Source organism: Papaver somniferum, chromosome 10 (genome assembly GCF_003573695.1).
Source record: "Papaver somniferum cultivar HN1 chromosome 10, ASM357369v1, whole genome shotgun sequence".
Classification (NCBI taxonomy): domain Eukaryota; kingdom Viridiplantae; phylum Streptophyta; class Magnoliopsida; order Ranunculales; family Papaveraceae; genus Papaver; species Papaver somniferum.
The window spans coordinates 62835857-62907435 of record NC_039367.1 but is presented as its reverse complement, the minus strand read 5'-3'; the positions used below and the strand labels follow the sequence as shown (position 1 = coordinate 62907435).

The 71579-nt window shown below is 37.4% G+C and overlaps 5 protein-coding genes across 11 annotated transcripts; 2 read left to right on the top strand and 3 right to left on the bottom strand.

Moving 5' to 3' along the window:
• Window positions 1-18880: 18880 nt before the first annotated feature.
• LOC113319055 (putative RNA-binding protein Luc7-like 2) lies at window positions 18881-22687 on the top strand. 5 transcript variants are annotated; one of them, XR_003345046.1, is made up of 13 exons: window positions 18881-19199; window positions 19290-19511; window positions 19601-19664; window positions 19778-19857; window positions 20034-20190; window positions 20316-20377; window positions 20554-20616; window positions 20854-20912; window positions 21227-21308; window positions 21587-21642; window positions 21746-21798; window positions 21916-21968; window positions 22064-22257. XR_003345046.1 is itself a non-coding variant. In XM_026567351.1 (12 exons), the coding sequence occupies exons 1-12, from the start codon at window positions 19053-19055 to the stop codon at window positions 22438-22440; spliced, it is 1263 nt and encodes a 420-aa protein (XP_026423136.1). In that variant the 5' UTR covers window positions 18881-19052; the 3' UTR covers window positions 22441-22687. The 5 variants fall into 5 exon arrangements, 2 of the variants coding, with proteins under 2 accessions (XP_026423136.1, XP_026423137.1); XR_003345047.1 differs by lacking the exon at window positions 21587-21642 and having other exon boundaries at window positions 22064-22153; XM_026567351.1 differs by lacking the exons at window positions 21587-21642; window positions 21746-21798 and adding an exon at window positions 22419-22687 and having other exon boundaries at window positions 22064-22315.
• Window positions 22688-23328: 641 nt separating this feature from the next.
• Window positions 23329-24482, top strand: LOC113318193. Its single transcript, XM_026566325.1, has 3 exons — window positions 23329-23423; window positions 23518-23673; window positions 24136-24482. Exons 1-3 carry the CDS (start codon window positions 23338-23340, stop codon window positions 24278-24280), a joined length of 387 nt encoding a protein of 128 aa, XP_026422110.1. The 5' UTR covers window positions 23329-23337; the 3' UTR covers window positions 24281-24482.
• A 192-nt stretch (window positions 24483-24674) lies between these two features.
• LOC113318191 (uncharacterized GPI-anchored protein At1g61900-like) lies at window positions 24675-29040 on the bottom strand. 3 transcript variants are annotated; one of them, XM_026566322.1, is made up of 8 exons: window positions 28755-29040; window positions 27722-27863; window positions 26291-27148; window positions 25952-26197; window positions 25810-25824; window positions 25280-25420; window positions 24993-25040; window positions 24675-24865 (listed from the first exon to the last, which is right to left on the bottom strand). In XM_026566322.1, exons 2-8 carry the CDS (start codon window positions 27753-27755, stop codon window positions 24789-24791), a joined length of 1419 nt encoding a protein of 472 aa, XP_026422107.1. In that variant the 5' UTR covers window positions 27756-27863; window positions 28755-29040; the 3' UTR covers window positions 24675-24788. The 3 variants fall into 3 exon arrangements, with proteins under 3 accessions (XP_026422107.1, XP_026422108.1, XP_026422109.1); XM_026566323.1 differs by having other exon boundaries at window positions 28834-29040; XM_026566324.1 differs by having other exon boundaries at window positions 28872-29040.
• A 329-nt stretch (window positions 29041-29369) lies between these two features.
• Window positions 29370-33363, bottom strand: LOC113315063 (ER membrane protein complex subunit 10-like). Its single transcript, XM_026563376.1, has 9 exons — window positions 32990-33363; window positions 32142-32204; window positions 31955-32050; window positions 31371-31418; window positions 30988-31059; window positions 30438-30496; window positions 30183-30279; window positions 29947-30088; window positions 29370-29787 (listed from the first exon to the last, which is right to left on the bottom strand). Exons 1-8 carry the CDS (start codon window positions 33317-33319, stop codon window positions 29954-29956), a joined length of 900 nt encoding a protein of 299 aa, XP_026419161.1. The 5' UTR covers window positions 33320-33363; the 3' UTR covers window positions 29370-29787; window positions 29947-29953.
• Window positions 33364-41938: 8575 nt separating this feature from the next.
• Window positions 41939-54051, bottom strand: LOC113315716. The gene is made up of 2 exons (XM_026563973.1): window positions 53554-54051; window positions 41939-42277 (listed from the first exon to the last, which is right to left on the bottom strand). The coding sequence occupies exons 1-2, from the start codon at window positions 54049-54051 to the stop codon at window positions 41939-41941; spliced, it is 837 nt and encodes a 278-aa protein (XP_026419758.1).
• Window positions 54052-71579: the final 17528 nt, after the last annotated feature.

The following is a 71579-nucleotide window of genomic DNA, read 5'->3' as shown; positions in this document are numbered from 1 at the left end:
GTGAACGAATCATCTTACTACAACATCATTGAAAAATACCATCAGTTCATATCATTTGTGAATTGTCATTCCCTTTGAACCTATTTTTACGTGGGTATCCACCACAAATGACTTAATTCTCAATGGGCATCAACATCAACCCATAAGATGTATTTACACCTTCTTATCAATCCTTTCGTCAAAGGATCAATGATAACTCCTTTCGGACCATATATAATCCATTTCTCATAGCATTAAAAATGCCTTTCTATCACCATATTTGTCGACCCTACCGTTGTAATTAACGGTTCTCAACTCTTGCAATACCCGCGGTACTATCACATTGGATTAATTTGTTTGTTCTTCCTCTATCTAATAGAGGATTGAATCGCTCCATCCCGTAGAGGATTCATCTGAAAGTATTTCCAATCAGTTTCACAATATCCATAAAGGATTTCGGTAAACATTTAGATAATATATTTCTAGGTGTAAGATGCGTTTGAAACACCTCATACCTTCTCAAAATTTTACCAATTTTCCATACCATGATTAGTAAATATGAATATAAAACCCCTACAATGGAAGCAATATTTTACACCCCCACTATAAAATAAATAAATATATATATATATAGTCAATCACGTAGCAAAGAAACATACCAAGTTACCATACTAATGTCTAGTGTAATCACACATAATCTCAAAAACATTGGCACTAAATCAAATGAGTGAAAACTAGACTATATATATTTCTATTTCTTTTCATTGTATTGAATATATTCAAAAGAAGAACAAATTCAATTCAAGCATATACACTATCTTCACTCAAGTTTTTCATGTCAAAGTAAACTAAGCATGTTCTCATTTTCATTAACATCATATAAGTTAGAATTTAAATTCCACGAATCACTTATGCACATACAACAACGAGTGTTATGCATTTCATTTTCATGAATTCTGAAATTATTCAAACTAATCAAAAGATTAAGTTTTTCTCATTCAATTCTTTCAATGTTTGTTTCAAAATATATATGATGATGACTTATCTAACTTATATCCATTATGTTCTTGTAGAAACTACACAATTTTCATGCTTGGTCTACATAGATTCTCATCTTTAACTTTCACAATCAAGTATATACTTCTACTTATGACTATAACAAATCATGCATAGTAGAAACAACATCAATAGAGCAAGAATGTACGTTAATTTAGCAAGATGAATGCAAGTGTCAACGATTTTATGTTTGCTTGTCTAAAAACAATAGGCTCACAAAACTTTTTGCCAAAGATTAAATTTTTTGAAGAAAAAAAAGGTTACTCTCAGTGAGAAGTTATCTTCCAAATTATAAGCAACGGAATATTCATCACTAAATTTTAGTCTCCCTATATATGCTTTTCAGGTTCATTCTTAGTGAATTACTTGTCACCTTCATTTTCATTTTTTTTATTTTTAGTTCCTCTAACTTAAACCAAAGTTAGTAAAACATATATGGAACCCCCACTATTTTTTGACTCAAACAAGAATTTCAAAGCAATATCCAAAGACCCAAAAATTGTGAAAAAACTAATGAACCAATGATTAAACCCAAAACGTTTTACATAATATAGAGGATAAAAATTCAAACAATTTTCGTGAAGACAACGTCGCCTAATCCATTGCTCAAATGATCGTATTTGATATCAACACAAGCTACTAGAAGCATCCATCAAGTATTTGTAAAATTCTCAAAAATTTTATTTCATTCAATATCATTGCAAGTTGCATAAGATTACGTGCATGTTATTCAAAAATTCATAAAGTTTGGAGGACACGCTCATACTCATTATGTTGCAAACAAATTTCATATTATGTTATGATAAAAATTGTAATGTTAGACTCGACAATTAATTTCATCAATAACATATCATTTGTAGTAGTGCAATGATCAAATTCAACAAATTTCTAATCTCAATCTTGTTAATAGCAAGATAGGCAGAAACTAGATTTTTTCTCATTTTGGAAGTACGAACATCTTTAACAAAATAGTTCTGCCCGATATAAACTATTTGAGATCACACCAATACCGAAAATCCTAGTGATACGAGTATATCTCAACACCACTTTCTTTCAAATGATTCGGTTCACTTTTGAACCATAACCTATCAAAATAAACATGGTGTAACACACCATATATACCAACCTTTAACCGTATCCACAATTCATATTAACTTAGCTTGAAAAGCATTGTTAATAATATTTGATATCCTTGCAATGTCGTGCAAGTATACCAAATAACTTCATAATTAAGATTATGTTCATTTCTTGGTGGGAGTTGATATTCACATTTATTTTGACTAGGTTTCTAATTTTTTGGGTTTTGGTTTCGTATCAAATTTTATCTCATAAGTTCCAAACTTATATGAGTCATACGTTTATTGTCATACACAATAATTCTCAATATCTTGTTTCCCTAAAACAATCAATTATTTTATTTCATTGGAAAATAAAAACTTGCTCAAGTAAGTGAATTTTCACCTGTCACAATTATATACATGTGAGCATTTGAAGTCAAACATAAGTAAGGAACGCACTTACATAATTACTTAAAAATCAAATAAAACATAGCCTTCCAAGTTTCTCTTAAGTTTCAAACAAAGATTAAAAGTTATATAGTTATAACATCATACGTATAGACCCAATTCATTTTCGACCCAATTCATTTTCGTGTATGAGATAAAAATAAAACTCTACAACATGTTAAAAACATTTGTTTATCATCAATAACATTTTTCTATGTTAGGTATTCATGATGAAAAATATTATCCATATTACAACCCTAGTCCATCAAACTCATAAATAAAATTTAACTTTAGGTATCCAGTAACCTAAAATTTCCAAGTATCATATTAAATCTTTAAACAAAAATTATACCATTCATATAAAATTTTTTTTGAAGCAACATTCATATTGTTGTTACATGACCATTCATATAATTCTATAAAATAAATTAAAACAATGATACTTATCGCGTTTCAGCAATCGTTTTCTTTTGATATCCATGGCAGAATAAAACGTCTTAAAATTGTTGGAACAATTGCTGAAATCCATTTGTAGAAAACATTAAAGAAAAATTGTCGAAATCCGTATGTGATTTCATACACTAGTTTTATTTCTCCCAAAAATTCTTATTTTTCTTTAAAAACTCCAAAACATTAAAAAAACAAACTCTTACTCGTTTTTCCAACCAAAATCAAGTTGTTGATCCTCCCCATCTAGCCCACGGAGTTTAATGTCGAGAACGTCCCATCCATATATACGCCAATCCCCCACATTCGCAACACCTCTTTTGTACCGTTTCTTTCCGATCTTTTTCCTTTTATAAAATACCCAAATTTGTTTCTCCCCCTTTTGACCTTTACTGCAGATTTCTCCGGGATGTATGGAGTTGACATCGACATCCGATATAAGAGGAAACTTAAAATTTATGGATCTTGGTTCTTCTTACGAATAAATTTCATGATTTCACTAATGGTAGGCTGAAACCTTAATCCAGATATCCTCTTCAGAAAAAATAAAAAGTTGGGTCAGTAGTTGTAGTTGATGATGATGGACATAAATCCTTCCCGATAATCCTTATTATGCGGGAAATAGGCTTTAATTGTTAATTAACAAGTAAAGGGATTTTCATCCAAAATATCAAAAATTAAAAAAGGAAACCTTTTTAACTGCCAGAGATAAATCGTCGCTGAAAAAAGTAGGGTCGGTACTTATAGTTGATGATGATGATGATGATGATGTTGATGATGATGATGATGATGCAACTACTTTGCTATCACAGTGAGATAAAGTCAAATCCATCGACCAATTGAATTACAGAACATGATGATTTCTTTAAGATTTCTTCGATTACTGATTTAACCAATTGCTGAGAGTTGAAGATTTCTTGGGTTATAGAGAGAGGAAACCTTTCTGACAGAGAACAAGAGATCTTGAAATTTTAGGAAGGTTTTGCCTTATATTCGAAGTTAAAATTCAAATATTCTTTTCGCTTCTCTAACGGTACAATTTCCAATAACGGTAAAAGGCAGAGACAGTAAAAGAGATTTTCCTAATTGTAGGATAATTAAATTCCAATGGAAATTTTTTGTTTTTTAGGCAGTAATTTTTTTGGGTTAATTCAGTGACAATTTTGAGGGGTATTGGCAACTTCGATTTACATGTCTTGGCAATAATTCTCGGGGTACCAACCATCTACACGATTTTTTTTTTGGTCAATGAACGTATTTCAATTCATTCAAATCAAAATACTGATTACATGATCGCTTCCAAGAATAACAAAAACATCAAAATACAAGATAATTATGCCCCGAATACAATTAAAGATACCAATTACAAGTACATCGCAAAGAGAAAGAGTCATAAACCGTAAGCATACCCAATTTTTGTTTACGTAGTAGGGAAGAATGATGGTATTTTCCGGAATCGATTTCGACCAATTGATCTGATTTTTTCTTCTTTGATAAGAGATGCTCCTAAAAGAAAGGAGTACTTTGCCCGTAATATTTCATAATCAAACGAACCCAGATGCCCTAAATCTCTTAGATTAAATAAAGATTCAAAGCGATATCGTGTTGAATGATTGATGTTTTTGAATAGGGAATAGCAAGCCAGGATCCATCCATGAAGATTTGATGAAGTCGTCCGCAAAGCGAAGAGACAATCGCCCAAAATGGCGAAGAAAAGTCGCCCAAAATGGCGAAGAAATATGCCAAAAGACATAAAAACAATAGAAAACATGTTTTATTTGATTAACTAAGACATTTACACGATTATTAGTTTGTAATTATATGTATCCTTAAATTTAATTTGAAAGGACTACCTTGTCATAATTTTTGGTGATAAGTGAAATAAACATAAATGAAATTTTCGGTATAAGAGCTACATTGATAGAAATGTCAAATACTCCGGGTTTGACGAGTTTTACACCCCGGACTTAAACCTAAAAACATCAAATAAAATTTGGGTCAGTATACATAGGTAATAAAAACATGCATTATTTTGGATCTTGGGCGAAGTTCTCTCGCTGCAAACAAACATGAATTTAAAGGCTTCATGGCGAAGAAAAGTCGAACTTATAGAAAGCTAGTCTTATTTTCTTTGTCAAAGTTTTTTTTTTTACGCTTAACTTAAAATTTTGGGTGAAATAGAAGAAGATGAAGAGAAAGAGAAAAAGGTATTTCTTTTAATATCCTGGCTTTTGAGGTTTGCTTTGATCTATTCTTTTCAAGTCTTCAATGTTTTTTTTTAAGTCTTGATTGGTCTTTTAATTTCAACCTAAATTTGCTTTGCTTTGCTTTGTTTTTCTATTTTTCTTTTTAGTGTTGAAATAGTTCTTTTCTTGAATTTGTAGAAGCAGGGGCAAGAAATCACCAATGGGGCTTGGATTGAAAATGAGTTTTGTATGGGAATGTGGTGGTGGTAGAGATACTCAAAAACCTAAACCAGGATTTATTAGCATTATAATTTGTCCTCTCAATAAATTTGTAAGATCATACTACTATTACTCTATATGTAAAGTAATTTTTGTTTATTAAAAGAGAATAAAATCTTACAATTTTGATGGATATGCGTGAAAAACCGAGGTCTAACAACCACACCCAATATTTAGTTCGGCAATCTATATGGACTAAATCAAATACAATTCCAAGAGAATCAACTAGACAGTCAAACTCAATCAAAGAAAAATATCCAAGAGTTATATCTCAATTTCTCAATACAATCTGCAGTAGAACAAATATAGATATGTTCGCCTGATTGATATGAGAAATAACTTGAATGGTACCAAATACCAATGTTCAAGTGTCAATCAATTTCAATCAACAACCAAAGGTTGGATTTACCAATTGATTGAACTACGCACAACCTGTGGTATTTCAATTATATAAACAAATATAATGCGGAAAAGAAATAATACAAACACCATAAGTTTTGTTAACGAGGAAACCGTAAATGCTGAAAACCCCCAGGACCTAGTCCAGATTTGAACACCACACTGTATTAAGCCACTACAAACACTAGCCTACTACAATTTAACTTCAAACTGGAATGTAGTTGAGCCCTAACCAAGTCTCACAACGATTAAGGTATAATCGCGATCCTTACGTCTCTGAATCCCAACATGACTCTACGCACTTGATTCCCTTAGCTGATCTCAACCAAACTAAGAGTTGATACGATCCAAAGTCGAAGACTTTATAAACAAATCTGTCTCCCGCAGAAAAGTCTATTCTGATAGATAAATCTGTTTCACATAGAAGTACCTACGAAGTTTTTATTCGGTCTTTTGATAAATCAAGGTGAACAAGAACCAATTGATGCCATATTTCTTGAAATATGTGTTGGTAAGCTTTCGCTTTAACCAAGTTCATCTTTTATTCTTGAGAAAAGTCAAAAGATGATCATGTGAAAATCGCCTAGTGATATCTTATATGATTTGTGTGAGACAGTCATTTGATGTAGACTCAGAATGTTTCGTATTGATCGTTTTATCACTTGAAAATTGCTTTGAAGCTAATATTTTGTGTGAAATAGCTATTCCCGTCTTCTTAGAATGTTTCAATGATTAAAATGGGAGTTTAAAACAATTAACCATGATTGGATATAGCACAGTATACGTACTTGTATGCAAGTGTATTCTAAGTCCGGGAATTTAGTATGCATACCTGTATGCGTACTGATTCAACAGTTGAAGTCCAAGAACTATAGTATGCATACCCGTATGCGCACTGATTTCATATGAGTCGGTCATGAACGACAGTATGCGTACCCGTTTGCATACCGGCGAACAAGACCAAGTCCGGGAACTTAGGTATGCGTACACGTTTGCATACTTGAGTAGGTTAAGTTCTAAAATTGGTTAAGTATGTTTACATTCTCATGAAAAAATACATTTTCATAATAAGGAATGCAATCTTTGCAAACCGTGGCTATAATGTTCATAAACTAATTCGAGTGAATCAAAACCGATTTTGCTTCAATTATGTCTTGTATACTTCTAAGCGAATATAAACAATTGAACAACTCTATAAGTAGTTTCATTTGAGTCATTTGAACTAGTTGTGATTAAGATGAACAAGGTTGATATGAAAGTGTTCATACGGCTCCGTAAGTTTTCTTATGTTGAGCGTTTCCGATTAAATTAATCATTGAGGTTCCTTTGTGGTTAATTTAATTGAGTTTTCTGGGTACAAATTCATGTTTCATGTAGTTTGTTAATGTCCAAAGAAATCCTTCTTTTCTTGTAAAAGTAAGGTCTCACTTGTTGTTCTTTCGGGAATGACATTATATGGGGGATAGTTCTTAATTGAACTTTTGCTTAATTTCCAAATCTTTGTGGGGAGTGCGACTGTGGAATATTGTAGGAGTTTTCTTGTATCTTTATAAACTCCTTGATAAATACACTAAGTTTTGACTATGTGAAATCATCGAAACAAAGTTGATATTTTCTCTTTTGGTCGTGAAGTATCTTTATGAGAATTTCATTATGATCACGTTAGTTTTCGTACCATTGCCAATTTATATTGACAAAAAGGGTGTAGTTCACACTATAAATACATATGGTTTATAGATCATTATGTAAGGTGGAGTGGTTTTCATTGTGATACGAAGTATTGACTAAGGGGGAGCGATACATATCACCATAGTATTATTGTCAAAGTTGTGAAACAATTGGACTTTGATGCTATGTAATAATACTATGACCATGTATAACAATGATTCAGAGCTACTGTTTTCTCATTGTTATAGCTATGGATCTTCAACAACTATGATGCTGAGTTGAACATGTTCAATCACTAGAGTACCTGGAATTGACGAAGATTTCGAGTTATGTTGAAGAACCAAGGAAATTAAGCATTTGGATAAGAAGCTACAAAGTTTATTTATTTTGTAATCCATATGTATTGATAGTTTTGTCACTAAAATTGACAAAGTGGGAGATTGTTAGAGCACTGCTCGGTCGAACTCGCAAGCGTAGCTATCTCAAGCTTGTTTGTCAAGTTTAGTTTCCAAAACTGTAAGTCTTGATTTCTAGTCTACTTATTGCTATGTCTCGAATTATGATAGAATGTGTAGTTGAGTTTTAGACTTCACGACGTTCATCGATTGAAGACGAAGAACTACTAAGAGGAGCTTGTGGAACTTCATCAACAAAAGGTATGTGGAGACTTGAACTCATCTATCGCTCAGAAGTCTATTTTTATTCTATCTCCTATCGAGACAAAAGTCGTATACCTATATAGACTTTACTTTATACATATTTGATATATTGAGCTGAGTTTAACTCGCTTACATATTTCTCGAAATATGTGTTGGTAAGCTTTCGCTTTAACCAAATTCATCTTTTATTCTTGGCGAAAGTCAAAATATGATCATGTAAAAATCTCCTAGTAACATCTCATATGATTTGTGTGAGACGGTCATTTGATGTAGAGTCGGAATGTTTTGTATTGATCATTTGATCACTTAAAAATTGCTTTTAAGCTACTAGTTTGTGTGAGACATCTATTCCCGTCTTCTAAGAATGTTTCAATGATTAAACTTGGAGTTTAGAACAATTAACAATGATTGGATATAGCACAGTATACGTACTTGTATGCAAGTGTATTCCAAGTCCGGAAATTTAGTATGCATACCCGTATGCGTACTGATTCAACAGTTGAAGTTTCTAACAATAGTATGCATACCCGTATGCGTACTGATTTCAACTGAGTAGGTCATGAACGACAGTATGCGTACCCGTTTGCATACTGGCGAACAAGACCAAGTCCGGGAACTTAGGTATGTGTACCCGTTTGCATACTTGAGTAGGTTAAGTTCTAAAATCGGTTAAGTATGTTTACATACTCATGAACAAATATATTTTTATAATAAGGAATGCAATATTTGCAAACCGTGGCCATAATGTTCATGAACTGATTCGAGTGAATCAAAACCGATTTTGCTTCAATTGTGTCTTGTATACTTCTATGCGAATATAAACAATTGAACAACTCTATAACTAGTTTCATTTGAATCATTTGAACTAGTTATGATTAAGATGAACAAGGTTGATATGAAAGTGTTCATACGGCTCTGTAAGTTCTCTTATGTTGATTTCCGATTAAATTAATCATTGAGGTTCCTTTGTAGTTAATTTAATTGAGTTTTCTGGATATAAATTCATGTTTCATGTAATTTGTTAATGTCCAAAGAAATCATTCTTTTCTTGTAAAAGTATGGTCACTCTTGTTGTTCATTCGGGAATGACATTTTATGGGGGAGAGTTCTTAATTGAACTTGTGCTTAATTGCCAAATCTTTGTGGGGAGTGCGGTTGTAAAATATTGTAGGAGTTTTCTTGTATCTTTATAAACTCCTTGATGAATACACTAAGTTCGACTATATGAAATCATCGAAACAAAGTTGATATGTTCTCTTTTAGTCATAAAGTATCTCTATAAGAATTTCATTATGATCCCGCTAGTTTTCGTAACTTTGCCAATTTATATTGACAAAAAAGGGGAGAATTATTGTGTAGTTCACACTACAAATACATATGGTTTACAGATCATTACGTAAGGGGGAATGGTTTTCATTGTGAGATGAAGTATTGACTAAGGTGGGAGAGATATCATATCACCATAGTATTATTGTCAAAGTTGTGATACAATTGGACTTTGATGCCGTGTAATAATACTATGACACTATATAACAATGTTGAGAGCTACTGTTTTCTCATTGTTATAGTTATAGATTTTCAACAACTATGATGCTGAGAAGATTTCGAGTAATGTTGAAGAACCAAGGAAATCAAGCATTTGGATGAGAAGCTACAAAGTTTATTTATTTTGTAATCCATATTGTTGGTAGTTTTGTCACTAAAATTGACAAAGGGGGAGATTGTAAGAGCACTGCTTGGTCGAACTCGCAAGTGTTGCTATCTCAAGCTTGTTTGTCAAGTTTAGTTGTCAAAACTATAAGTCTTGATTTCTAGTCTATTTATAGCTATGTCTCGGATTATGATAGATTGTGTAGTTGCGCGTTAGACTTCACGGCGTTAATCGATTGAAGACGAATAACTACTGAGGGGATCTTGTGGAACTTCATCAACAAAAGGTATGCGGAGGCTTGAACTCATCTCCCAATCAGAAGTTTATTTCTATCATATCTCCTATTGAAACAAAAGTCGTATAGCTATATAGACTTTACTTTATACAAATTTGATATTTAGAATTGAGTTTAACTCGCTTACATATTTCTCGAAATATGTGTTGGTAACCTTTCGCTTTAACCAATTTCATTTTTTATTCTTGACGAAAGTCAAAAGATGATCATGTGATAATCGCCCAGTAACATCTCATATGATTTGTGTGAGACAGACATTTGATGTAGACTCAGAATGTTCCGTATTGATCATTTGATCACTTGAAAATTGCTTTGAAGCTAATAGTTTGTGTGAGACAGATATTCCGTCTTCTAAGAATATTTCAATGATTAAAATGAGAGTTTAGAACAATTAACCATGATTGGATATAACACAGTATACGTACTTTTATGCAAGTGTATTCCAAGTCCGGGAATTTAGTATGCATACCCGTATATGTGCTGATTCAACAGTTGAAGTCTGGATCTATAGAATGCATACCCGTATGCGTACTGATTTCAAATGAGTCGGTCATGAACGACAGTATGCGTACCCGTTTGATACTGGCGAACAAGACCAAGTCCGGGAACTTGGGTATTCTTACCCGTTTGCATCTTTGAGTAGGTTAAGTTCTAAAATCCTCATGAACAAATATATTTATATAATAAGGAATGCAATCTTTACACACCGTGGCTATAATGTTCATGAACTGATTCGAGTGAATCAAAACCGATTTTGCTTCAATTGTGTCTTGTATACTTCTATGAGAATATAAACAATTGAACAACTCTATATCTAGTTTTATTCGAATCATTTGAACTAGTTGTGATTAAGATGAACAAGGTTGATATGAAAGTGTTCATACGGCTATGTAAGTTCTCTTATGTTGAGCATTTCCGATTAAATTAATCATTGAGGTTCCTTTGCGGTTAATTTAATTGAGTTTTCTGGATATAAATTCATGTTTCATTAAATTTCCTAAAGTCCAAGAAATCATTCTTTTCTTGTAAAAGTAAGGTCGCTCATGTTGTTCTTTCGGGAATGACATTTTATGTGGGAGAGTTCTTAATTGAAATTGTGCTTAATTGCCAAATCTTTGTGAGGAGTGTGGTTGTAGAATTTTGTAGGGGTTTTCTTTTATCTTTATAAACTCCTTGATGAATACACAAAGTTTCGAATATGTGAAATCATCGAAAAAAAAGTTGATATGTTCTCTTTTAGTCATGAAGTATCTCTATGAGAATTTCATTATGATCCCGCTAATTTTCGTACCTTTGCCAATTTATATTTACAAAAAGGAGGGAATCATTGTGTAGTTCACACAACAAATACATATGGTTTACAGATCATTATGTAAGGGGGAGTGGTTTTCATTGTGAGATGAAGTATCGACTAAGGGGGAGTGATACATATCACCATAGTATTATTGTCAAAGTTGTGATACAATTGGACTTTGATGCTATGTAATATTACTATGACACTGTATAACAATGATTGATATCTACTGTTTTCTCATTGTTATAGGTACGGATATTCAACAACTATGATGTTGAGTTGAACACGTTCAATCACTAGAGTACTTGCTTGGAAGTGACGAAGATTCCGAGTGATGTTGATGAACCAAGGAAATCAAGCATTTGGATGAGAAGCTACAAAGTTTATTTATTTTGTAATCCATATGTATTGATAGTTTTGTCACTAAAATTGACAAAATGGGAGATTGTTAGAGCACTGCTCGGTCGAACTCGCAAGCTTTGCTATCACTAGCTTGTTTGTCAAGTTTAATTGTCAAAATTATAAGTCTTGATTTCTAGTATACTTATAACTATGTCTCGGGTTAGGATAGAATGTGTAGTTGAGCTTTAGACTTCACGACGTTCCTCGATTGAAGACGAAGAACTACTAAGGGGAGCTTGTGGAACTACATCAACAAAAGGTATGTGGAGACTTGAACTCATCTATCACTCAGAAGTCTATTTCTATCCTATATCCTATTGAGACAAAAGTCGTATAGCTACATAGACTTTACTTTATACACATTTGAGATTTCGAGCTGAGTTTAACTCGCTTACATATTTCTCGAAATATGTATTGGTATACTTTCGCTTTAATCATCTTTTATTCTTGATGAAAGACAAAAGATGATCATCTGAAAATGGCCTGGTAAAATTTCATATGATTTGTGTGAGACAGTCATTTGATGTAGACTCAGAATGTTTCGTATTGATCATTGATCACTTTAAAATTGCTTTGAAGCTAATAGTTTGTGCGAGACAGCTATTCTCGTCTTCTAATAATGTTTCAATGATTAAAATGGGAGTTTAGAACAAATAACCATGATTGGATATAACACAGCATAGTACTTGTATTCAAGTGTATTCCAAGTCCGGGAATTTAGTATGCATACCCGTATGTGTACCGATTCAACAGTTGAAGTCCGAAACTATAGTATGCATACCCATATGCGTACTGATTTCAACTGAGTCGGTCATGAACGACAGTATGCGTACCAGTTTGCATACTGGCGAACAAGACCAAGTCCGGGAACTTACGTATGCGCACCCGTTTGCATACTTGAGTAGGTTAATTTCTAAAACCGGTTAAGTATGTTTACATATTCATGAAAAAATACATTTATATAATAAGGAATGCAATATTTGCAAACTGTGGCTAAAATGTTCATGAACTGATTCGAGTGAATCAAAACCGATTTTGCTTCAATTGTGTCTCGTATACTTCTATGAGAATATAACAATTGAACAACTCTATAACTAGTTTCATTTGAGTCATCTGAACTAGTTGTGATTAAGATGAACAAGGTTGATATGAATGTGTTATACGGATCTGTAAGTTCTCTTATGTTGAGCATTTCCGATTAAATTAATCATTGAGGTTCCTTTTTGGTTAATTTAATTGAGTTTTCTGGATACAAATTCATGTTTCATGTAATTTGTTAATGTCCAAAGAAATCCTTCTTTTCTTGTAAAAGTAATGTCGCTCTTGTTGTTCTTTCGGGAATGACATCTTATGGGGGAGAGTTCTTAATTGAACTTGTGCTTAATTGCCAAATCTTTGTGGGGAGTGCAGATGTAGAATATTGTAGGAGTTTTATTGTATCTTTATAAACTCCTTGATGAATACACTAAGTTTCGACTATGTGAAATCATCTAAACAAAGTTTATATGTTCTCTTTTAGTCCTGAAGTATCTCTATGAGAATTTCATTATGATCCCGCTAGTTTTCATACCTTTGGCAATTTATATTGACAAAAAGGGGGAGAATTATTTTGTAGTTCACACTACATAAATATATGGTTTACGGATAATTATGTAAGAGGGAGTGGTTTCATTGTGAGATGAAGTATTGACTAAGGGGAGTGATACATATCACCTTAATATTATTGTCAAAGTTGTGATACAATTGGACTTTGATGCTGTGTAATAATACTATGACACTGTATAACAATGATTAAGAGCTATTGTTTTCTCATTGTTATAGCTACAGATCTTCAAAAACTATGATGCTGAGTTGAACACGTTCAGAAACACCGGAGTTCTTGGAAGTGACGAAGATTTCGAGTGATGTTGATGAACCAAGGAAATCAAGCATTTGGATGAGAAGCTACAAAGTTTATTTATTTTGTAATCCATATGTATTGATAGTTTTGTTACTAAAATTGACAAAGGGGATTGTTAAAAGAATGCTCGGTCGAACTCGCAAGCGTTGCTATCTCAAGCTTGTTTGTCAAGTTTATTTGTCATAACTATAAGTCTTGATTTCTAGTCTACTTATAGCTGTGTCTCGGATTTGGATAGAATGTGTGGTTGAGCTTTAGACTTCACGGCGTTCATCGATTGAATACGACTTGAACTCATCTATCACTCACAAGTCTATTTTTATTCTATCTCCTATTGAGACGAAGGTCGTATAGCTATATAGACTTTATTTTATACACATTTGATATATCGAGCTGAATTAAACTCGCTTACATATTTCTCGAAATATGTGTTGGTAAGCTTTCGATTTAACCAAGTTCATCTTTTATTCTTGACGAAAGCCAAAAGATGATCATATGAAACTCGCCTGGTAACATCTTGTATGATTTGTGTGAGACAGTCATTTGATGAAGACTAGGAATATTTCGTATTGATCATTTGATCACTTGAAAATTGCTTTGAAGCTAATAGTTTGTGTGAGACAGTGATTCCCGTCTTTTAAGAATGTTTCAATGATTAAAATGGGAGTTTAGAACAATTAACCATGATTGGATATAACACAACATACGTACTTGTATGCAAGTGTATTCCAAGTCCGGGAATTTAGTATGCATACCCGTATGCATACTGATTTGAACTGAGTCGGTCATACTGGCGAACAAGACAAAGTCCGAGAACTCAGGTATGCGTTCCCGTTTGCATACTTGAGTAGGTTAAGTTCTAAAGTCGGTTAAGTATGTTTACATACTCATGAACAAATACATTTATATAATAAGGAATGTAATCTTTGTAAATCGTGGCTAAAATGTTCATGAACTGATTCGAGTCAATCAAAACCGATTTTCCATCAATTGTGTCTTGTATACTTCTATGAGAACATAAACAATTTTACAACTCTATAACTAGTTTCATTTGAGTCATTTGAACTAGTTGTGACTAAGATGAACAAGGTTGATATGAAAGTGTTCATATGGCTAACTTAGGTTAACTATTTTTGAGCCAACTAAGTGTACATGTTTAGGTACGGTTACCCATATCTAAATAAAGGTACATTTCATTTGTGTGTAACAAGCCAATACCATCTAACCGTTGAAAGATATTGGCTTGAATCTAATCAGGTTTCATCTAACAGTGAATATTGAATGCTTTGTTACCAAGGTAACACTGATTGCAAACCCTGATTTGAAGACTATATAAGGGAGAAATCTAGCAACTGGGAAACCTAATCCCTACACCTCATGTGTGATACTAGTTACGACTAAAGTCGATTCTCTTTTAACCTAGATTTTTCTAAAACCATCATAGGTTAACGACTTAAGACTTCATTGGGATTCTGAAGCCAGACCCAACTATTTTCTATGTAGTTGCGTGTTCTGATCTTACTTTGTTCTATCGTATTGAGTACTATCTTCTGTAAAATTTGCTCGAGATTTATCTCCGATAGGTAAGATTCAAAAGTTGTCACAAACATCTTCGTCTCATCGTTTATGATTCCACAATATATTGTTCCGCTACCATACAGTTAAGATTATTATGAGGTGATTGATATTAGTAGGTTGTTCTCCGGGAATATAAGTCCGGTGTATCAATTGGTTCTTATTCACCTTAATTTATCAAAAGACGGAACAAAAACTCGTAGATATTTTTGTGGCAGACATATATATCTATTCAATAGACTTTTCTGTGTGAGACAGATTTGTTTATCAATTCTTCGAGTTTGGGTCATTGCAACTCTTAGTTGTGGGTGAGATCATCTAAGGGAATCAAGTGCGTAGAGTCCTGCTGGGATTCAGAGGCGTAAGGAACACGACTGTACCTCGATCAGTGTGAGATTGGTTAGGGCTCAACTACATTCCAGTCTGAAGTTGACTTGTAGTAGGCTAGACTCTGTAGCGGCTTAATATAGTGTGGTGTTCAAATCTGGACTAGGTCCCAGATTTTTTCTGCATTTGCGGTTTCCTCGTTAACAAAATTTCTGGTGTTTGTGTTATTTGTTTTCCGCATTATATTTATTTATATAATTGAAATATCACAGGTTGTGCGTAGTTCAATCAACTAGATAATCCAACCTTTGGCTGTTGATATAAATTGATTAATACTTGAACATTGGTCTTTGGTACCGTTCAAGTTGTTTCTCATAATAATCAGGCTCACGAATTTCTATCTGTTTAATTTGTTGATTACATTGAGAAACAAAGATATAACTCTTGGATGTATTTTCCTTGATTGAGTATGACTGTCTAGTTGATTCTCTTGGAATTATATTGGAGTTAATCCATATGGATTTCCTTGGGTGTGGTTGTTAGACCCCCGCTTTTTCAGGCACCTCTGATTGTTAGTTGTTGTTTATTTATTTAGTATGTCTTTTGATATAAGGCTAAAGCCAAGAAAATTAAGAAAGAAAAGAGTAAAGATGTTGGCTTTAAGAAATGAAGGAAGAACAATCTTGGCACTCCTGAGTCTCTGCTTCCTCGAGGGAAAGAATTTGATCGCAATAAGCGTTTGGGGGTAGGCTTTGCAAGAGGTAAATTTCAAGAGAGTCGTGCCCATAAAAAAATAGCAATCCGTGCATGTACGGGAGAATCAGATGATGAGAACGATGAAGAAGAAGATGATGAGGTTGAACAAGTCAACAAGCAAGACAAGGTGAAAATTCATAGAAGAGGTTGGGCCAAGTCAACCACCAAGCCAAGGTGAAGTTGACGGTCAACAACCAGTAGAAGAACAAAAAGAGAAGGAGAAAAGTAGTCAAACAAAAGGGTTCACACCTTCCTCATCCTGATGACATGTTACCCGCCCGTGATGATGGTAAAGTTTGGGGTCCACCGTGCGATCCGAAACGCCTATTTTGATACAAGCACACGTGGGCTCAACGAATCTATCAAACCTATGTAAGAAATTTTTACCTTGTGCTTGTGTATTGTTATGTATGCTTTATTTCATGGTCTCTTATTTATATGTATGTGTTGTTTTTTATTTGTAAGATCATAAGAAAATTGTACGTGTTTTACGACACCAGGCCATGAGTAATTGGGATTTGGCTAAGGAATTTGAAGAGGTCCAACAATTATTAAAGGAGTTTGGTTTGTATCCTTTGGTTGAAAATTTTGTGGAGTATGATTCTATGACAGTTAATTGCTTCGTTGAGAGATTTCATGGTGAAACTGATACTATGCACTTCCCATTTTGGGGAGACGACCTTGATCCCTAAAGATGCTCAGAACATTATAGGCTTATGGATGGGGGACAAATCAATTGCATAAGGAGATAACTGTCAGGATCTAGAATGAGCGAAGTTACACGCTTTGACTAACAAGTTGTTTGGCTGGGACTACCAAACTTCTATAGAAAGCTTATATGTATCTAAGAATTGTAAGACAAAGACATTGAAATTGGTCAAGCTTTAGGAATGGTCTGGAGGGACGGAGGAAAAACGACATAGTGATGACTGGGATCCCGCACGAATTCATTATACAGCCGTTGTGTGCATGGTATTCCTCTTGGGCACTAGGGTATTCCCCGACGCTAGCGGAAACATGATAAATTCCAACTTTGTACAACACTTGGATCCATTGGAAGATATCATTAGCAATTCTTGGGGAACCGTCATCATGGCATATTTGATGACAGAGATGCGAAGGGTCTCTAAGGCGGTTACCAGTCAATTTGTCGGGAATTTAACTCTACTGCAGGTAATGTTGCTTTTGAAATTTTTTATTTATGATTGTTCTGTTTTATTGTAGATATATCGCTATTTTGAAAACAAAATTACTGGTTTGGGCTTATGAACATATGCCAACACTATTCACGAACTACAAAGCCTTGTCAAATAAAAAAAAGTTCCAACCGGAGCCTAGAAATCAGAGATACGAGTTCAACAATTCTCTGAAATCCGATAACAATTCTCGTCTTACAGATATGAGATTGGCTCTGGACGCAATGACTACCAAAGAGGTTGTGTTCGACCCTTACAAGGAGGAGGATAAAGAGAGCATATATAAACAAATCTCTCATGGTTATCCATTTTGACTTCATCGTGGTTGTTGTGCGAATCTCTGAGCGATTTAAACACGATACTACACACTTTGAAACCCTAAATGCCAAGATCCACATTTTATCACCTCTTTGAAACCTCAAATGCCAACATCCACATTTTATCACAGGGAAATTAAGGATATGCCCCAAAATCGACCCTTACAAGGAGGAGGATAAAGAGAGCATATATAAACAAATCTCTCATGGTTATCCATTTTGACTTCATCGTGGTTGTTGTACGAATCTATGAGCGATTTAAACACGATACTACACACTTTGAAACCCTAAATGCCAACATCCACATTTTATCACCCCTTTGAAACCCCAAATGCCAACATCCACATTTTATCACGGGGAAATTAAGGATATGCCCCAAAATCGACTGTCATCTTGGGGATATGTCCCAGGATTCCAGTTTTCGGGAATATGCCCCAGCCTTACAAAATTCCATCCAAAGTCGTTAAGTAGTCTACATTCACACACACTTGGGATTATATTTGTGAATTAAAAAACATATATACTATATATTAACACCTTTACGAGGTTCAGGAACATATTTAGATAGGAAAAACCTTGAAGAAATTAGAAAACAGTTCACACACATTTACGATAAATTGACTATTTAACGATTCCTTGATAGAAACCTTTACTTTGGGACATATTCCCGAAAACTGGAATCCTGAAGCGTATCCCCAAAATGACAGTCGATTTAGGAGCATATCCCCAAATTTTCCTTTTATCACCCCTTTTCACCTTTTTTTGGCTTCATAAAACACCAAACCATAAAACACCAAACTATTGCAAGTGTTCCCGAATCGGATCAAACTCATTCTTGCCGGTTCAGTCACTTCCTCACCGGGTTCCAAAACCCTACTTGCTCAATATGATCAAAAGTTGATGTAAAACCGGGAGCAACGGTTTTCAACTCGCCCTGAGATAAAACAGACTGAAATACCGAGTAAGTGTATAAAACGATTTAACTTACATTGGAAGAACCCGAGAGGTGCTAGTAATAGATTAGTCTCGTAAGTTCGTACCAGCTCCGCGAATCTGATCTAGTAAGTGATATTCCCAGCTCGTCTAAAGAGAAAGTGTGATATCAAAACCTTCAAAACCCCTAGAATTTGACACAAAAAACAAAAAAACCCTAGAACCACAATGGATGCAATTAGAAAACAACTGGATGTCTTGATGGGAGCTAACAGGAATGGTGATGTAAGAGAGGTTAATGGAAAGTATTATGATCGTGATGTCTGTCGTCTTTACCTTGTTGGACTTTGTCCTCATGAACTTTTCCAATTAACGGTATATAACAATACTTCTCTCTTTTTCAATCCATAAACCCTAGATTTTTTTCTCTGTATAGCTTTAATGATTGATATTTTGTGATCTCAGAAAATGGATATGGGGCATTGTTCCAAGGTGCATTCGTTGCAATTGAGGAAAGAGTACGAAGAAGCGAAAGCAAAGGGGATTGATAACTATGATAGGGACTTGGAAGATGTCATTGATAGGTTAATTGTTGAATGTGATAGGAAAATTTCCAGAGCTCTTAAGCGTTTGGAAGAAGATGATGCTAAAGCTGCTATTGCTATATCTGTATCTGAGGTTACCCAGGTATATGGTGTTGCTCATACTTTGGTTTTGATTAACTTGGTTTTATTGTCTATATTACTAATAATTTGTGATTACTTTTGGTTGTACAGACCCCAGAGATACTCGAGTTATCTAAGCAAATAAAGGAGAAATTAAAAGAGGTTGATAAACTTGGTAAGTTGCTCTCATGAGATAGTAGGATGATTCTTTGCTTTTGTTAAATTTTGATATACCTTTATCCTCACTGCACTGATATTAGTTATACTAAATTGAGATATAAATTGCAGATTACGAAGGTAAAGCTGATAGTAAGATTCGTGCATTGGAAGCGGTGGAAGAACTAAGAACCAAGAGAGCAGAGAAACAGGTGATCTTCTCTTCTTTTTTCATTGTTGATTGGCTTGTTCAAGGTTTTTTTCTTCTTGTAACGTCATATATGTTTATATTCATCTTGGACTTTTTTCTTTTTAGTTTTTATATTCTGCTCTTGTATATCATTTGAATTGCAACAGCTTTCTAATAAGTTATTATCCCTGTTTACAGGCGATGCTTCTTCTTGATGCCTTCAATAAGGACAGAGCTTCCTTACCACAACCACAGACAAACGCTCCAGCACTGGCTCCTTTGCCTACGCTCTTGCCACCTGATGCTCGCACCCAAGAAATGATCAATGAAAGGCTGAAAAAGGCAGAAGATCTTGGTAAATGATGAATCAAATCTTCATAATTGAACTGGATTGTACTTGTGTTATTTCTTTAATTCGGGTTTGAAGTCGCAGGAGTCTGATTTCTTTTCCACCATTCTGTTTTCCCGTATGATCTACAGGTGAGCAAGGAATGGTAGATGAAGCACAGAAAGCACTTGAGGAAGCTGAGGCTCTAAAGAAGGTTTATTCTTCATGAGTTCTATAGTGATTATTTGTGCCTAATTCTTTGTCGATGACTATATTTCCTTTCACTCTCTAAAGATTTTATTTGCTCTTATAGTTCCTGAAATTTGATTTTCTCTTAGAGCTATTCATAAATGATAGTACATCTTACTGGTTTTTCTCTCTTTCTTTTAGTTGGCTGCTAGGCTGGACCCAGGTTTGGATTCTACCAAGTATATTGCTGCAGATGTACGCATTGTGAGTTAATCTTCCTCATTTAAATTTTTTTTTCCCACATCATGCCGGCAGAAATTGTAGGAGTTTCTTGGTTTTGAAATATACGTTTCCCATAGTTTGGAGCATTAATGTGAATTGTTAAAATACAGTCAAGTTATATGGAAGTTGGTAATGTACATCATATGAGATCTGCTAAAGATACGGATACGAGGTTTTCGTACATGTTGGTTGTCTATTTTTTTAACTGATCTGGTGCAGACTGACCAAACGCTACGCGTTTGTGACATTTGTGGGGCATTTCTGAGCGTATATGATAGGTAAACATCTGTCCTTTTTTTTAGCAATAATCACTATCATGATTCATGTGAGGGGAGCTAAGAGTGTTATTTGGGGTTTCCAGTACTTTATCGATTGACAAGGTGGTATTTGTCACCAGCAGGCTTTTGGGCCCAGTTTTACGAGGATTACTTTTGCAGCTAAAGGATGTGCGTGTTATTTCATTGTTATTTTGCTAGTAGAATGTACAATTGTAATAAACTTTCGGGCGACAATGTATATTTTGAAACCTATAATTGGTTAAAACAATCTTGCATTGCTCTAATTATGTTCTTTTATTCTGCATGTGGTCCAGTGACCGTCGCCTTGCTGATCATTTTGGTGGAAAGCTTCACTTAGGCTATATGATAATTCGTGAGAAGTTGGTCGACCTCCAGGTAAGATTGTTGGTATGCTGAACTGTTTTCTTTTGGAAGATGGCATATAAAGAAATGGAATGAAAAATTGAAATACACTGAGCACTCAATAGGAGATACTGGTGAACGTAAATAGTCATTTGATCTGAACTGTAATGGAAGTTTACTGAATTCTGGCGAGGAGTTTAGCTGTTACATTATTGCTGCAGTACCAAAGTTAATCACACCTAGGCTTCATTTGTTTTACCATATATGTTATGCATTTGGTTCTCTTTTAAGTTAAAACTTTTTTCACTCAGGTACTGGTAAAATGGCTCGCGGTCTTTTGTAGAGAGTGTTAATTAGGATTCCCTCTGTGAGTTATTTTCTTTCCTGTGAAAAAGTGTACCGTTGTCTTTGTTTGAAATTATGTATAAGTTACATTCTTTTTTCCTTTTTTGGTGGCATATACTGAACAGCTTGCATGGCTACACAATATCAAATGAAGTTATGCTCTCTCCACATATTGGATGTATGTTATGTTTGCTTTATGTTAAACTTCCTACCACCCTCATTTATTGTTGCCTGTGGCCGTTTGAGGGAATTAGTATATAAGTGCTTTGATCTCATGGTAATTGAATTTTGTCAGGAAGAGAGAAATAAGAGGCGAAAGGTTGATCGTCGATCTGAAGATGACAGAAGGTACTTGTTTGCAACATTATATTAAGCTTTATTTAGTCATTATGCAGCTAAGAAGTCTTGGTTTTCTCTCTTTTGAAATGATTTGGCACTTTCAGGTCAAAAGAAAGAAGCCGAGACCGTGACGGGCCATCAAGCAGAGATCCTGACAGGGATGGTCGAGGTGGTAGCAGAGATCGGGAAAGGGATCACGGTCGCAAGAGCAGAGACCGTGATAGGTCGCATGACAGGACTCGTAGCCGTGACCGAGAGAGGGACTCAGATCGCCCTCGAACTTATGAATCAAGGAGTAGCAGAAGGTCACGTTCACGGTCTAGGGACCGCTCCAGCAGGGATTATGATCTCCCCAGGTATATATATCTTGCTAATATATGATGCCTAAAAGATCTCTGCACCATGCAGAATTTATTATTGGTTTCGCTAATTTGCTTCTGTTTCTAATGCCATGGACAGTGGGCGGCGTGATCGAGACTAGTGATCTGACAGTGACAACCACCGTTTCCGTGAATGCGTTGGGACTGCATTAAGATGGCGTTATGTAGTGTCTGAGCCTGGTAGGGAATACCCTTAGGCCTTGCTGGTTCCCCTTTGTTCTCTTAATCAGTGTAAATTATACCCTGTTTTAACATGATTTTCATACTACGACTGGGTTGAAATTTTAGAAAGAAGTATTTCTGTAAGATTGTGTACAACTTAAAAAGATTGGAAGTGTTTTTTTGCAATATCGTGAGCATTTTAACATGATCTGCTGAAGTTTTTGCTAAAAGAATTATCACTCCTGGCTTTTAAGTTTTTGGAATTTGTTATAGTCGTGATTATACATCTGGTGACCTTCCCAGTGAATTGTTTTTTTTTTGTTCGTCTATATTCTTTTTTTGTGATGATCAAAATTTTGTGAAAAGGAACTTGAAACCGAATACAAACTTGAACTCTTGCAGTGGGATCTATGGTTAACCATGGCTCAATTACAAGTTAAAAGGTTTTGTAAGCTTCTCACTGCTACACTAGCCATCAACCTAGTTAGCATTCTCTTTAGATACTGTACTTGATTTACGTTTGCAACCTCTCTGTTGATATGATACGATGAGACGTAACACCATGTCTCATCAACATTTTCGTCTCTAAAATTGTAATCCAGGCATGATGGTTGGTAGTATCAGTTGCCTCAAGACCGTAGGTGATGGGTCTGTTTGGATCATGGTATTAGGAAGGAAATTGTTAGTTAAAGCACGTGAGTCCTTATGTGACCGTTTGGTGAAACCTATAATTCAAAACAAACTCCCGGGGGTTTTCCACCCAAAGTTCTCAAACACTAAGAGGTTTTTGCATATTGAAATTTGTTACGGTATAGGAGGCAGTGAAAGGAAGAGAGATGAATTATGATTTTGCTTCTCCTTGTTCTTCACCACCGACACCTTCATCTCCGCTTCCAGTCAGTGTAGATGTAGGACAAGAGAGGTACTATTTGTCTCATTCTTCATCTGATTTCTTCTCCTCCATCTCCGCCTTTTTCGCCTCTCTCTAACAAGCACTGTTCATCGCCTGAAGTCAGTCCTTTGTTTCGACAGTCTCGACAGTTCAATGCCTACAGACATTCGACCATGACATTGGGCTGGGATAATCTTAGACAACCATCAGCCTTTTCTCTAGATCAAGAGCCGCACAAGGACAATACAGTCTACAAGGAAAGTTCGTGTTTGAAGAACTTGTGAGTATAACTCTTCAAACGTAACTTGCGTCGTGCCATCATCTCCATAACCAGACTCATTGTGCATTTCTAATTCATTAGTAAAATGTTGATCCGTATATTTTTCACGAACTTGCACATGATTTCTGAGTTGCACTTTCTACCAAAGCTGTCCCTTGCTCTACATCCGAATTTTACTGATCTAATTAAGAATTCTATTCTCTAATGTTCTTGGAATTTTGGGAATGAAAATTTCGGGCAACTCAAGTAATGATTTAGTAGGATGTTATGCTGTCAAATAAAATAAAACCTGAGAATGACAAACACAAAGATGCCCATTGATGAGTACCTCATGTTGAAGCTTGCAAAATTTAAAAGAAAACAGAGAGCTTCTTGGTTCATATTAGGGTATTGGCTTTTTTATGTCAAAAAATAAATGAAATCACAAGTTTTCTTACTGTTCTAAGTTTCACAAAAATGTAGGATAAAGTGGCTCTTCCTCGAGTGTTGCAGGATGAAGTGGCTCTTCCTCAAGTGTTGCAACTGGTGCTCTCGGCTTACTACTCTCCCATCAAAACCAAAAGAATCAGATCATCCTTTCCAAGATAGCTTACATTGGAAACTTTAAAACTACGGATACATTTTATGTTTCTATCACCTTCTAGTAGTCAATGTCCAAAAACTACATTAAATATTATGTGCATTTCAAAATCAGACTATTGGATACCCTCAAGTATCGTGGGTAAATCCACTGAGTACCATTTATGTGTAAGATACCTTAGACTGCATGTAACATCAGATAATACTAATACAGTGAATATTGAGAAGCAGCCAATCCACTTTTGTTCGTTTGCCTCTTTAGAGTTCAGAGGAGGAGTCGTTCTCTTCTGGAGCTTCATAAAATTGGCCACATAAAATAAATCTAATTTGCAGGAGTCGAACTTGACTCAATTTGATCATTCTAACCTGTGTTCAGAGAACGCGGCCTCGATATCTAATATAAAGAAAAAAAGAGCAGGACATTGAGAAGAAAAAAAACCTCAACAAAAGCTACTATACATGAGAATTCAGATATACATGTAATCCAGCTCAAAGGGCAAAGGCCCGCCGAACACTCATCTACTCCTCTCGCTACACTACACTACACTACTAAATAAAACTAATACAGAAAAAACTGGTACAAGTATCCTGATTCCTTCGCCGATATAGTAGCCTGCAATGCACCATGAAAGTGTAAGTATAACCTATATAAACAGGTTAAGATAGTGGAGAATTTTTATATGACATATGGCAAGTGAAAACATTTTACAGTAATCAATTGCACGGGGTATGAGCCATACCAGCATTTCCAGATTTGTGCAGTGATGGAAGAGCAGGCAATGACATCTCTGTGAAATTTGAAGAGCAATCAGTTTCATCATAAGTTGGCAAGTAGTAAAAGAGAAAACAAGGCTAGAAATCTGCAAAAGGTGAAATATCTTGCACTTGCAGAACCTATCACAACTAAATTTACTAGAACACTTTTTTTGATGTGATAATAGCACCCAGATAGATTGTCAGGTTAAATCAACAATATTGATTGTTTCACATCAACAAACTGACAAGTCATAATAGCACTTTAGCTTACCTGGGGCACACAGGGACAGTGATGAAATTGAGGAGGATGAAGGCCATGGTGCAGCAATATTATCACTCAAATCACATGTGAAACTGAAGCCGGACGAATTGTCAAATACAACATCTGCAGGCAAACTTCGAAGCAGACAACCTACATAACAATGAAGAGATCAACTTTAATGTTAGTTACAACAGAACCATTAATGAGTTTAAATTAAAAACAATAAAAAATTAAGCAGTAACAAATACAAAACATCATTGACTCTTGATTAAAGCATCAGGAGATCGACCACAGCAATCAAAAGGTTTACCCGAGGGTCCAACAGGTTATTTTGACTAAACAAGGTATATACACAGTCTCCATATTCATGTAGGATACACCATTCCCAAGAAATTCCAGACACGGGCCATATGCAATATAATTATGTATCTGGGTAAGATAGGGTGCAACGATTTATAAGGGCTGTCTTGATTGCATTCTGTGACACTTAACATATGGTCCGGGAAGAGAGGAAAAAAAATCAGGATACAGTGACAAACCTTCTTGCCCATAAGCTGCTCCATCACCAAGGTATAGATGCAAAAATACAACAAAGATGAAAAAGAATCAGATGAATTACATTAAGCAGTAATGGAACAATAACTTTAGCAAAAGCAAATAGTTCCGGACATAGCGAAGTACCCTGAAGACTGAAGTCTTTTAAGTCCACATCACAAAGCTCATAGATATTTGTCATGACACCACCTTTCTGTAACATAGCCCCAAATGAAGCTGCACAATGTATGGCTTGTCTATTTGTAATTAGCATCTGCTTCTGTATACCAGCAATGTAAGTATTCAATGAGCTGCAACAGGAAGGATTTGGACCAGCTAAGTCACGGCATGCTGAGATTACAGCTGACGGTTGCTTGAAATCCAAAGGACAAGCTGCAACGCAGTCATAAATGAAAAAAAAAAGGTTACTGGAAGGACTATGAAATTGTATCAAAAAATGAAGAACCAGCTAAGTGTACCCCGTACCTTTGTTGACCTTGCACGCAGAGAGTATCCGGAATGCAGTGTTGGCATCATCTACTGAGAGTTTTCTGGAAAGCCACGAAGAAACCACCCCTTTACAATCACCAAGAACATCTAATTCATCAGGCTCCCCAGCTATGTTTGCATTAACAAGGTTGTCTGACACCGTTGAAGAGATTCGGACTGCAGCCTCCACAATAGCAGGTTGGCATACAGGTCTGCAGCACTCTTTAAGAGGATCGACAGAGCTGCAGGCGTCCAGTAACTTACTTGTATTTATCATTTTCTCTAAGGTGACCGTGTCTTTCACAGGACAAGAGCCCCCTGTAAGGTTAGAAGACTTTACTGAACAAAGTGCAGGTATCGTCTTGTTTGCTCCTCTGCTAGATAATATACTAATAATATCTGAGAAACATTCATCGGCCACTGCTTTTTGAAGGACTAGCTGATCAGAGTCACTGTTATAGTGTCCTTGGAAGATATGAAGTAAACTATTAACCTGGGGACAACATATCACATTCCCCACCACTGATGCCAAGGGTGCCGAACAATCCGATGCTGTTTTGTCCATAACATCTGAAATGTCGGAAAATTTTACAGGGCATTTCCCAGTTAAGACTGGTTCATATGTTGTTGGAAAGGAAGGGTACATAGGTGGCAAAGATTCTCCAGGGAATGGATAACGTGGAATTACTGCTGGCGATATTTCTATGGGTTCAAAGACTCCAGTGCTGGGAGGGTCGGGAATACTATTTGCAGAAGAAATTTCCAAAGTGGCTTTAACTGAAGTGCGCAGTGCTGTTACATTCTCAAAACTAGACAACCAAATTACAAAGATTAAGAACATGTTGCACGAGTAACCTGCAAATACATGAGATTCAGCATATTTCAGTAACTCAAAAGTTCTAATTAATGACAAAAAATTACAGGAAGGTATTTAGAAGACATACTATTGACAGAACAGATACTGTTACCTAGCTTTTATTCTAACTGATACTCTTCTGTAGGTGTAAAAAATACTTAAAAACTATTTTTATGTTAGGCGATCATTTATTGCAGTAAAGAAAGCGAGCACAAATTTTACACATTAAAATCTTATAAAAGCAAGTTACATCAGAGTTGTAGTTGATTGAAGTAAATATGGTAAATCGCAAACCTAACTCCTAGGTCAAGAGGCTATCTAGTTGAATGGGAAAGTAAGTTCACTTCATACACTTCAACTTTCAAGTAGGCATAAGACGATTAGACGTTGCAAAAAGAATTGCCGTCCATAGCGAAGGAAATCAACAGACTAAATAAAGAAAGCATGACTCTTAACAATGAGACTTTCAGATAAAAGAAACTAATCTTAATATCATTTTGTCATATTATGATGACTAATTAGAGAATCTGCAAGTAACCCCAAGTATATTAACACACCTCTCTAGAACTAACCTTTAAAACGAATGTAGACCCAGAAATACTCCATTGGTCCACTTAATCTTTAGACAGGATACATGCCAGACTTCTATGCATAAACTGCACATAGTTCCCTGCTGTAACACCTTTGGGGATGCACCAACTTCATAATCAAGGCCTTGTAAGAAAACGAAAAAATAAAGTTAGAAAGAACAACCAAACGATGCAAATCAATAATTATGTATTTATATTCTGTATTGATGAACATATATTCGGGAGAAAAAAAATGACAAATTTTGAGGAGTATGATAGTCTATAAGAAGATATTGAAGGTTAAAACAACCCTTGTTGGAGCATTATACGGAAGTATTAAAGCAAGAAAAGCAACCACCGGTTAAGAATCTCACACCATTAAAATGAGCTTTCAAAGACAAGCAAAAGAAACAGCTTTTTAAATACATAAAGAAGGTGGTCATAACTTTATCTGTAGAAATAAATTTCATAAATATTTATACACCAGAGCACGCTAGTACGGATCATCATATCTCAACCTCATTTTAACTGCTAAAACAATATCATTTATTTAACCTAACTTCAAACACCATCACTTAGAACCCATGATTAAATGAACCACGCAGAATAGAGGCCAGTGTTCTAGTAACATCCTCTTCAACACTAGCCATCTACCTCCTTAGAATCCCATAAGAAACAAGCTGGCTACACCACAATGTATGCGAACTAAAGAGCTCAGGTGATCAACCAAAAATTGACTACTTAGAACACTATGCCCACCTAGCTTTATAAATAAACAAAAAATCTAGATTTCCATAATACAGTCACTGAAATACACCACATCAAAGGCATGAAAATTAAGTGTATCTCAATGATTCCCCGTCCAACACATTTAAGCTAATTAAAACCCTAATTTTTACCCCAACATTTTCCCCTTTCATAAAGCATAGATCAAACAAAATCAGAAATGAAAACCTTAAAACAGGAAATAAAACATCAAGTAGAAAGATATAGAAGTGGAGAAGCTAGTGTTAGAGTTGTTTTCATGTATATGTACCATTAAAGCTGAAAATGAACCAAACCAGGATCAAATCAAGTAAGTGTGTGAGTGATTTAGTAGTAGTAGAAGTAGTTACTTGAGCTTAAGGAATCTTCAGAAGCATAAACAAATAACCTGATGTTTTAGTGGATCGAATATCAAGAATCAGTTCTCAACCAAACCCTAATTCTATTTTCCTTTTTTTTTTTTTCCCTAGTTCTTTTTTTCTTTCTCAGAAATGAAACTTTTCCCTCTCGCCACTTCTCTCTTTCTCTATCTGTCAAACACACTCTCTCTCTCTAATCTTAATACTCGCTTTTTAGTTGCCTTTATATGACAGCGGATTTCAAGCATAGATTTATTTCGATTTTGGGAATGATTGTCTTAACCGACTTCCTAACCTACCCTTCTTTCATTCCAGATATTACAAACGCAATAATTTAGGGTTCGTTTCCGTTGTGCGAGTCGGGTTTTTATTTTAGCTGCACCCATTTGGACTTGAGTGTGAAATCTGGGAATAAAAGATCAAAGAGCTGAACAAAATTAGACACAATCTAGCCCCGGATCTACGATTGGAATAAAACAGTTCAGGTTTTTTATTTTGGAAACTAGAAAGCTGAAAAAAATCAGATGTGCTTGATACTTGAATTGGTTCCATTTTGGTGAGGAAAAAAAAAACAATACAAAAGCTAGAGAAAAACAGTGAACTAACAACTCAAAGTCTGAACTGCTGCCAAGCTATGACTTTACAGTTCTATATTCGGATTAGGAAAGAAAGCAAGAATTAACAATTAACAGACATCAAAATGATTTATATCCACGCAATGCATGAGAATGGATAATGTTGAGGAACTAATTTTAAGGGTTCTGTCTCAGCAGTTGATTAACAGGTTGAGTGGAAATAACACCCCAAGAGTTTCACCAAAAGACAGAAGTTATGTTTCCAAGTTTGGTTGTTGTCTTTCCAGCAAAAACGCCGACAGTACATATCAGTTACTTCTCTTATCTCTTCTTCTGGGTCGGCTTTGCATTGTTTCAAACTCAAGGAAGCCTGTAATATGAATAGCCAAATTTTATTAACCGGCTTGTTGCAATAACGAGGCTTAAACTCTAAATACACAATCAAATAATTTCAGATTGTATGTATTATTGCACTATGGTTGGTATTCTAGGACCCACGGGATCTCACGGGAGTTGGTGAATATCTTACCTTGTTACTACCTTCTTCGAACAGCAGCAGGAGCAGCTCGTTGTGCTGCTTGGGCGCCACCAGCAGCTTGTTCCTCTGGCATGTTCATAGCTTGGGTTACAGCATTCATGACAATGAGCACTAAAGGGATTAGATACATCCACTGCAACAGAAAAGCATAAAAATAGTTACAGATTTTACAATTGTTTCAAAGACTGTCTTTCACTTCAACTGGAAAGTATTTGCAAGAATCTCACATATTTAGCCCAAAAGGTCTTCTCTACTGGTGGAACATTTTCACCCTCTGCAGTTTTCTCCCCACCAATAAGAATATCTTCTACAAATGCTGGAGCTCTGCAAAAGCAAATAGCCGACTAAGTATCTAAATAACGACGAATGCAGATTTGAAAAATTGTGATGAAATGGACCGAGGATTAATCCAATTCAGCTGCCCCCGCCGACTCGTTCCATCACATCACTTTTAGGTAGATCAATAAGAAAGTACAGATTACCTTGGTGCCTGCTCACTGTTTCTCAGGACCGAGTGTGAGTTAAAAGACCATTTTGTTGGCTGCATTATAGATGAGAGTTGGGTGGTTAGCTAAGCGCCATTTACCAGTGAAATGTAGTATACTTCAGTCCTCTTTTAACTTATCTTCACATCTACAGTCCCTAAAGTTGTAGCTATGTAGTGAAATGCATGCTCACTAGTCATCAAACATGTTTCTTGAAAAATATTGAAATGAACATACACTTGGTAGGTAGCAGGAGACGGGTCAATGACACAAAGGATGATGCAAATTCCCACCACTAGCTTCTACAAAGTTGACGAAGTTCATATTGTTTTTCATAAGCATTTATCCAATTAAGCATGAAGAGGGAAGAGATATAGCTGCAATATTCTAAGCCGTCTTGGCTCTTGAGTTCTCTAGAGTGACTTCCAGAAAAGATGTTTTCACATGTCTCTTAGAAAACATAACAAAGCAGCATAAACAATAAACTCTAGGATGTGGTTGGGGAAAAAAACAACAAAATATAAAATAACATGTTAAACTCGCTTACAAGTTTAAATGGCCTTGGATATGGGCAGGCTCCAGGAGAACCATAGTTAACAGCCAAAATATTCACAGATTCCTAGGAGAAAACCAAGTGAAAGGATTAGATAATGCCATGAATTTGTAAGTAAAAGTGCAATCACATCGCAACAAGCAATTAGCTTTACATAGATTATTAAGCTTATATATAAAGCACTCGCTTCTGTTAGTCCACAAAATGTAAGGTGCGGAAAGGAACTGAAAAATTGATGTGAGCGAACATTAATTCTGAAACATCTAACAAGTAATCCAGATAGCTAAAGAGTGGATATGAATTATAGGTTTCTTTATCTCTCGAGTTTCAACATGACAGTGCTTTACAGTTTTTTCAGATTACAAATAAAAAGTTACCATGTGAATGACAAAATGCTCGTCCAGACCATCCCTTGGAAGGCATCTCTGCAGTGAAGAAAAAAACAATCGTCAGAGTAATACACAGCATATATAAGTGTGAATTAGTAATAGACAATCATGTGGTAGTGCCATTAGTAATCTGGTACAGTGGTACTTATTATGAAGACTTTTCATGGACATAACAAACAAAGTTCAAATGGAAACAAATCTTGCCTCGACAATTCTCTATGTAATTAGAACCGATAACGAGAAACATTTACTTAACTCAAAGTTGCCGCTACTCATTTTGCTTATGATAATCTTTTGTTTCTTCCTAAATAAAATTTTAACAAACCCAATTGGAAGATTCAAGCAGAAAAGAAGTGTAATATGCTGAAGATTTTGTTCTGAGCTCCATTTTTGGCAGATTAGCTTTCTTTTATTTGTGTTCATTTTTCCGGCATATGATCTCATTTACTAAAATGAGGTCCCACTCAATGTAATCTCAATATGCAGAATCAAACTTATTAAATGTTAGAACGTGGCAGCTTCATATTAGTTTATCAAGTAAAAAATATAACCAAGAGATGCTGAATACTTACTGCTTTGACAGATGAAACAATATAATCTTTTCCAGGAGGGCTCAACACATTGGATGGTAGCCTTATCCTGTAGAACTCATCATCCTTAAGTAGTTGCTGCAGGAATTTGATAAAATAATGTAAGAAACAACTGCTTTTAATCAAATCTTAGCAACCATAAGAGAAAAACTAGTTGACATAACATTACCTTAAAATCTTCTTTCTCTGAATCAGTAAAGGAATTCCTTGAAAAGCGGAGCTTCGTGAGAGTCTAAAACAAGCACAAATCAACACTATTATAAACCAGTCGAGTAATAGATTGTGGAGGATCTTGCTAAAACAACACTAATAGTAAACTCCACAGAACTAATAGTGGAAATGATAGCCTGAAAAGCTTTGAGTTTCAAACTGTTATATATATTCTCTACGGTTGCTTAGACTTTTATTTTTTAGAACAGAGAAATAGGTGTCATCAGCAAGTTAATTTAGGATTCATATAAGGTTTTCATCAACACCTGATCACGTAAAGGACATTTTAAACATCCTTGCAAACTTAGCAATTATATTGGCACTGTTATTATCTGTCCACCTGACATGAGAACACGACCAATGTATAAAATTAGCTAACAAAGATTGACACTCCTCGTTGCTCGCATTTCAGCTAAAGAAATTTACTTCTACATAATGATACTCAATTGGTGGCCTGACATTGGTATTACACCCATAACCTGTTGGTTCCCTAAGCTATTTGTTGTCTCTATCCTGCACAATTATCCAGTCAACTCCGGGAAAAAAAAAACTTAGCCAGCGTTTGGAAACACTAAAATAACGGCTTTGAGTTTCAGACTTTCATCAATTTAGAATGAGCTTACAATGAGCTTACAATGCAATTACCAATTTCACCAAACAAACCCTAAGCAAAACAAAAGTTAATTCTCTAAAGTAGCGTTCAAGCCCTAGATCTCTAACTGTTTCACATTTATGATACAATTATTCAAAACCCTAATAACAGAAATTAAATAAACAAACAAAGAAAACAGATCAAATAAAACAAACCTGACCACCATGACTCCAAGATTTAAGGCGAGCAGTAAAAGTACCAGCAGGGACAAATTCAGAATCACCAAAAGCGTGTTCTAAAGTAAACTGAATTTTAGAATCTGAATCATCTATTGACTTCCTAATCGCTTGTATAGGAGGAGATAGAATAGGATTTTTGATGGTATTGCTGTTGTCTAGATCAAGAATAGGATGAGATGAACCACCTTCTAAACCGAATTCTTCATCATCTTGAAGAAGTTCATCAGATTGAAAAGCAATACATGATACTAAGAAGAATGATGATAAACACAAGTAGACGACCCAGTATGAGTTTAGCTTCCACATTCTTCCACGGTTTTTTCTTCTACTCGAAATTTGATGAGATTCACAACCAATTTTGGGTCTTACTTTAATTTTTTACTCTATCACCGTATGCGGTATTCGTATTGTATGCGTATATTTACAGTACGAAGTATGTGATACTCTTGGTGCACCATTCAATCATTACTGGCCAAGGTCGACGTGGTTATTTCTTATTAGGCAGATGGTAGACTTTAAGTTAGTCCCTCGAGCTGATGTCAATGTAGTAGAATGATGAGGTCATTGGGCGATGATGTCAGAGTTTGAAATTCTTTGACACCTGAAAAAAAATTTACTGCAACATTAGAAAAAGAAAATTACTGATGAAAACAAAATTACTCAGTCGAACAATCTTTCCGTTTTACCTTGCTAGGTTGTGGCGCACAGCTACCTCCGAGTTTCCATGAATTTTATTATTTTACCCCTAGTTTATTTATGTAATGGTTTCGATAAAACGCTAACAACAAGAGTATATGAAGATAAGTCTCTAATATATAACTTCACATGTTATGTTTTCAATCTGAATGACTTGAAAGTAACATAAATAAAAATGGAAACAAGTCAAGTCTTGTATTACTAACCTCAAGTAGAAGAATGATGTGTTTATCGATGTCGATACGTCTTCAGATTCTTCAGAGTAATACGTGTATGTCTCAACATTTTTAGACCTCCTAGTTTAACCTAACGAAGTTGACTCTAGTAATCTAATCAAGCGACTTTGAGTTTTGAAACTAAAATATGACAACCAACCTTGGCATACCAACGCTTGGCGGGTTCAACCAAGCAATGCTATAACAATACATATAATTTCTCTTTTTTGATCACAACATATAGATAATAGAAAAACACAAACATAAATTTTGTTTTCTATCTTCGATTACCACTTTCTCTTGTTCAGCCTTTTGAAACTCCATACACCATGGAAAACTGAGAAGAGGAATAAAAAAAAGGTGTTAACGGTAGAGAAAAATAAGGAAACGTTGTTATAGCATTCTTTATTCATCTACAATTTCAATATAGTTTTTATTTAAAAAATAAATAAATAACGAAGTAGAAAACCCAAAAGAAACTAATGACCACTTGATTAATTTGGATCAATATGTGAAGCCGGATTGTGCATCCCGATTTTTGAAAGGTGCACAAATTTGGACTCGTTGGACTTTAACTATAATTTTATACCGAATCATCGTAACGCCCCCAAGTTATATATGTCATGTTTTGGAAAAAAATGAAACTATGGAAAATTGCGAAAATACAAAAGTTCGGGTTCAATGTTATTGTTCTTTGACACCAGCTGACACTGACAGTTATCGTTTTCTGGAACATATCCCTGTTTGCATCTCCCATTAAGACAATGAGCAACTGATTGCCATTCCCCCTGATCAAGAGATACATTCAGCACAAATGACTATGGAACCTTGGACTGCTCCAGGTCCGGATGGATTCCCACCTGGTTTTTATCGGTCTCAATGGGATGTAGTTAAATAAGATATTTCCAACACGGTCAAATCTTTCTTCAACTATGGATATCTTCTCAAGAAACTTAACAACACCGAGGTTACATTAATTCCCAAGTCTTCACAGCTCACATGCCGGAGGATTTTCGTCCTATAGCCCTTTGCAATTGAAGATAATAGCACTCAGAATGAAGAAGCACATGAATTTCATAATCTCTCCAATGCAGTCTGCATAGGTTCCGAGGAGAATAATTTCAGAAAATATTTGCATGGTTCAGGAGCTAGTTAACGCTATGAAGAAGAAGAAAGGAAGATCAGGTCACCTAGCACTAAAGATGGATATGTCAAAGGCTTTTGACAAGTTGGAGTGGGTATTTCTCATTGAAGTCTTAAGGAAATTTGGTTTCTGCGAGAAGCCATGTCATCTGGTTTTCCAATGCATTAGCACAACTCAGGTGGAGATTAATTTTAATGTTTCACCTTCTAAACCATTCAAACCAACAATAGGCATAGGGTAGGGGGATCCTCTCTTCCCCTACCTATTCATTCTTGCAATAGAAGCCTTTTCTCGGCAGTTGAATCGTTATGAACAAAAGGGACAACTCATAGGTATGAAGATTTCAAGATCTGCACCTAAAATCAACCACTTGTTATTTGCAGATGACTGCCTCCTTTTTTGCAAAGAAAATCTGGTTCAAGTCAATAAACTTCTTCAAGTCATAGAGGAATTGAGTTCATGCTCTCTGGCCAACTGATAAACTTCAACAAGTCTGTTGTATTTTTAGTAAGAATGTTGATCCAATTTACAGTCAAATCATTAGTGGCACTTTTCAGGTAAGACAACTTGACATAAAAGATGAAAAATATTTGGGTTTACCATTCTTTGTTGGAAGGAATAAGAAGATACCTTTTGCTACTCTTATTGATAAAATAAAATTAAGATTATAACAAGATGGAGTTGTATTAACATGTCTGAAGTAGTCAGATCTGTCATGATCAGAAATGTTACCAATGCCATTCCAGTCCATCACATGTCAAGTTTCAAAATTCCAGATGCAGCTATAGACAAGATGAACTCTACTCAGCAAAAGTTCTGGAGAAATAAGAAATCAAATAAAGGGAAGCACTTTATCTCATGGCGAAGTGTCGATAAACCAAAGGAATAAGGTGGGTTGGGGTTCAGAGATCTACAATTATTTAACAGATCCTTGTTGGCCAAGTTGGCATGGAAACTATGTATGGATAATTCTTATATCGGTACAAAATCTCTAAAAGCTAAATACTTCAAACACGGAGATGTCTTCAATATTGAGCACAATGGAAATTCCACGTGGTCCTGGAGAAGCATCAATAGTAGTTGTTGGAATTTAAGCAATGGTAGGAAAATTTTAATATGGAAACATGGATGGATTGCAGAGCTCGATTCACCACCTATTCCTAAAGATGGAGTACCATCAAGACTTCACTTATGTCCGCTAACAGTTCAATCAGCACATAGGTTACTGGGATCAAAACCTTATATTCTGTCTTTTTGACTGTGCAACAACAAGATTAATTTTTAGTATTCCTGTTCATTGCCAACATGAGGATAGAATGGTACAGACCCTTGGAAGAAATGGGCTTTTTTCAGTAAAATCGGCTTACAAGAAAATGTTTGAAGAGAAAAATATAAACAACGCAGTGGGAATAAGAATGCAGTTCATCTTCAAAAGGTTGTGGAAACTTCCACTTCTACTAAGAATAAACCAGTTTTTATTGAAGTGCATCATGGATATCTTGCCCTCTAGGGATAAGTTATTCCATGTAATACAAGACGGAAACTTTGGCTTGCCCAATTTTCTCTCAAGACACTGAAACTGCTTCTCACAGCATTCTTGAATGCAATCAGTCAATGAGAGTTTAGTTTGCGATTTTGGGAATTACTATCCAAGATAACAGTCAACTAGCTGACTGAGTTTTTGATTGGTTTGATAGGTTATTAGCCCACCAGACAGCAAAGATAGATGTTTGCAAAATAACCATTGTGGCTTGGTCCATCTGGATAGACAGATGTGACATAATTTTCAAAGGCAACAATTATTCAGTGGACACAATCATTCATAGGTGCAGGAAAGAGATGGGAGAATGTGAGACCAAGATACAATCAAAACAAACAGTTCCTCCTCGACGCAGTAATATTAACTCTCATTGGATCCCGCCCATTAGAGATTGTTTTAAAATTAACTCAGATGGTTCTTATCTCAATAATGTTGGTGGCATCGGTTTAATATTGCGTGATTCTGCAGGTTCTCATAAGAGATCGAACTATCTAGTTGAACCGCTGATTCCAGAGTAAGCTGAGTGTAGAGCATTTGGTAAGCAGTTCAATGGGCAAGCGAGTTACATCTGGAAATGGTGGAATTTGAGTTGGGCTCGAAACTTGTAGCGGATGCAGTGAATAAAGACAACATTAACTCAGACTGGATAATTAGGAATATGATCCTTGATATTAGAAGTTTCTTTTCAAGTTTTAGTATTTGGCAATGTAGTTATGTGTCAAAATAGAAAAATAAAGTTGCAGACATTTTATCAAAGCTAGCTAGAGTTAATAGGTTAAGTAGTGTTTGGCTTTATGTTTAATCAAATATGATCCTCCTGATGATATTGTAATGCAATTACAAGAGGACAAATCACATGTAAATAATCAAGTTTAATCAAATCAATTTATTCAATTTCAAAAAAATGAAATAATGTTATTGTTCTTTGTAGAGTTGGCTTTATGTTTGTTTTTATGAATTGGTTATCTATTACCGTAAATAAACATATACAAACGAGAGAAACATAGAGAAGGGGATTGTTGTCCTGGTATGAAATACACCGAACTTGACCCTCCATCCATTACTGAATCAACTTAGGAAGCACGAAATGGAATTACATTAGAAACTGACAATTTGTTATAAGTTTCGCAGCATCAACAACTAAAAAAAGTAACAAAAAAATTGGCATATATGAGAGTCAGGTTTGATGAATACATAAAAATTTAGCTTCCTTAACTAGCTTATCATCTACTTGATTTCTTGTTCTAGGGATGAACCTATAACCCCAAGAGTGATTACATCCTCTTGATATTTCCACTGATTCTTCTACTAAAACTTAATTATGTCATTTGGCCCATTTCATCAAACCTTCAATAGCATTAGTACGCTCCAAAATTCTTCAGCACTTTCAATCAATCCAGAAGTTACTCAAATTTTAGCTCTTTATCCCATTAAGCTCCTGCAACATTGCTAGAGCCTTTGTTTTTTCGGACAGGTTGTTTTGAAGATCTCGCATTGAGCTCATCGACTTGCACCTGTATGGTTTTTTACTACCAATCCATAACCTTAAAATTCAGAGTCATAAAACCAAACACCATCAAAATTAAGCTTAAGTTTGTCTATGTCTGGGCTTATCCAATTTTGGTTAGAATTAATACTGACCCCCATTTCAACATTTTGGATTATTCTAGCATCATTATTGTTCTAATTATTCAGGTCTTTTTGAATTGCCTAGTTTTGTTTTGGATGGTTCCGATGCACCTCTTTTTTCGAATATGCCAACATTTCACGTACTACTGAAACTTCCGACTTAGCGATATCATTGTCACCTGCAATCTAAGAATTGTAAATAACTTCAAAAGAGTTATGAAAGTTAGCAACAGTTAATATATCAGGTACAAGAGGTAGCATCAGAAACTCTTGGCAGACCAACATTGAAAAACCAAATGATAAAGAGTTTATCTAGCATAATTAAAGATAAAGAATACAATTATTATCATTGTATTTACAACCTCTTATCTTCTACTTAACATGCACCAATATAGTTAATATCTGCCGAGACTGCCGAGAATCTCGATTTCGGTCAATGGGCGAGACGAGTATCTTAATCTCGGTGAGACGATATTTGACCGAGGAATTCGCCGAAATAGTTTTACATATGAAAATTTAATTTAAAGAATATCAAATTCAACCTGAATCGGCATTGCTATTAACAATACCTACTGTAACATTATCTTAGACATAGAAGTCGTATTTTTGACCCCTAGAATATGCATTGCTCATAGGAAATCAACACCATAATAAATATTCATTCAGTTTCAGAAAGACTGTTCGTTTTGACTTTGTCAAAATATTAAGGAGACCGTATCATTTTACTTAACTACCCTTAATTATTTACCTATTTTAAAAGGCTAGTATTAAAAACGGTCTTAAATTGTTACCAGGATTTTAATTAGGAAATAATTAATAAAAAAAAATATATTGAATTTATGGAGTATATACTTTATAAGGAATTTAATTTTGGAGCCAATTATATTGTCTTTTAAAAATAATAAAGGATATATTTGTTTTCTTAACAATACAAATTTCTTTAGTATTTTAGATTGGATCTATTAAAAATGAATTTATGAATATAAAAACTTTAAGGTTATATTAGAGAGTTCATTGGAAATATATGACTATAAACGGAAGTTGGACGCAATTTTGAAACTGACGAAAATAGAATAGAGGACAGTCTTTGTGAAATGGAGGGAGCAAAAAAATGAGTATTAACAATACAGAGAATTGAGAACAAAATAGACACATAAATGCGTCTATCAACCTGAAAATGATTTTCCAGAGACACAAAATAGCACATAAACTGAAAATGGAGGAGATACCAAATACACCCAACTTTTTAGTTCGGCAACCTGTATAGACAAAACTTAATACAGTATCAAGTAGACCAACTGAATGCCCCTCAACAATGTGTATATAGAGTTTATATCTCAACCTCTACTCAATCAGTATGTATATAGAAACAAGGTCCGTGAACCTAATTGTTAATTAAGCAGAGTACTTATACGATCTAAAAAATCAATATCCAAGATCAATCTAGTCGTATCCAAATAGGGGCAATACCGTGTTGGGGTACAATTATATTGCGATTGACAAAATAAGGGGCGGAAATATTAATTCTGAACTAAGGGACTTCGGTCATTACGGTCCCGGGAGAAAATCGTAAATACCACGCGTGTCCTAAATTTCCTTTGCTTTTCTTCGTTGGACTCGTTATCCTAATTTATTGGACAACGGGACAGTACGGTATATGACAGAGTTTACGATACTTACTGTCCTGGACACTACGATGTATGACAACGTTTACAATACATACTGTCATGGAAAACATGCCTTACACCGCAGATAGGACGTATACACATCGTGGACAATATTGTCACAACCAAATATACAACTATTTAGTCTATATTCTGGAATTGTAAGTTCCGGTTGGCACGACCCGTCTTAGGTCCACGTGCTCTCTCTTACACTAGCACAACAAAGTTTACAACAGTCTGTACAACAAACATATATTATTATTTTAAAGGTTTTACATTAGGTTTTCCGGAGCTGAGCATTAAAATTTTCTACGGTAACATCGTTCGATTAAAAACGCCATCTACCGGTCGGAAATTCTAACCTCTTCGACTAAATCATGGTAACGTTTAGTCTTGGTATACGATTATTGGTCCATGTTTCTCTGCATACTACTGCTCAGCTTCTTGCGTATTGGAATTTCTCCCCATCGTTTATGTATCTGAATGGTTTCATTACTACTTCTGTCATCATCGAGAGTGCTCGCAAACAACCTACGGTATCACGTTCCAGTACCGAAGCCGAATATAAAGCCATTGCTACTACTACCGCATAACTTATTTGGATTCAATATCTTTTGCATGAATTAGGAATCTCTACAGCCATACCCACCCTATGGTGCGACAATCTTCGAGCGACATACCTCACAGTTAATCCAGTTTTCCATGCGCGCACTAAGCACATTGAGATCAATTATCATTTTGTTCGAGAAAGGGTCACACGTCGTCAACTTGATGTTCGATTTATCAATACAAAAGATCAGCTCGCTGACATTTTCACCAAGAGTCTTGGACCTGCTCGTCATACCGATTCCAGAGTAAGTTAACCGTCCGCCAATGGCCGCTTAACTTGAGGGGGTGTATTAAGGAAACTTAAACATAGTTCAAGACTTGGAAATCAAGTAAATATAGTTCTAGAGTCTTCTTTGTTATCAATATATATAGCTGATCATCTGCACGATATGTGTGTGGAAAAATAATCAATGTATTCAATTTTCAAGAGCTACTTTTCATAATTCACCTCCAACTAGAGACATTTTGCTTCACATATGTATAGATATTGAAAGTGATTTATGCCCTCTATGCAATTTTCAAGAGATACTATTCATCCGATCATATGTTTATGCACTGTGCATATTCCTCCGAGATGTTAAAATGCTAGTAGTTCTTTGGTCCTCTGATCTATATACTTTCAAATTTGTAGACTCCAACCTAATTTGGAGAAATTGGTCCTCTCTCATGAGCGTGTAATCTCCTGTATATGTGTGAAGGAGTTTTCTCCTTTTTTCTTTAATATAACTTCTCCTTCGAAGAAAGGTCAAAAAGATATATCTAGGCTTCGGGTAACCTGTTTCCACTAAGCCCATACGAAGGATGTCAAGCCCACTTTTACGCAAACGGATTGCAACAATAGCGCAAGTGGATTGCACAAAACTCACATGGTGATTACATTACTACAACACTCTGCATATTTTTCAAAAAACTAGAAATAGCCTTTAAATAGCGGAATGCTATTTGGCTCCCTATTCTCCACCTCTCTATAATCTAAGCCTCATATCTACTAAGAGATGTCTTTTCTTGATAATGGTTTTGTGGTTTTAAGAATCTTATGACTGTTTTGAAGATCTCCATTTTTCATAGTGTTGCGCCTAACTCAAATTCTAGCCAAACAATAAAAGCGATGTAAAATGCTTCAAAAAAAATAAAACTATGTAAAAGTAAATCAATAATTTTTTTTTTTTTGCTACTAAAGGAAATTCATTAATGAAGATTAAAAAGTAAATTCAACACTGACTCAGACATAAGATGACTTATCCAACAAAACACGAACCTTCAAACATTGCCTCGTAAAAGCACACAAGGACTTACAAACGACGACCACAACCTTTAAACATCGTAGCGGAGTACACACGAGTACTTCCTAAAATGGTGACCAAAACTATCAACAAAATACTGAGGAATAACAGAAAATAAAACCACCACCAGCAGGCACTAACAAACTTAAACTTGTTCAACGATTTTCTCTAAACCCTCGGATGGACCACCAGCAGGGACAGGCTCTTCAATAAGGGTCTGAGCAGGAGTCACGATATTGGAAGTAGTAGCGGCAGCTCTTTGACGTTCGCGACGGACACCAGCCTTGTACGCGTCTTTTATCTTCTTTCCATATTCAGCATGAAGATCATCAGTTCTCTTGGTCCAGTCAGCACACTCAGCCTCTAGCGCCGCCTCATGACGAGCCTCAATACCAGCAAGTTCACCATCTAAATTCACATTCTCCTCCTTGAGTTCATCCACTTGCTTCTCTACCTCTAGCAAACGATTGCAAGCTTCTGCGAGCTACCAAAAACAAAGACGAGTTAATCAATGCAAAGTTGTAAAGAACAATTAAGTAAAGATACTGATAAAATTAAGCAACCTTCGTGGTTGGCTAAAACAGAATTTAGGGTCTTCTCATTATTTTTATGACAATATTCAGATAGTCTCTTTCAATTTGGAGAATGATAAATTCCAGTCACATTCGCCACCCCCGCATCATATTTATGAGAATGGTGGTTTCAGTACTCCAAGACTTGGAATGTTCTTGTCTGGAGTTCGCCTTTTATTTTACAACATTCACGATATTTATGATCTACGAATTGATTTTTGGGCACTCATTGCCGATAATGATATTCATGCACGGGCACCCGGTGTAGAATGGAATTGGGAACTTAAGAGGAGCATTGTCTTGGAAGAGCCTTCGAATCTATAGTGGCCGCCTTATAAGTTGATAGCCTTGGGAAATAACAATGACATCCTATTGCAAAACAACCGTTGTGAAATTGCAGAGATAAGGTGGACGGTAAAGGTTAGAGTTATTCCTCACATGAGGAGCGCCGTCTCGTTGAGGAATTTTAGAGGACAATCTGAAATATGTACTGACGATGTCCATGCCACAAACATATTCCGTGTGTAGTGTTTTTGTTTTGATCAGATTAATGTAGTTTGGTGTTCAATATAGTATATACTTTTTAATTATATTATTTATCATCTTTGATTTTTTTCGTATGTTGTCTGGACTAAAATTTGTTTTTGAAATTTGAAGAATAGAACGTGGTCTTATTTTTGGTAATAATGGTTGATATTTTATTTAATGGAGTTAATGCTTTTAAACATATTCCCGACGAATTTAGAGGGGGGCTTTCTTTTATGTATAGAGGGTGGCATTTCTTTATTCCAATTGTTTTATGGTTATAAATTTTGTGAATCTATAGGGAGACTTTTATGTGTTCATAAAAGTTAATCCGAGAAAGAAAAAGAAAGATGTAAAAACAAATAAGCGCAGGTTGCTAAACTTAGTTTTAATGGAGTTTTTGTTATCATCAATTTGCTTAAAAGCATTTTTGTGCGAAGGATACTGAAGAGGATAGAATTCAGGATATATATATATATATAAAAGAAAGGAGTAACATTGATGTACTATACTACAGGAGAGAAGAAGCAGTAGTGAAGGTTTAAATGCAATTTGTTAGTCTGGCGTTCTATCTACTTTTTTTACTCCAAAAACGGAATTTTTCATTAATTTGTATCTACCAGGGCCTTTGGCTAGAGTTGATTTTCTAACACCCAAGCTTTAATGAGAGGATACAGTAACAGAAGCCATCTTCGTCGAACATATTCAATTCTTTTTGATGTCCAAATGACTTGGAATTTCCGCGATATTTACGGGAGTATTCGAGAGTTGTTTTCCCCTCCTATTTCGTGGAGTTAATATTGAAGATCCAACAATATTGGAATGGAAAAATAAAGCGATATACAGATGGTGATGAAATTTGATTGTGGAGGCCACTTGCTCTTGCTGCAGGTTGACTTATGGAAATGTTATGATCCAAGGGTTAAGCTTGCCACTAGGTATATTTTGGAAGGTAAATATTCTGATCTGAGGGTTAACAAGGTGCCATATTACCAGGCCCGAATATTAGAGACTAAGTGCCTCCTATCTAGCAAGTAACTTTTCTATTTTTATCAATGAGCTCTGGCGATTGGTCGGGCGACATTGACTGAGATAATCCCTAAATTTCCATCTTCTATCTTTGATCAATTCTCCCCCTCTGATCAAAATTCCTTCCCAATATTTGCAATTTTTATCAGATGATCCACATCTTAGGTTTTTAATGATCTAATTGTCTCAACATCTCTCCTAAATTCGTGTTTTCTTTCTGATTTTTTCAAAACCCTAGTTTTAAGTTGGGCTAGTCTTTTCGATTCGTCAATATGATCTCTTTCTTATAATTTTTTGTTTTAAATTTGATTGTTTTGATTTGATTTAAGCTTCTATTTCTTTATTAATCTGTTTATGTTATAGACTGATTAGGTTATGCACTGAGGAAGGCGGCAACATAGGGTTCAGATTTTCACCATCATGAGATTAAGAAGAGTGATAATGTATTGATGGGTTTCTAGAGGTTTTTTCCGGGTACAGTTTTTTCTTTCTTCAAGGTTTCTTTATTGGTTTTGGTTTGATCTGTCTCAAGATAATTCATGGATATGCTTTTTAGTATTATGAGATCCTACGTCTGTAGGGATTTGATTCTGATGTTTTTATTACATCTCTTTGAATTTAGACGAAATTCTGGTATGGTTTCTGAAGCTGGATATTACATAAATATAATTTAGGTTTATGATTACCTACTGTATAGTCTTTATAGGGTTTTCCCTTGATTCAAGTTAGCTAGCTGAATAATTCTAAGAGTTCCAAATTACATATTGCGATTTTAATGTTGGATAACTATAATGAAGATTTAAGAATTGGATTTCTTAATTATTTTTTTATTATCTTAGTAATTTATTTATCTCTTGAGGGAAGTTATGATCAGACATTTTGTAACCTTTGTCATCCTTGTTCTCTAGACTACACTGTTTTGATTGGTTTCATCTGATGGTATGTTGGTCTGTGGAGTGAATTTTTGTCTTTTGGGTTTCCGAGTTTCATCCTTCGTTGTTGTTTGGATAACTTTTTTGTTGTTCAACCTTTAGGAGAACTAGATTTTGTTCTTGATTTGGTTTGGGAAAAAAACTCTCATGCCAGTGCAAGTTACTATCCCAAATTCACTCATTAACAAAGGAGAAGCAGGTGAAATCTTAGGACAGTTTGGTAAAGTTGAAGTTGTGGATACTCCCATGGGTAATTTTTATAAAGCTAAAGTCATGGTGACTTAAAAAACCCCTATGGCTAAGAAAGTAATTTATAATACCTCTGGAAGAACTTACACTATGTCTGTGTTTTTACCAAAAGTTGCCATTTCATGCTTGTTTCAAATGCTTTGTGTTATATCATGAAAATGTTAAAGGTTCAAGTTCTGCCTCTCTCCATATGATGCCTACTTTTTTACTTACTTTTCCATATGTTGATGCTTTAACTATTAAGGAACATAGTTGAGAGTCAGGCTCTTGGCCAACTGGGCTAACCCCTGATGATTCACCGCACTTTTAAATTGCATAACTATGTTATAGCAAAACCGTAAGGTTGAGTCTTGCGGAGAGATTTTCTATAGTGAAATAAAAGCGCGGTATAAACTCAAAAAGTTTTGTATCACCTTTCTCAACGTATGCGGGGATTTCAACCCCTCGTCTTGGGAATCTATACCATCCATGTGTTGAGTGAGCCCAGCAGCTCTTGTATCGAGTGTCTTCATCAACCCCTCGTCTTGGGAAGTACTGGTGGTGTCTTTTGCAGGAGGTGAACTTTCGTTGTTCAGATCCTCTTCCTCGGCGTAAACTTATGATATGCCTAGAATTTCAGGCGATTTTCATCACGTGGATGCTACATAATATCAGTAGCGACAACTACCTGCAAATAGACTGCCACGTTTACAACGAGTTTATCTCGAGGGACAAAAAATAAGTAAATCGGTTGACATACGTTATCTGCATCCATTTTTGTAAGGAGGTCGGCGTATCGTGGAATGCATTTACATTTTCCAAGGGCAATCAATGGAGATAAATGTAATTAATCTCTCTCTGAAGTATGTCCGATTTCTTGAGAGTGTAACCATTATAGCTTCTCTAAGGCTCTCCGAAGACCATTTGGAACAAAATAACCACTTTCATTACTATTTCAATTTTCTGTAAGCATACATAATAGCCAATATGTACTCATCACTCTATTTCAAGTTTGTTTCACTCCATTAGGCTATTGGTTGTCGGTAAAACATACTCACAACGACAGACGAGAGCTACACAACAACACGACCATTGGCCAACAAGTGCATATAGTTGTAACCGTGCAACTATTTCAAAATAACGCCTGCTCATTGAGAACGCGACCATTGGCCAACAGGTGCATATAGTTATAACCGACAAAAAAATTCAAAATAACGCCTGCTCATTAAGAACGCGACCATTGGCCAACAGGTGTAATCTGCGGGAAATGTCTATATAAGCTTTGCTCGTATCTCCTTGTAGCAATCTGCAATAAGAAAATCCTTAATACTTTTTATTTTTTGTTGATAATAATATTTCATCAGTAATTGTGATGGAGATGTTGCCGGAATTGACTACCGAGATATTACAACGCCTCGAAACTACAAAAAGCGTTTTAGCAAGCAAAAGAGTTTGAAAAGAGTGGAATAATGTCCTTGCGGACAAAAGAATTGGACTTCTTTTTGGTGTCACACACGGAATGGGGAAAGACAAAGTTACTCAACTCTTTTATAGAGAACATATTAACGAGGAAGATTTCAACCTGATGGTAACAGCCAACAATAATCACGTCCCGAATGAAGGAATCTATGAATGGACTAATTCACACCCAATAGTTGAATCCTGCAATGGTCTGGTATGTTTTTACATTTCACACCACGATATACAAGATCTTGTTTACATTATGAATCCAACAACGCGGGAGCACATCCATCTTCCACAACTAAGCATCCCAATTGCACGAGATCCAATATTTTCATGGTATCTACAGTACAACGTAATTGGGAGTTTCGGCTACTGCCAACGTACCAATTCGTACAAGGTAGTTCGCATTGACAGGGATGGTATAGTTGAAGTATACACTCTAGGAGACGAGAGTGTATGGAGGAACATAGGGGAGACTCCTTATACTTTTCGGGGTTCAGGTGTCTACGCACATGGTTGTATTTTCTGGAAGGAGTGTCTTCAGCACAATATAATATCTTTCAATTTAGACACTGAGACGTTCCATGAACATTCTCCACTCCCGCATCATATATCTGGGGGTCAATTTTGGATTGATTCTTACCCATTACTTGGAATAGTCATGTGCGGAGATCGCGTTTTATTTTACTACATCCAAGAGGCGGTTGATAAGCCACATATAGATTTCTGGGCACCCATATCCGAAGAAAATATTCATACATGGGCACCTGGCGGGGAATGGAATTGGGATCACAAGATGAGCATTATCTTGGAAAAGGATGGGGATGATTGGCCGACTTATAACCCGATAGCCTTTGGAAATAACACCGATCTCCTATTGTGGCAGAATAGGCGTTTATTGCGTTACAATACACTCACCAGAACTTGGACGGAAATTTGGGAGACAGTACCGTGGAAAATATGGGTTCGAATTATTCCTCACATGAGGAGCGCAGTCTCGTTGAAGAATTTTGTTGGACAGTCTGAAAAATGTACTCCTGATGTCCACGCCACTAACACATTCCCTAGGTTATCTATGTAGTTTTTTTTCCCGTTGTTTTTGTTTTCAGTTTTATATATTGTGTAGATCGTCACTTCGTTAGTCGCACATTCGTTGTAGTTGGTTTGTATCGTGTTTCCTTAAACTATTGATTAACACAGAAACATATTTCGTGCTATGTCAACATATAGCTAGACTCTGATTGAAGTGACGTGTTGGAATCATCACACCAAAAACTTCCATGTACAAACCTTTTACGAATCTCACCCTAATTCAAGAAGAAACGGGCAACTTGAAGCAATAGAAAAAAATCTTTGTAGCAGGCTTCTCAACCAAATAGTATTTGTTCAAGCCCATAACGTAACAGGCTTTTTCAAGGAAATTCATAATTGAACAAGATTCCCCATAACATGGAACGCCTTTTGTTTCACGGATGGTGATTGGTGAGGCATGTACTTTGTTGTTCGAAATCTTTTTTACCACTAACCCCCATCCTTCAATCCACTCTTGAATTTCGAGGACCCGTACAAAATAGCATCTTTATATTATGTCAAGCTCCTTTACCGGATTTACATAGGTTATACCTCTCAATTAAGAACAGGAGTGGATAACGCAAGGAATTCCAATCTCTTGATGCTTGCTCCAGCTTTTTACAAGATAACTAGTGTTGTTCTTCTTCTACTTCCAAACAGACTTTTTGATCAATTACAATAGACATCTCTTGTTCTTATAGAGGTTAGGGGTACATAAATTCTTTCACAGCTTGATGTAGGATGGGGTTCTATCAAGCTTTGGAACAAGGCTTTCCCTTGTTGACACCAAACGACCGTTGGTTGTATGAAGAAGCTGAGGATTTTGAGGAATATGATAGCGAGGATGGAGAAGTAGTTTTGTGAGAATGATAATTAGGCCAGGATAGTTTATGATGGTGATTCGGATGACCCCCTCAGAACAATAGACACAAGCATACCCTTCAGACCCCCCAACGATCTCTACATGAACTCTGCGCAAACTTATCATAGGTCATACGATCGATAATAACCGATATGAGCGATAACTCAACACGGTAGTATGACCGACAATTCATACGGGAGGAGCAATTGATTTCCGATGATCCAATCGTATTGCCCATATGAATTTTCACTGATACTCCTGCCATGAGTCTATGACTAATGGTTGATATTCTCGTTGTTGTCCGTACACCAAAAGGACTTACGGTTCGTTACGAAGTTTCTTTTCACCCCTAACGGTATAGAGTTCCTTAGTTCGTCAATATGAAATGGCACGTCCATACGTCAACAACATTAAAAAATCTTGTCCCCGTCTGAACCATTACAACATCCAAATAATCTAATCGGAATTCTGCCAAGTAGTTAAACTTGTTATCTATCTTTCAAGATACGAACTCTACAAGAGACTAGTCTCACAATCGATTATAATTAAGTGGACTTTGTTAATACCAGAATTCTCGCTAGGTCCTACCCGTCCTAGTGCACCAAGATGACCTCCCTTTTCTTAGAATAATATGAGAGAGAGTTGTCTTTCCATTGTACCTTGTTCTTTCTTATATAGACTTTCCAAAAGCCCCTTCTTTTTATGACATCTTTCCATGTGTCCTAAACCTTCTTAATTACTATTAATGCCATCCCTTCTCTAAGATGACCTTCTTCTTTCTTTTTAATCCCTTCATTATCCCTTCCATCTTATGGATACTCCCTTGGTGGACTTGGGCCTCAGTCCCCAAGTCCCCATGTTTTGTGTGACCTTTCCCTTCTTTAGGGCACCCCATCCTAGTTAAGGGAAACTATTTTTCATGTATCAATATTAGTCCCCTGACTATGAGGTTAATCGTAAGATAACCTTATAGTCATACTTATATAATCGAGTCGATACACGCGTTCCATTACGCGTGGAGAAGACCATCGGTCACTGCCTCGTAAATGGTGTCCCTCTTCCGTGTATATATATGTGTACCACTTATGCCTTCTCATTTCGTTTCTTGGATTTTCTTTTCTTATCCTTTTCCCCTTGTGAGTTACTCGACTCTCATGGCTGACTCTCTTCATGGGTATGCGCTAGCCCTAGCGCCTATTCCAGCATTAACCTCTGTGATGTTCAAACATGATGAACTGAAACGTCTGTTGCTCGTGAAGGCTGAAGTCGAGGCGCTACGGGAGCGAAGAGTTACCAACAGGAATGACGCGAATACTAAATTTAGGGAGGCGTATGAAGCTTACCAGGCTGCTCAAGGGGCGGAACATCAGGTCGTGTGTCGTCATAGATTCAACGCGCCCTCAACGATGCTACCACCGCTCATGGCGTGGCTAATCAGTTGTATGCAGATTCCTTGGTGATGGTAGCTGTTATAGATCGGGCTATTTCGGATTGTCGCCCCTGGATTTCCAACCAAGCGATGCGGCCACTCCTCGGTCATACCTTAATTTTAGATGCGACCACTTTAATTCTACCACATCCTTATATTGAGGACGAACTGGCTCGCCTGCTAGTTCTAAAAGAGGAGGTGAGAATGCTATGGACTCTTTGTTTGCTCCATCAGGACAAAATACGCCGAGAATATGATGAACATGAGGACACTCTTTCACTTTCCCGAGGGGCTGGGGATGAGATCATTCAGGCCATTACTAAACTAGTTCATGAAGCTGATCAAGACTTACGCCTGGACGACGCGCAAGTCAACGACAGTCGCTTGATGGTGGAGGCTCTGGATGTGGATATTTCTCGTTGTCGTTCATTGTTACCAGACTGAATTTTTCCTATGCATCACTCGTTGTTTGTAAACGAGCGTTGTTCCCCTCTTCGTCTGACAATTCTGTTTGTTTCCAATTCTGTTTTTTTTCCTAGTATTTCTCTTAAAGTTTCAGGGTTTGAAATCGTGAAGGTATCCGATTTTTCGGAGACAGGGTTTCTCGGGATATGGTTCCCTTTTAATGATATCCACGTGTCAGCCATGGTCTCTGTGATCGCTGTAATCATTTTGTACCTTCGTGCTTCTCTATAAATACATGCAATTTTGGCCTCTTTGGGTTCCAACTTGTCTGTTTCTTTCTTTCGTTATAAATGTCATATCTTCTTCATGGTTACGTTCTTTCGTTAGCGCCAGTACCCTTGCTGGTTGACCTTTGATACAAGGAGGAGGAACTCGCGAGGCTATTGTTGGTAAAAGCGGAGATTGAAGCGCTCAAATCGCGGAGGGAGGTCGATCGGGATGCCAAACGAGCCCAATTTTCTGATCAATATGACATATACCAAATGGCCGAAAGGATTCGGGCGAGGGGGCGCGTGTATGTCCAGATTTGACGCGCATTGGATGAGACGGTTGAGATTCGTCAAGCTTCGGATCGGCTCTTCGAGGAATCTATTGTTATGATGGCAAGCGTAGATCAAGCCGTAGCTGACTGTCATCTGTCCATCTCTGAGCAAGCCTTTCCTCACCTACGCGGGTATACTTTAACCCTCGCGGCGGTTTCCGCGCTTATTCGCTCCTTTGATATTCCCAGTGAATTGAGGCGTTTGCTCCTTCTGAGGGGGGAGATAGATATGTTGTTGGCTTTGCGAGTAGTGCACGCGGATAAGATGCGCACGATCTATCATGATCGAGAGGAAATGCTAGCCGTCGCTCGCAAATCGAAGGCTCCTGGCGAAATAAAAAGACTCGCCGAATTGGCTGATGAGGCCGATTACGCATTGGCTATCGCTATCGATCAACACGAAGAAGCGCTCTTAATAATGCAGTTTGTAGATGCAGACATTTCTCATTGCGTGCGTTACTATCGGATGATGAGTAATCGACAGACAACTTGTTATCGTTGGTTTAATTAGTTTCTCCCTTCTTCTTTTTTTTTTGTGTTTTTTTTTTGTTCCTTTTGTACTCGAATCTTTTTTCTATGTAGTGTGTTTTTCTCCGTCTGTCTTCCTTCTCTCCCTCTCTGTGAGGTTTAATTAAGGACATGCTTAATCCATCCCCCTTTAACAGGAACGTTGGGTAGGAACTTGTGGAAACATATTTACCTCACTCTCCCCCTCCCCTCCCCTCCCCTTTTTTTCTGGAATTGGTGGGTGAGCGAGATGTATAAGTTAAACGCGCCTACTCCCTCCTTTTTTTTTCAATGGGAATCGGGAGGGCGAGAGGTATAAGTGAAACGCGCATACTCCCCCTTGTTTTTCTTGATGGGAATTGGGAAGCCGGGGTATATGTTAAACGCGCCTACTCCCCCTTTGTTTTTCTCGGGGGGAGTTGGGAGGGTGGGATGTATGTGTTAAACGCGCCTACTACCCCCTAGTTTTCTCGATGGGAATCGGGAGGGCGGGATGTATAAGTTAAACGCACCTACTCCCCCCTTGTTTTTCTCAATGGGAATCGGGAGGGCGGGATGTATAAGTTAAACGCGCCTACTCCCCCTTGTTTTTCTCAATGGGAATCGGGAGGGCGAGGTGTATAAGTTAAACGCGCATACTCCCCTTTTTTTTCTCAATGGGAATCGGGAGGGCGGGGTATAAGTTAAACGCGCCTACTCCCCCCTTGTTTTTCTCGATGGGAATCGGGAGGGCTGGATGTATAAGTGAAACACGCCTACTCCCCCTTTGTTTTTCTCAATGGGAATTGGGAGGGCGAGTTATATGTGTTAAACGCGCCTACCCCCTTGTTTTTCTCAATGAGAATCGAGAGGGAGAGTATAAGTTAAACGCACCTACTCCCCCTTGTTTTTCTCGATGGGAATCAAGAGGGTGGGATGTATAAGTTAAACGCGCCTACTCCCTCCTTGTTCAATGGGAATCAGGAGGGCGGGGTGTATAAGTTAAACGCGCCTACTCCCCCCTTGTTTTTTTTCCATGGGAATCAGGAGGACAGGATGTATAAGTGAAACGCGCCTACCCCCCCCCCCCTTTTCTCAATGGGAATCGGGAAGGCGAGATATATGTGTTAACCGATCAGGCGCTATTTGCGTTCCCGCGATCTGTTGTGAATTGTTATCTGATCGGGCGCCATTGGCATTCTGACAACCTTCAGTAAATTTTTCGGCTGATCGGGTGCCATTGGCATCCCGCAACTTTTAGTAAGTTTGTCAGCCGATCGGGTGCCATTGGCATCCCGCAGCCTTTTGTCAGTCGATCGGGCGCCATTGGTGTTTCCGTAACCTTTTGTCAGTCGATCGGGCGCCATTGGCGTTCCCGTAACTTTTTGTCAGTCGATCGGGCGTCATTGGCGTCTCGCAACCTTTAGTGATTTTTTCAGCCGATTGGGTGCCATTGGCATCCCGCAGCCTTTTGTCAGTCGATCGGGCGCCATTGGCGTTCCCGCAACCTTTTGTCAGTCGATCGGGCGTCGTTGGCTTTCCCGCAACCTTTAGTAAATTTGTCAGCCAATCGGATGCCATTGGCATCCCGCAGCCTTTTGTCAGTCGATCGGGCGCCATTGGCATTCCCGTAACCTTTTGTCAGTCGATCGGGCGCATTGGCGTTCCCGCAACCTTTAGTAAATTTGTCAGCCAATCGGGTGCCATTGGCGTCCCCGCAGCCTTTTGCCAGTCGATCGGGCGTCATTGGCATTCCCGCGACCTTTGTAGATGTTACGAATCATATATCAAAAGTTGTCTTTTTATTTGAAACGAGAGCTTTTACATTGATCGGTTTATGCGTAGAATTTCTTTAGCCATTTGCCATTGATCGGTGACTTGACCTTCGTACCATTCATACGTTTGAGCTTATAATATTCGCTTTCCGACACCTTCTATACTTGGAAAGGTCCTTCCCAGTTTGCGGCAAATTTCCCTGCACTGACGTTTCTTTGTATATGCGGGGCGATCTTAAGGACCAAATCGACCACTTCGAATTTTTTTTCCTTTACGCTATGGTTATAATAATTTGTTGTGCGCTTTCTATATGCTTCTGAAAACCGTTCTGCACGTGCTCTCCTTTCTTCTATTGTATCTAAATGGGCAAAGCGGCTCACCTTGTCCGGTGTCATATGACTAGCCATTGCTACTCTCGCGGATGGAATGACAATCTCTGCCGGCAGTATCGCATCTTCCCCGTAGACCAGAGAATATGGCGACGCCCCCGTGGAGCTTCGTTTCGAGATTCTGTATGCCCATACCGCGAGCGGGAGCTGTTCATGCCATTCTCTATGGTGGTCCTCCACTGTCCTACTCAGGATCCGGATGAACGTCTTGTTGCTTGCCTCTGCCTGCCCTTTTCCCTGAGGGTAGTACGGGGTGGACGTGTGAAGCCTTACATTATATTGGCGCAACAAATCTATGATGTCTTTGTTTACAAATGATTTTGCATTATCTGCTCTGATGATCATGGGCGCGCCAAATCTGCAGATGATGTATTCCTTGATGAATGCTGCAATAGTTGCCCCGGCATAGTCTTTGAGAAGTATCGCCTCAACCCATTTTGTGGTGTATTCTGTGGCGGTTATTATGTACTTGTGGATTTTCGAGGACATTGGGTTGATCTGTCCTATAATGTCCAATGCCCAACTGTGAAACGGCCAGGGTGTTACCACGCTATGTAGCAAGGTGTGGGGTGCTCAGATTAAGTCTCCGTGTGTCTGGAAGTTGAGGCATCTTCTCACATGTTCTGCAGTATCGCTCTCCACAGTGGGCCAATAAAACCCGCCTTCATAGAGTTGTAGAAATAACTTCTGCATTCCCTGATGTTCTGCGTTGTGGGACCGAGTCATTACTTCGGTGGCCTCTTGGTCTGATAAACATCTTAACACAACATTGTTATAGCTTCTGCGGTATAAGATCCCCTCATGGATGAAGAAACGCGCCCCTTTCTTCTGAATTTTTAGCGCTTCCTGCCTGTCACTGGGTAGTTTGCCATTTTGGATGAAATCTATATAGGGTTGTCTGCAATCTACGCCTTCGACTGTGCAAACTTCGGCGGGTTGCGGTGGAGCCCGACAATCAGCGCAACCATCTTGAAGGTTCGCTGCTTGTGCTGACATACTTGGCCAATATACCCCTCTCTTCTGAAGCTTTCTGTAGAGATGGACAACTGCAGTTTGTCCACACGTCGTTGCATGTATCTCCTGGAGTATTTTTTCCGCTTCCCTCTTATTTACGCACCTAGAAAGAGCTCCCCCCACTGCTCGATAGTACATATCTCCTTGAATCAATACGAACTATTTCTGAGCTTGGATAAGTATCACGCGGTCCTTATCCATTTTGGTTAGATCGTCGATGTAAGTCCGCCTCCAATCGTCTGCTTCTTCAAAGTCCATGTCCTCCTTCCAGGTGTTGGGAAATTCTTTTTTTTTCTAACAGTTACCGTGCCCTCTTCCTTATCATTCAGTTGTATCTTGCTAGTTAGGGTTGTTAGGGCATCTACATGTTTATTCTTTCCTCTGCCCGTATGATCTAGGATCGACCCCAAATGATTCATCAAGTTTTGAGCTTCTGCTCTATACGACGCTAAATGTGGCTCTTTGACGTGGAAATCCCCATTGACTTGGTTGGTTACAAGCCTCGAATCGCCCTTTATTTATATGCCTCCATGGCCGAGTTCCTTTTCCATCTTAAGCCCTAGGATTAAAGCTTCGTATTCAGCAACATTTTTGCTGCACGGGAAGTCTAATTTGAACGAATATGAGAGCAAATCTCCTTGCGGGGCCTCAAAAACCACTCCTGCTCCTCTGACGGTATCATATGATGATCCGTCGAAAAACATAGTCCAGGGCTTGTTGACAACGACAGCAGCTACCTCCCCGGGCACGTGATCGTGAATCTCATCATTCCCTTCTCCAGGAAACATAGCCATTAAATCAGCGATCGCTTGACCCCTGACTCCTTTTGGCCGCTGATAGTCAAGTTCAAAATCCGACAATTGCAACAACCATCGGGTTGTTCTCCCCGTCAGGACAGGCTTAGAGGCGAGGTAACCTATGGGGTTCGCCGCAGCCACAACGATAGTCTTGTGCGTCAGAAGATACGGTCTTAGTTTTTGCGTTGCGTAAATGAGGGCTAGGCATGCTTGTTCCACTCGTGGGTACCTCAGCTCCGCGTCTCTCAATACTAGACTCACATAGTAGATGGGTGAAAAATCGTTTCCTCCCATATCTTGTGCCAGAACCGCTCATATGGTTGACCTGGTGAACGCGATGTAAAGGTAGAGAGGCATTCCTTTTATCGGTGGTTTGAGGACTTTGGGGCTTACGAGGCATTGTTTCAGTCGTTCAAACGCGCCCTGCTGGGTTTCCTCCCATTTGAAGATGGTCCCTTTCCTTAGTAGGGGGAAAAATGCTGACATTAGCTGAGCCAGACCAGGTAAAAAGCGTCGTATGTAAGATATCTGTCCCATAAATGCCTGGAGTTCTTTGGTATTATTTGGTGGTGTCATAGTCATGATCGCCTTGACCTTACTCAGGTCCACCTGAATTCCTTCGTTGGTTACGACAAATCCCAAGAATTCACCCGATGTCACTCCAAAAGCGCATTTGAGCGGGTTCATCTTGAGTTTGTATTTCCTACATATTTCGAAGACTGTCTTTAGATGAGACTCATGGTTCTCGGTCTCCGAGGTTTTAACGACGATATCGTCAACGTATACCTTTACTGTCTGATGCATCAGATCGTGAATATGGATTCCATGGCGCGCTGGTATATGGCGCCGGCGTTTTTTTAGCCCGAAGGGTATCACAACATAGTAGAAGTTCCCATATGGAGTTTGGAAAGCGATCTTCTTTGCGTCCGCCTCGGCTATCTTTATTTGGTTATATCCGTTGAAGCCGTCCATGAAGGAGAAACGCGTCTTGCCTCCAGTTGCGTCCAATGTTAAGTCGATGTTGTGTAACGGGAAATCATCTTTGGGACAATCTCAATTGAGGTCCCTATAGTCTACGCAGCATCGGATCTTCTCGTTTTTCTTCACAACTGGTACGATGTTGGCAAGCCACGTCGGGTGCTGGATGGGTTTGATAAACTTGCCTTCAACAAACGCTCCACTTCCTCCTTTATCGCGATAGTGGTGGCTCTCGGGAATTCTCTACTTCTCTGTTTTACTGGTTGGAATTCGGGAGACACTCCAAGGTTATGGGCTACGAGGCTGCTATCTAGACCTGATATCTCGTCATAATCATAAGCAAAAACATCTATGTATTCTCTAAGCAGGGCGATCAATGCTTCCCTTTCTTCCGCATCCAAACTTTTGCTGATCATGATTGGTCGCTTATCTTCTTCCGTTCCGATGTTAATTTCTTCTATGCCATCCATGGTGAAGTCCCCGAGATCTCTCTCTTCTACAGATTGTGTGCTCATGGTAAGTAGTTCCCGTAGTTCTTCATCGTCGATTTTGTTATATGGTAGCTCGCTTAGGTTTTGATCGTCCGAGGGGGACTCTACTTCGGGTGTTTCGGAGTTTTGCGTACTTGTAGACGTGTCATGAACAAATACGCAGACTCAATTACCAACAATAACCTACTCCCCTTCTTAAGGTAGAGCCTTATCAATTTCTTGATTAAATTCAACTTGTTCTTCTTATAAGAACCAACAACCAATAAATAGCCGCAAGATAAAACAGTTCACTTATTGGGTGATTACAACACTACTACTCACACCCATTGGGTGGTAATAACAAAACAGGTGCCCTAATAGACTTAAGCTAAATGGGTTTTGCCAAAGATAAATGCATTACAAGTCCATCAAGCCCATGACAGAATTATACATCTAGTGATCCATTTAGTTACATGACAATACCCTCTCCTTTGGCACATCCTTTTCCTCAAGGATGAAGTCTGGGAAGTGGGATTGTATGTGACTTGCTTCTTCCCAAGTGGCATCCTCTGGTGTAGATCCGGCCCATTGAATAAGTACCCTCAATACTGTGGAATCTCCCCTGACTATGTGCCTGGAATCCAAAACAGCACCTGGAAGAACAATGAAGGTATCGGATGAGTCCACCAAGGGCAAAGTGCTAGCTGGAATGTGATGTTGGCCAATCTTCTTCTTCAACTGTGAGACATGGAACACATGATGTATTCTAGAACCCAGTGGTAGTTGAAGTTTATAAGCCACAACTCCAAGTTTCTGCAAAATCTCAAAAGGACCAAAGTATCTTGCAGAAAGCTTAACATTTGTCCTTAAATCCACAGATGATTGCTTATAGGGATGTAACTTCAAATACACCATATCTCCAACTGAGAAGGACCTGTCAGTTGTATGAGCATCCACAAACTGTTTCATCATGTGTTCAGCCTTTGTCAGATCTTTTTTCAACATTTGAAGCATGTGATCTCTGGCTTGCAGATAGTCTTGCACAACAACAACTGAAGTAGTAGCATGGACAGGGAATGCCAAATGTGGTGGAGTATAACCATATAGAGCCTGAAAGGGTGTCATCTTGAGGCTGGTGTGAAAGTTGGTGTTAAACCACCACTCAGCCAAGGCCAACCAATTGAGCCACGATTTAGGGGAAGAGCTAGTCATACACCTTAAATATTTTTCTAAACATGCATTTGTTCTCTCAGTCTGACCATCAGTTTGAGGATAATAAGAGGTACTGAGGTTTAATGTAGTGCCTAATGACTTAAACAAATGTTGCCAAAAAGTGTTGATGTAGTTGCAGGAAATCCTGCAACACACCCCTTGTATTATCATGACTATGATTTCTAGATCTAAACTTATTTGATATGAAAATAAAGATAAAGATAATGAAAGTAGAAAATAAGACACAAGATTTACGTGGTTCGATCAATTTGATCTACATCCACGGGATTAGGTTTCACTATGATCATTGAATTACATATGAATTACATTGAGACTCCATTAATGAGTATTTGGAGCTCTCTCTCTCTCTGGTTTTTGGGGAAGAATAAGAAGATAATAATAATACAAGTTATTTTTCTCCCTCCTACCTTTCTCTTTATATAGGATGCTACCTAGTGGATGACAACTCATATATAGCTAAGATTTTCCCTAATTTCGGATCTGGCTTGGATGATATCGCAAGCTTACAAATGTTAATTTCGCAGATTTTCTAATCTTCGCAAAGTTATTACATTTTTTTTATGTTTAAGCTAATATCACCTATTGTGTCGTTTCTCAAAGTGCTCTGCGACATTTTTATAATACGTTGTTAAGAATTTCGCGAGCATATCGTTGTCGCGAAATTCTGATCCTACATCTTGCCTCTTTTTTCTTGAATATTGCTTGAAGAGCGATCTTGAGGAAAAAATCCATTGTTGTAGTTGTTGGAGAGAGATACGTGTTGTTGGAGTAGTCTTTGATCTTTGTTGATGAAGGAGCGAGCGAAAGAATACTGGACTTGAAAAGTACGTACCTACCTCTATTCTTTTGTGAAGTTCCGAAGAGTTGCGAAGTAAATAAGAAGTATCAACCCTTGAAGTATGCGAAGTATGAAGTATCCTTGAAGAAGTATAAGAAGTACTCAATCCTCGAAATATATAAGAAGTATGAAGTATCCTTTGAGAAGTATAAGAAGATAAAGAAGTACTCAATCCTCAATCCTCTATTCATGCGAAATTATTACTCCATTTTTGGTGATTCTTGCCGAGAAGATAAAGAACATAAAATGTTTTCTTGGTAATCCATAGTTGCCTCTGTTCTTTATCTATGAGGATAGAATCCTTGAGAAAATGTTGAATGTGCGAATTGTTTCTTCATTCTTATCTTGCCTCTGTCTCATGTTTTGTGCTCATGCGATAGTATAATCTTTTCAAGTTGCTTATAATTGTGCGAAATAATTGAGCGAGATAATCACATCATTCGAAATAATCACATTCTGCGAAATTCTGACACATTCTACGAAATTTCAAATCATTCTGCGAAGTTCTGAATCATTCTACGAAGTTCTGAATAATCTTGCGAAATTCTAAATAATCCTGTGAAATTCTGAATAATCCTGAATAATTATGCTAAATTCTGGGATATTATTGCGAAGTTCTACAATATTATTCCGTACAGTTTTGTAAAGTACTTGTGCGAATATAATGCTTATGTGATGATTATGTTATGAAATGTGTATGCGATGTTTATGCTATGAAATGCTTATGCAATGCTTTTATGATGCGAGTATGATGCTTGTATGATGAGAATGATTATCTATTGCAATGTATAGCTAATGTTTGTGTTACTTAGCTCATTTTGCACGCTAAAATTGATGTAGTTTTAAATTGCCTCCATTTTCCATTTCTCTGGCTTTTTCTTTAGTGTATGCATTCATCTTCATGTAGTTATTGTTCCTCACAAGTTCTTACTTGTGTTTCATCTTTCCTTTTTCCTGCACTATTAGTATCTCATAACAGTATGATCATAATATCAAGTCTGCGGCATTTTCACTGCCTCAGTTTCATTTCCATGTACATATTCGCAAGCTTGTTTGCTTACATATAATCATTCTCGCAAGCTTACTTGCTTACTCATTTTCTCATGTGGTCTTATTTTTCCTTCCTAGTTAAAGGTATTATTTTGCCACCTCTTGTCATTGAGACAAACTCGCAGGACGTCTTTGCACTTTCATGCAAAATCCCATTGATCTTGCCTTAACTTTTTCTTTTGTATTATTGCCTCTTCAGGATTGTTGCGACAATATCACAAGCCTAGATATTATTGCGAAAATAAAGCCCCATGACATTGCCGTCTTGCGACGAAATCGCAAGACGTCTTCACATTTTCATGTAATGACCCATTGATCTCGTCTTATCTTTTTCTCTAGTATTATTGCCTCTTCAGGATTGTCGTACAAATATGACAAGCCTTAATACCCTTGCGAGTAAAAAGCCTCATGACATTTGCGTCTTAAGACACTTATCAGCTCCCTAATGGAGGGTGACGCCCTTATCTCCCCCATGGTTGCCCCTTCAAGGAGGCATACTTATACCATACAAGGTTAGCTCCTCCCATCCGGTCTTAACAACAACCAGTTGTTTTCCAAGCCTCTTATGCCTTTTTCCTATAGGGCTTATGGTTACAAGACCGCACCCTAAGTGGGGTTTTCTTCGGGCCGAGTGCAGTATAAGCCAAGACTTGTCAAGAATGGCAAGGTACGCTCCAGAAGCCTCTGGCACTCTTGACTCAACCATGTACCTCGGCGCCTTGATCAGATTCTGCACTCCTTGGGAGAGTCCTTATTACCTTAGTCGCCCAACCTAAGTCATAAGATTAAGATGAGAATCCAAGGTGCCTCTCCCCGATGGGATTTATTGACCCCAATTATCCATGACTCAGGTTCCGGTGGCGGTGTAGCCTTTCCCTGAGCCATGCAACAGGTACCCCCTTATATGACGTACTTTAGGTCTTACATTTTCCTCTTGCGAAATTGTATTCGCGAACTAGGGTGTACGCCATAAAGGTTCACCCCTATCTACGAAATTTTATTCGCATTTCTGCGAAATTTTTGCGTCTCTTTGTTTCTGCGAAATGTTCGCGTCTCTTTGTTTCTGCGAAATGTTCGCGTTTCTTTATTCTCTCATTCATCTTTTCATTTCTGTCATCTCTTTCATTCATTCTTTCATTTCTGTCATCTCTGTCATTCATTCTTTCATTCTCATAATATCATATCATTTGAATCAAAATAAATATTCAAGAGAAATTCTAATACATGGTAACTCTGAAATCTTTGTAGTTGTGAAATCTTTGTAATTCTGCGATTCTATCGCGTTTTGTAAATCAAATCAAAAATCTTTTATTCTCTGCAAAAGAAATATTCTAGAGAAACATATAAATTGAATTTTCTCAGTTTTCTGTAATTTTGAAATCTCGAAATCTCTGTAATTTTGAAGTCTTTGTAATCTTGAAATCTTAGTAATCTTTATAATCTTTGAAATCTTGAAATATTTGTAATCGTGCGATTGAATCGCTTTTTGTAAATCAAATTAAAAATCTTTTTATTCGTTCCTAGTATAAAGTAAAATGTTCAAGGAGGTGGTACTTATCTTTCATGTGAGTCGCTATTGTTGTCAGATAAGTGAATAAATGCCTTGAAATGTATGAATTTCGCGCAGCAAAAAAAAGTGTTAGAAGTGAGAATTGAACCCTCGACCTGCTTCTTGGATTTTCTTGCACCATACCAATTGTGCTAAGCCTCTCTTGCGAAATAATCAAATTTCTTGTGAAGTAATCAAATTCCAACTGTTTGAGAGGCAATTCTGTATAAATTTCGCGTAACAAAAATAAACATGCGAGAAGCAAGAATTGATCCCGCAACCTGCTGCTTGCATTCATGCCTCTTGACCAATTGTGCAAGCTTCTTCTTTGCGAAATATCTCTGCGAAATTATCATCAACTCTCTTCTGTGCGAAATAATACGCATGTGTTGGGACTTGATCACACGACCATGAACTCATTAACTTCGCAGATGACCAATTGTGCTGCCTCTTGTTTGCGAAATAATAAAACAATATTGCGAAATTATTCATTTTTTCGCTCTCTGTAAAAAAGAAGAAAACTATGTTCGCAGGCGAATTCGAACTTGCGACCACGAACACACATACTTCTCTCTGGACCAATTGTGCAAGAACCTCTTTGCGAAATTAACGCATAACTTTTTTCCTTATTCTTTTATTCTCCCATGCAAATGAGAAAAAATGAAAAATATGTGTCTCTGCGAATTCGAACCCGTGACCTATTTGTTGTTCACTCAGCCTTGAACCATCTGTGCGAATTTCTATTTGTGACATAAATTACAGCGCCTGCCTCTTATCTTATCTTCGTCTTTCCCTTGTTTCTTCTTCTGAACATGAAAATCTTCCACTGAAACTTCCATTTTTTCCTTAAATTTCACCACAACAACTAATTTTTTCTCTCACTCTTTTCATGTCTTTGAATTGTTGATGATGTTTACTCCCTGAAAGTGTGATTTCTTCCATGAAATTTCCATTTTTGAACTTAAACTTTGTAGATCTAGAAAAATATGAACAGTAGCTAATCTTCATGGAAACTTCTTGAACCAACAAGCTACAGGAGGGATAAATCCTTTACTCCTCCCTGTTTCTAGCGCCAAAATATAGTTGCAGGAAATCCTACAACACACCCCTTGTATTATCATGACTATGATTTCTAGATCTAAACTTATTTGATATGAAAATAAAGATAAAGATAATGAAAATAGAAAATAAGACACAATATTTACGTGGTTCAATCAATTTGATCTACATCCACGGGGTTAGGTTTCACTATGATCATTGAATTACATATGAATTACATTGAGACTCCATTAATGAGTATTTGGAGCTCTCTCTCTGGTTTTTGGGGAAGAATAAGAACATAATAATAATACAAGTTACTTTTCTCTCTCCTAACTTTCTCTTTATATAGGATGCTATCTAGTGGATGACAGCTCAGATACAGCTAAGATTTCCCCTAATTTCGGATCTGGCTTGCGATGATATCGCAAGCTTACAAATGTTAATTTCGCAGATCTTCTAATCTTCGCAAAGTTATTATATTTTTCTTATGTTTAAGCTAATATCACCTATTGTGTCGTTTCTCAAAGTGCTCTGCGATATTTTTGTAATGCGTTGTTAAGAATTTCGCGAGCGTATCGTTGTCGCGAAATTCTGATCCTACATCTGAGGAATACCTTATCTCTATCTGAGACAATGGAAGCTGGCATGCCATGAAGCTTGAAAACATGGTGCATGAATTCCTTGGAAACAGAGATGACAGTGAATGGATGGCTCAATGCAATGAAGTAACTGTACTTGGTCAGTCTATCAACCACCACTAAGATAACATTCTTCCTAAATGACATTGGCAGGCCTTCAATGAAGTCCATAGAGATATGCTTCCAAGTGTAGATGGGGAAAAACGATTTGATGGTTTTTAATGAATTGAGGAGACGACCGTACGGAGGAGACTCCTCAAACCGAGCGAAATGTCAAACCTCACACAGATGCACCGCTGCAAAGGGGGTGCTTTAGATTCGAGAGATCAATCTGTAGTACTCCGGCCTAAATCAAGACAATGACCGTTCCAGAGTAAATTCGGTCACAAGAGAGAGATGGGTTGATCTGTTAGAGGAAAGCTGAGAAATATGTGGAATCAATGGTAATCAAAGATTGTGGGTGTGTGAATTCTGAATACGATAAGCTCTGAGTGATTGAAATTTCTCAATTGAGAGTAGTTGCTCAATTGATGAGTTGATGATCTCGTGTTGTCAGTTTGACGTGAGATTGATGATACTGATGATGATTCAATCATGATTCAGAGGCTTATTTATATTGCTGGAATTGTAGACACCATGATTCTATGAAGTGTGACAGTTGATGGAATCAAGGAGTGGGGAGGTGGAGATCGTGTTTGAAACCAGTTGCTCAACATGTGGAGACTTGGTCGATTTTCCACCCACTACCTCGTGAATTCCTTCAACTGATTACACGACTTTCTCACATTCCATCGTGTGTTTGAACACACATGCCGTAGACCGCCAGACCAAAAACCCTAAGTGATATCCCCCCAAGTGACACGATTGACGTCTCGTGGTTTGTTAGTCAACTGATGACTTCGTGGTTTGATGGGATGATGAGTCCATGTAATTATTGAGTCGAACATGATGTTCTGAAACTCATGAATTGAACATGTCATGAGACAGAGGTATAGTTCTTACGATGAAGTGAGCAAGTATTGCTCATTTGATGGATCGTTGAATATTGATTGTTGAACCAATATTGAGCAAATATTCCTCATCTGAGCAAGTGCTGCTCATGTGATGAATTGTTGAATATTTGATCGTCTGAGCATGTGTTGCTCATCTGATGGATTATTGGCAGCGTACCAAAATATTAATTAGAATACTGGTCGTTGAACCCAGCATAATTAATGAAATTAATGACCATGAGGCCGTCGTAAAATTATTAAGGTTGGAATTTGGAATGATGATCCTTGGATTCAGAAATCCTAATTTGATCATGATCAATTCATGGTTGTCAGAATTTCAACCATGGAAAGAAGGAGGGAGCGAATATATGGGACCGTGGATCAACCATGTAGTGTCCATATGCTCACGTGAGCAAATACAAAGAACTCCTGAAGAGTTGACGATTTGTTGATGGAAGAATGATTAAATGCTGGTTTAATCATTTATTCAAAAAATGCTCGTCTGAGCCTTAGGTGAGAAAACCTAATTAATTATGACGAGGCGAGGGACCGACCATGGAGTAATGAAACCGGTCCTGGGTTATCCCGTGACCGCCTGACGATCACTTCATGAAAATCCAAAGTGTTTGGGAGAGTTTTGGACCTAATACGAGCAATTGTGCAAATTAGGTCAAAACTATAATGGGACCAGCTTCCGTGAGCCAAAGAGCCAATCTTGGTCGGCCAAGATAGCGTGCTCGTATCCCCAAGGCGTCCGCGTCTCAGTCCTGAGAATTTTGATATTTTCTGGCGTGCAATTGAGCATCCATTCGAGAAAATATGCCAAAATTAGGGTTTCGACGAAACTGAGGAAAAACACCATGAGATGATGAAAAATAATTATAAAATAAGGAATGAGGAGGCATGGGACCGCCGTGGTCAAGTCATGGTCGGTCGGTCGTGACCACGGTCCCGTGGTGCTTTTCCTTAATTTTATAATATTTTGATGATTTTATGAAAAATTCATGAATTTTGAGAAATTTGATGAATTTTGGGAGTTTCCATGAATTGAAGGAGTTTTCATGAGTTCAAGGAAGCAAAAGATATTAAAATAATAAAACAAGGGTGTGTGGGACCGTGGAAGGCATGACTGGCCGGCCAGGTCCCGGTCCCACAAGTTTCCCTAATTTTATAATGATTTTATAAAAAATTCATGAATTTTGAGAAATTTGATAAATTTAGGGAGTTTCCATGAACTGAAGGAGTTTTCATGAGTTCAGGGAAGCAAAAAATATTAAAATAATAAAAACAAGGGCGTGTAGGACCGTGGAGGCATGGCCGGCCGTCTTGGGCCCAGTCCCACGAGTTTTCATAATTTTTTAATATTTTTTTTTAGGTATTTTTGATGATTTGAGGGAATTTTTCCTAATTTGAGAGAAATATCATGAAATCAAGGAATTTGATGAATTCAAGGAAAACTAATAATAAAATAATAAAACAAAAGGGCGTGTGGGACCGGCTAGGGCATGGCCGGCCGGCCAAGGCCCGGTCCCACAAGTTTTCATAATTTATATCATTTTGTTATTATTTGATGATTTGTGCAAAAATACCATGAAATCAAGGAGTTTTTCATGAAATTAGAGAAATAATATAATAATAATAATAAAATAAGGTATCGTGGGTGTGGGGACGTTTGGGACCAAGGCATGGCCGGTTGGCCAATGGTCAAGCCCCACACTCCTTTCCTTAATTTTGTATTATTTTTTATGGATTTATGGAAGTACCATGAAACCGAGGAGTTTCCTCGAGACGAAGGAAATTTGATAAAATGAGAGAATTTTCATCAAATCATGAAAAATAATAAAAATGCATTAAAAATATAAAACTGGCGTGGGATTGACCACGACACGGTCGATTGGTCGTGTGTCCGTGCTCCCAGCACTCTGGTCAAATTTTTTAATTAATTATTATTTTCTTATCTATTTTGCATAGGTTCATCGTTTCGTTGTATTTTTGAAATACTCGTTCGTGCGGTGATTGTTAGTGTATCATCGTTGAATACACCTTCACCATTTGAATCAGAGCTTACTTAGAGGTATTTCAGACTCCCGGTTGTTGATTATTTATTACTAATTGTGGAATTCAGTGGAGAATAATTCACAAAACTGAGTAATAAGATGTTTATTATTAATTCATAGATCAACTGAGGATTCGACTAAGAATTCAGAATAATAAAGTGAGCATTACCATTCCATGGGATCGTAGATTCGACCATAGAATCAGAGTAATTAAGGTTTATCTATTACCATTTATGAGACCAGTTGTGGATTCGATCATGAAATCGGAGTAATGAGATAATATAGTTATTGCTATTCTATGAGATCAAGTTGTGGATTCGATCATAGAATCAGAATAATTGTTATTGTCATTCCATGGGACCAGTCGTGGATTCGACCATGGAATAGGAGTGATTGTAATTAGGAATAATTAACTTTATGGCTCTATACTAGCATAGCAAGCTGTCTAGGAGCATTAATCATCCCGATATGAGCTTGTCGGTAAGTCATATCTTTTATATAGTCAGGGTAAACTCGTTGTTTGTTCCTGAAGACGTTATCGCTCTATACTAGCAGAGCAAGCTGTCTAGGAGCCATCCATCACGTGATGATATATAGAAATAATCACTGAAAGTATTCAGTATTCATGAGATATGTCGTTGTCCAGTCGTGAGACTTCATATCTACATGTACTCTGAGAGAAAGTACTCTCTGTTGAGAATTCGATGAGAGACTCGTGTGTCGATACTCACGTCCGATTGCTGAATCAGAGTTTCGTATAATTATGAGTTTACGAATTTAGCCTTTGTCGAAAATCCACCATCTACATTAAGTCCCTTGCTTACTGAGGAAAGCTGTGTTCCTCAGTCAGCATTAAATGGTGATTTTCCGGCCATAAATAATAATACCAGTAATTGAACTTAGTCGTAAGTTGAGACGTTACCGGATTTAGAGAGCATGAGCAAACCACGACTTGATGAAGGCTTCAATGTCATGATTGGAACATCGTTTGATGAGCATAAATTGGTGTTGGACCGCTGGTTTGGATGACGAGTCCGTGGTCGGTTAGAATTCGCGGGTCGGGCCCAATAAGGAAATTATTAGAAAATTAGGTTTTGGAGATAAAATTGATATAAAAGGGATTAATCCTCTTTTTTTTTTCCTCACACGACCATCTCTCCACCACCTCAGCGCCTTCACGCCAGCAGCAGGAGAAGACCGCCGGGCGCCGCCGCCGCCAGTCGCCGTCCGTTCGCCGCCGGCCAAATTCCGGGCGACCAGGTACGTGTACTTTTTTTTTTTGCTGATGTTTATGATCCTCATGAGTTGTTCATGCTTTGATCATGATGAAGTCATGTGTGTATATTAGTGTGAGTTTTATGAAAAAACCTCGTTTTTGAAAACGTATGTTCGTTCGATCGTTAGTTTTGAAAACTAACTATAATCCCTGATTTAGGAGAGATTTTTTTTAAAATGAACCTAGGTCTAGTGATAAAACTTAGTGTATGAGCTTTCATGTGTGCCACGGTTTTATCGTAAAAGAAGTGAATTTTCATGAAATCGGAATAATCCTTCGTTTTAAAGACAAATAACGATGACACGAAGGAAAATATGTACGATGAACTTGTGTCCAGTGATAAAATTTTGCTTATGAACTTTCATGTAAATAAAAAACTTTATTATATGTATGAGATGTGAGCTTTCACAATATTTTTTGAAATAAACCTTCGTTTTAAAGACAAATAACGATGATACGAAGGATTTTTTTTATTTTTTTTATATATATATGTAGCCGTGACATATATTGTGTAAAATATGATGGTATATTTTATTTGCATGAATTTTTTTTCATTAGATAAAATTCTTTGAGAATTTATATATGCAAGTTGCATTAATTGTTGTTTTTTCGAAAAAATCAGAAACGTGGGTTTTGAGGAACCTTCGAAGATAGACAATATATTTATGATGAAATATTTTATTATTGTAAACTTCATAAGTCAGTTGTGTGAATGTTCACATTATGAAAATTTTGTCCGTGATTTCATGAAAAATCAGTTTCAGAAATTAAATAAAGTTTCGTTTTTTGCAGTTTTCGAAGAGACGAACGATTTTGAGGTGTTAACTCTAGTATTACTATCACCATTGTTAGTGGAAGTATAAAAGGTAAGATTTAAGAGTTACCATTTTTTGCTGATGTTGGTTTGTTTACATGGTAGTAATCTTTGATCTTTCGGTTCCAGAAAATGTCGACCAACAGTAACAGCAATTACGATTACTAGTATTCCTCTTCTTCCCCTGGCTCTTCTGATGAGGATTCCGACGCTCCTGTAGAGAAATAGAAGGCTATGGTTACCAGAAAGGGGCGAAGCCTAATGTTCCTTTGGCTAAGCGAAGAGTCTCTTTTGCTGAACTCGAAAAGAAAAGAGCTGAAGACAAAAAGGAGGATGCCCGTCAACGTGAAAAAGATCGCACCCGGCGTAAGAGACAGAGGGTTGAGGAGAAGCGTCAATTCTTGGACGGGGTGCCTTCTGATTCTGATGCTGATGCTATTGAAGGATAGATCGCATGGGAACCATCCGAGCGTTATATTAAGCCTGATCGATATGAAAGAGAGCATCGGAGGACGATGAAGAAAATTGAAGCTGAAGCTGCAGCAGAAGATAATTCGGATTCAGATGATGATGTTATCTTCCGTCCACCGGACTTCACCAATGATCCTGATAGTGACTCTGAAGAAGATGATTCCGAGAAGGGAAGTGACGATGAAGCTGACAATTCGGATGAGTCCGACGATTAGTTTTACTTCCATCTTCTTGTAGATGGTAGAGCGTTCCCTTTTTAGTCTTCATAGTGGATATCTTTCTTTTGACTGTTTAAAGACTTTACTTCAATTAGACTTTTCTTCTGAATGATGAACATTTTGCTAATCGTCGGTTTCCTCTTATCCATGACATGGACCAATGTCCATATATCCAAATTCATCATGACTTGTTGATTTCACGAGAAGTAACATAACACGGCTGAGAATTCATGACGTGTACAAGGCCGCGTGGCCCATCCTTTGACCTTGATGTTCAGTCCCCAATGTGTTATTTTCCTCCGCGTCTTTGGTATCGATCCTTGAAACCCAGGGTTTCATTGAAACTCATAATTGAGTTGACTGTATGACTATCGCCTCATATATATATCTTCAAGACTCCAAATCTATGATCAACGCAAATATTTCTTCCATTCCTGAGTTAGCTTCATCGTGCAGAGAAGTTTTGATCCTACCCTCTTGCCGCCATGTCGAGCAATAGCATTTCTTCTTAAGATGATCTTCAGTCGAAGCGTGAAATAGCATCGTCTATCTCAGTAAGTTGTGCACTTCTTCTTCTTCTTCTCATTTCTTGTCTCTGTTCAATCGAGATTGTTGATCACAAGAGAATGATTTGTCGTAGGACTGTAAGAAGAATGCTACTCCTCATAATGCAAGTCCTAAGCGAACTGTTAGAGCTCCTGCCCGGTATGGATCGGCTCGTGCTGAAGCTAGATCGTCTGTAAGTGAACCTATGACTCTTGAGATTATACTGAGTCCCTGGATTAACACTCCTTCGTTTCATCGTAGGCGGATGTCCGCGTCGTCGTCGATGCTAGACGAAGAAAGGTTGGAAAGTCTGTGACCGTGGTTGAGGTTGAGGAAAGCAGTAACCAGGCATGTGAAGATTCTGTAGGATCCGTGGAGACCGAAGACGGTATCCATGCTCGTGAATACCCAACCGCTGGACTTTTATTCGAAGACCCATTGATTAATACCTTCCCAGATAATGAAATGGTCGGCGGATTCGTGGTTCCCAAATGTCATGTATCTCTGTACACCAAGATCTGGAAGAAGTATGGTCACATTGCCACCACAGAAGTGTGGAAAGGTTTGCTTCCAACCCTTTTAACCACGGTAGCGGGGTTATTGCCGATCATCGAGGAAATGAATCAGATGCACTTGCGAGACGTCAAAAACCATGAGTTGCACCAATGGGATGAAATGATCTCGAATTGTAAGATATTGCGATTCAATGTAAGCTGGCCCCGTCGTCGTCTTGAGATAATCAAGGTTCATAAGGCAGCAGAGGCTGCTGATGCAATTTCCATGAATGCAGCATTACTGGATGAGGAGAGGATACTGGCTCTGGAGTCGGCAAGGGTTGAGAAAGCAGTCGAAGACTTGAAGGCAAAGACAAAGATTTTTCATACGAAGCTTAACGAGGCTTCTTACAGGGATTATCCGTTGCTAGATGGTTTGCTCTGAGTGAGCATTTGTGGTTGTTGTATTTTTTGAGTAAATCTGAGTTTCTAGTTAGGTGAAACAGTTGATCATGGTATGAACAAATTTTGCTCATTTACAAAATGTTTAATGAACAAAGGAGCATTCGTATGCTCTTTGGAGGAATGAAATTACATTTCTGAAAATGCTTGAAATGATGAAGAGGTAGTTTGTTTCATGGATCAAGCATAATAAACTTTGAGCCATTTGCATTGATGATGTTTCCTTCCTTTCCTCCATTGATTTCTAAAATTTTGTAGTATCCGCTAGACACTGCTTTGATAACAACATATGGCCCTTCCCATTTAGGAGAGAACTTAGGAGCAGACATGTCTTGTTGAATGTGCTTTGCCGTCTTTAATAGCAAATCTCCTACTTGAAATGTTTGAGGTCTTACCATTTTGTTGTAGGCTCTGGAGATCCTCTGTTTGTAAGCTTCCACATATTTTTCCACCTTGGTCCTCCTTGATTCCAGCATATCTAGCTCAGCGATTCTTGATCTGGAGATTTCGGCCTCATCCCATTGTACACCACTGGACGCTGCAATCCTGGCTGAGGGAACCTTGATTTCTGCTGGAAGTATGGCATCGGCTCCATAGACAAGGGAATATGGCGAAGTACCGATCGAGCTCCTTGGTGCAGTTCTGTAAGCCCATCGAGCCATGGGTCATTGCTCATGCCATGATCGAGGATTGTCATGAATCGTCCGACTGATAATCCTGACCAAAGTCTTGTTGGTACTTTCTGCTTGACCATTTCCTTGTGGATAGTAAGGCGTGGAGAAGATTTGTTTGATCCCATATTTATTGAGCAGCTTCTCAACATCTTGATTGGCAAAGGAGTTTCGTTATCTGTGATGATATGCTTAGGAACTCCGAATCTGCATATTATGTGCTCTTTGATGAAGGCGGCAATCGTAACTCCAGTGGTGCTTCAAAGAGGAATAGCTTCTACCCACTTGGTGAAGTACTCTGTCGCAGTGATGATGTATTCATGTTGTTTTGAAGATGCTGGATTGATCTTCCCAATGATATCTAGTCCCCAGTTGTAGAAATGCCACGGACTATTCACAGAATTCAAT

Excerpts from the sequence above, each read along its gene's own strand:
- LOC113315716 (XM_026563973.1), bottom strand. The coding sequence starts at position 54,051 with ATGTCCTCGAAAATCCACAAGTACATAATAACCGCCACAGAATACACC. Across the intron at positions 42,278-53,553 it reads GTCATATGACACCGGACAAG|CTCGCAGAAGCTTGCAATCG; the intron begins GTGAGCCGCTTT and ends TGTTTTTGGTAG.
- LOC113315063 (XM_026563376.1), bottom strand. The coding sequence starts at position 33,319 with ATGTGGAAGCTAAACTCATACTGGGTCGTCTACTTGTGTTTATCATCA. Across the intron at positions 32,205-32,989 it reads CTTGGAGTCATGGTGGTCAG|ACTCTCACGAAGCTCCGCTT; the intron begins GTTTGTTTTATT and ends TGCTTGTTTTAG. Across the intron at positions 30,280-30,437 it reads AACAGTGAGCAGGCACCAAG|AGCTCCAGCATTTGTAGAAG; the intron begins GTAATCTGTACT and ends TTGCTTTTGCAG.
- LOC113318191 (XM_026566322.1), bottom strand. The coding sequence starts at position 27,755 with ATGGAGTATTTCTGGGTCTACATTCGTTTTAAAG. Across the intron at positions 27,149-27,721 it reads GGTCTACATTCGTTTTAAAG|GTTACTCGTGCAACATGTTC; the intron begins GTTAGTTCTAGA and ends ATGTATTTGCAG. Across the intron at positions 25,041-25,279 it reads ACTGTCCCTGTGTGCCCCAG|AGATGTCATTGCCTGCTCTT; the intron begins GTAAGCTAAAGT and ends CAAATTTCACAG.
- LOC113319055 (XM_026567351.1), top strand. The coding sequence starts at position 19,053 with ATGGATGCAATTAGAAAACAACTGGATGTCTTGATGGGAGCTAACAGG. Across the intron at positions 20,191-20,315 it reads GAAAAAGGCAGAAGATCTTG|GTGAGCAAGGAATGGTAGAT; the intron begins GTAAATGATGAA and ends TATGATCTACAG. Across the intron at positions 22,316-22,418 it reads AGGGATTATGATCTCCCCAG|TGGGCGGCGTGATCGAGACT; the intron begins GTATATATATCT and ends TGCCATGGACAG.
- LOC113318193 (XM_026566325.1), top strand. The coding sequence starts at position 23,338 with ATGAATTATGATTTTGCTTCTCCTTGTTCTTCACCACCGACACCTTCA. Across the intron at positions 23,424-23,517 it reads GTAGATGTAGGACAAGAGAG|TCCTTTGTTTCGACAGTCTC; the intron begins GTACTATTTGTC and ends GCCTGAAGTCAG. Across the intron at positions 23,674-24,135 it reads AGTTCGTGTTTGAAGAACTT|GATAAAGTGGCTCTTCCTCG; the intron begins GTGAGTATAACT and ends ACAAAAATGTAG.